The following is a 68,711-nucleotide window of genomic DNA, read 5'->3' as shown; positions in this document are numbered from 1 at the left end:
CAATACAGAAGCAGGGTTGGTCAGAAGGATCTGTTCTCTGCAGTGGCCCCCCAGCCTGGCTCAGGACCTTCCTCCCAGCAGACCCTGCCTTCTTCCCTGCCTTCAGGGGCCAAGACCCACAGCTGGTTCTGCCTGGCTTCAGCACCGACCACGGGCCAGCAGCGCCCTTCTTTCGAGAGGCTTGGGTTCTGGACTCTCAAAGGACAAGTGACATGCCGTGCTCAAGCCACACGTTTCAGGGCTTTAGATCCCCAGCCCGCCTGAGACATCAAGTTTCTCTGGAGAGCAAAGGACCACCCCGTTCCCCGGAAGATTCCCAGGGAGAATCATGGACACTCAGAGCCAACCTGACGGGGGTCTCTGAGCAGCCAAAAGTAGCGGGACAAGAGAAAGGTCAATAAAGTGAGTGTGTAGGATTGGAATATGTCCTGTGAATCTTCGCACCCACACCCATAACATAAACTCCCACTACTGACAGTGGGCGAGGCTGGCACCCCAGCCCGTGATGCCAAAATAAACAGACGGGGTGGGGGGGCGGGCGCCAGGTGGCTCAGTCCTTAAGTGCCTGCCTTCGGCTCAGATCACAATCCCAGGGTCCTGGGATCCAGCCCCAAGACAGGCTCCCAGCTGGGCGGGGAGCCTCCTTCTCCCTCTCCCCCTGCTTGTGTTCCCTCTCTCGCTCTCTATCAAATAAATAAATAAAATCTTTAAATAAATAAATAACAAAATAAAGGGGGGAAGCCAGCTACCTGCCCTGGTTTTCCTCCACAATTTGCACCTGGGCTCATCCAAGCCTCCCCAGAGAACTCCCTCCAAGACAGTTTTCCAGCTACCGGAGAAAGAAGGGGCACTTAGAGGAGTGACATCTTGTGATCCCAATCCCAGTCCAACGAGGAAGTCGAGACCAAGGCGGAGGTGCTCACCCACCACGGAACCGCACGATTCCCTCTGCGCAAAGTTCCAGGGGAAGCAGGGCATTTCACCCGGGAGGGGTTGCAGGGCGGTGTCTGGGGACGCCTGTCCTGGTCACCCTGGGGGTGCTCCGGGGTATCGAGGGGGTGGGGCCAGGGACACTGCTCCACCCCTGCCCAGCACCCGGGACACCCCCACAAAGAATGACCCAGCTCCAAATGCCCACGGTGCTGCCCTCAGGAATCCCCAATCTGATCTGTCCTACAGCTCCTTCCAATTGTTCCAAATGTCTGGCTCCTTATCCAAACCAACCAACTCTGGCCAAAGTCAGATGGAGCGTGGCGTCTAGTTCACACGCAGCCCCATGGGCCCTTACTGCTATGGACACCAGAGTCTGCACCGCAACGTGGCCAAAGTCCCAAGAGCCACGGGTACGAGAGCCAATGGTGGGCCACACAGGACACTGCTTTGTCTCAACAGTTTCGTCCCCGGTTTGTCTATCTATTCCTGCCTCCACCTGGACCAGTCCCCACCACACCAGCAGGAGCCCAGCACAGTGCCCCCCACCCCGGTCCCAGTCCTGCCCTCAAACCCCAGTCCGCCCTCCCCTCAGTGGCCACCAGAGGACACCCATGTGCACACAAGTCAGGTCCGGGGGGCCTCTGCCCACAGCCCTCCAGGACTCCCACCTCCCTGGGGTAAAACCAAGTCCTCCCCTGGATCCCCCAGGCTGTGCACGACCTGCCCTGTCCCCCTCCCCAACTCCCACTGCCCACTCTGCCTTGCTATTCCTCTAACCCACCAAGCAGGTCCTGCCCCAGGACCTTGGTATTGCCACTTCTCTCCACCCTGACATCCACGCAGCTGCCTAGCTCGTTCGCTTGCTGTGCTCGTGGTCGTGTTACCTCCTCAGAAACATCTACCCAATCCTCTCCCCTCGAAATCTCTCCTTTAACCTGATTTCCTTATATTTTATACTGTGAGTTCCCCGAGGGCAGAATTCTGTCCACTGCGGTGTCCTCAAGACTTGGCCACACAGCCGATGCTCAAGGAACATCCGAATGGACAAATGCATGCCTGGGGCGGGGGGGGGGGGGGACAGAGAAGAGTCTGAATGCCTGCTGAGTGCCAGGCCCCATTCTAGACGTGGCAGCAACCAAGACAGTGCGCAGCTATTTTGTGGAACTGATGATGAGTGCCGGAGAGAAACAACAGAGCCCAGCCAGGAGGGGACGGGGGCAGGCCTCAGGACACAGTCTGGACAAGGGAAGGGGAGATCTGAGCTTCTCTGGGGAGGTGGCATCTGAGCAGAGCTGGAGGTGGAAGGGTGTCTAGGGAGAAATGATCCCAGTAGAGGGGAAGAGCTGATGCAAAGGCCCTGGGGTGGGAGCATGGTCAAGATCAGCAAGAAGTCAGGGTGGCTGGAGTAGAATGAAGGGAGGGAGGTAGATAAGTGCATGGAGGGTTCATGGGGAGGACTTGGGTTTCTACCCAACGGGAGGTGGGAGACCCCAAGGGCTGTGGGCAGGAGGACAGAACCAGGCTCTGGTGCTCACGGGGGCCCTCTAGTGGTTGCTTCAAAGAGAACAGACACTGGGGGCCAGGGAGGAGGCCACCGCACTCACTGGTCTGGGGGGCACTGACAAGGGGCTACAGCAAATCTGAGGGAGAGGTGGCAGGGTTGAGATGGCACTTAGGGACAGACCCCAGCTGGCTGGGTGGGGAGGTCTGGCAGGGGCGGGGGTGTCCGGGCACGAGGGCAGCACTCACCCAGCTCAGCATCCGTCATGGGCAGGTGATTGTCCACCCACTCCTCCGACTTGCCCAGCACCGTGTCCACCCCGCTCAGCACCATCTGGCCCACACGGGAGCCCATGACCGACTGGACGCCGCTGGTCACCGCGGACTTGGTAGCATCCACACCAGTCTGCACGGCACCCCGGGTCACATCAACTGCCCCCGACACTCGCGTGGCCACTGTGTCCTTGGCGCTGGACACGGCTTCTCGGGCCCCCGACACCTTGGACGAGACGAGCTCCTTGGTGTCGGCTAGAACCTACAACAAAGGCAGCGTCAGCATCTCTGTCCCCACCCCTGCACCCCAGCCTCCGAGGACCCCAAAGGAAGGAGTTCCCGTTCCTGGGTGACTCCCAAGGGTCAACGCGTGACCCAGCAGCGAAGACCTTGAGCTCTGGAGCTTGGGGTGAATCCTGGTTTGTTAGGTCCTAGCTGTGTGGCCTCGGGCAACTCACTCCACCTCTCTGTGCTTCCATTTCTTTACCCAGTGTTACAGGGGACTGTGCATTGGACCCTGATCCCCAGGACCACAGAATGTGATTATCTGGAGAGAAGGTCTTCAGAGAAGAGACTAGGACACAGAGGGGAGGCCAGGCGAGGCCAGAGTCTGGGAGTGACGCAGGGGCCTCCAGAGGAAACAGCTACCCTTCTGGGACTTCTGGCCTCCGGGACTGGGAGACAGGAAGTTCCTGGGTCAGCGGCTCTGCGGATGGGCACGATGGGTTAGACCAGTGCTCAAGGGCTCCATCCGTGGGGCAGAAGAGACTAAGATAGCCCCGGAAGTGACCGCCCCATCCTGCACTGAGAACGATAATCCTGGCGGGAGTGACCATCTGTGGGCCAACTTCCTTAGGACAGTGGCTCTCATCTAGGGTGATTCTGTCCCCAGGGGATGCTGGGCAGTGTCTGGGGACATATCTGGTTGTCACACGGGGGTGAAGGGGTGGGCGGGGAGCCCCTGCCGTCGAGGGGACGGGGCCAGGGACGCTGCTCCGCCCCAAGTCAGCGGTGCCCAGAGGGGAGACCAGGACAGAGGCCCCCTGAGCAAAAGCAAAGCGACACGGAGGATGCATGCAGGTGTCTAAAATTTGGCTCTATGAACTCCCAGCAGAACACAGTAACCACCTTCAACTCCACATGGCAAATGGGGCTCTGTGCCCCAAAAGGTCACCACGCTTGTGGATTTATTCCTGAAGCTATGTTAAAACGGTAAAAACCAACACTCCGTAGGAGACCGGTGCTGCTCTGAGCCTTCAGAGGACGGACCCGCTTCTGCCCTATAGAGCCCTAAGAGGAAGGTGCGTACCCATTCCTCGGACAAGAAACTGAGGCTGGGAGGCTAAGCAGCCTATCTCAGCAAGGGATGTCCAGGCCCAAAGGCAGAACCTGGATGTTAACCTGGTACTTTGACTCCACCGCCCCTAACCTGGGTTAGCAGCAGGGTAGTCATGGGTTGGTAACTTTCTCTGGAGGTGGGCCACGTGGTAGAGAGTTTAGTTGGGCAGGCTGGCCATCTCCGTGTCAACGACTTAACTCTGCCCCTTGTAGAGTAAAAGCCGCCCTGGATGTCGGAAATGCGTGGGTGTGTCCACATGCGACAAAAACTGTACTTAGCACAGCAGGTGCAGGGCCGGACCTGCGGCCCGAGAACAGCCCTGGGATCACGGAAGAGGCTGCCGCACACAGTGGGTGCTCGCGGACCCGCACATGAGGCTCCAGTCTAAGCCTCTGAGCAGACCGCCAGGCGGACAGCTCTCCGCAAAGCCCAAAACCACACCACCACCCCCATTCCCACCCTTCTCGGGGGGCAGCTGGCCCCCCTCGGAACACCTAGACCTCCCGTGTCCACAGGAATTCATTTCCTTGGGGTGGGAAAAGGTGTCCGCTGGGGCTGTCCCCCAGCTGACCACACCACGCATCTGGCAGAACCGGGGAGCACTGCCTCCTCCTGGGGCGACCCCGGGGCAGAGGTGACATCACAGGAGTCCAAAGAGCATGGCGCCTCAGAGCTGGGAGCAGCTCTGCTGGATGACCTTGGAGAGCGTCACCCCAGCTCACCCCTTCTATAAACGGAAGGAATGTTGGCCTCGCGGGGCAGCAATAACAGGACAGGAGAAATTCTCGCAAGGCCTGGCCCCAAGGAGCTGGCTCTGCAGGGAAGCTTCTCCAGCCTTCTGTGAACTGGGCAGTTTCTACCTTCCAAGCCCACCCAGCTTCTTCATGGCCTTTGCTGGGGAGACACTTGTCCCAGCTGCACCAAGTCCTGCATGAGCAGGTGGGGTCGGCCTCTGGGGGACGTGGTATAGGGCAGTCTCCGGCTGACAGGGGGCGCCCGCTATCCGGGGTGGGGGGGCCCTGGGGGCAGAGCCCAGGAGAACCAGAGCAGCCGCACCACTGAATTCTGGTGGGATACAGCCGGACACGAAGAGCGCAGCCGTGTGTCCCACGAGGCAAACATGGAGATTAAGCATCTACTGTGCCCCACGCTAGATGGGGAGCACCAGACAGAGCAACCAAGCAGCCTGGCCCTCCCTCACTCAGGAGGACAAACACACAGTTAAAAAGCCCTTAGGATGGCGGGAAGCCCTACAGGCCCATACAACTGGGACACCCACCCCGTTCAGAGCAGCTCGACTGACATACCCCACAGGGTGGGAGCAATCCTCTGACAGATGCGAGGATAAAAACAAGGTCCAGGGCGCCTGGGTGGCTCAGTGGGTTAAAGCCTCTGCCTTCGGCCCAGGTCGTGATCCCAGGGTCCTGGGATCGAGCCCCGCATCGGGCTCTCTGCTCAGCAGGGAGCCTGCTTCCCGCCCCCCCTCTCTGCCTGCCTCTCTACCTACTTGTGATCTCTGTCAAATAAAATAAATAAAATCTTAAAAAAAAAAAAGGGTCCATCCACACTCCGGAATATTGTTTAGTCTCAGAAAGGAAGGGACCCTGCCACATGTCACCACGTGGAGGGGCCCTAAGGACACCGGGCTCAGCAAGAAGAGCCAGACCCAGAAGGACCCGTCCCGCAGGACCCCACTCCCACGAGGTCCCCAGAGGAGTCCCGTCCACACAGACAGGGAGGAGAGGGTGGGAGCCAGGACTGGGGCAGAGGGTGGGGGGTCTGTGCTTCATGGGGACAGAGTCTCCGAGTGGGGAGATGGAAAGTTCTGGAGACGGAGGTTGGGGGTGGCTGCAGGATGGTGTGAGCGTGCTTCATGCCACAGAGCTGTGCAATTAGAGATGACTGAAGATAAATGTTCTGTTCTAAGAGAATTAATGTAACAGGTACACAAATGTCCAGCGATACTCGAACAGCCCCGAAGTAGGGACAACGTAAACACCCATCGGCAGATGAGCAGATACACACAACGTGTCCCCCACGCACAGGACTGTCACTCGGCTGCGGAGAGGCACTCCCCCTGGAGACGGACCCCGAGCCCACAATGCTCAGGGAGGGGTGTGAGTCCACGCGTGTGACACGCCCGGAACAGGCCCCTCCATGGACGGGAAGGAGATGGCGGTTGCCAGGAGCATTTGGCAGGAAGGAGATTAACCGCTAAGGGATATGGGGTTTCTTTTGGGGTGACGAAATGTTCTAAAATGGGTGGTGATGGTTACACAACATGAATATACTAGAACCATTGAGTTGTAGACTTCCAATGAGCTCATTGTATGATATGTGACTCACGGCTCAGGGAAGCTGTCCATGGCATGCTAGAGAGATGCTGGCCACGGGCCACGTGCCGCTACTTAAAAATGCCAACTGAGTTCCTCAGTGACACCAGCCACACTCTGAGTGCTCCGTAGCCACATATACCTGGTGGTTTCCATACTGGATGGTGCAGAGAAAGAACATGGACATCGGAGACAGTTCTCAACAGAGCTGAGCTAGAAGGACCTTCTTTAAGAGGGAAGGGAAGCCCGCTGAAGAGGTAGGATTTGAACAAAGACCTGAAAGTCTGGTTCATGAAGGAGGAAGTGCACATGCAAAGGGCCTGGGGTAGGACTGGGACAGAAGTCATTTACTGTATTTGCTTCCCCAGGCCGCCTCTGAATCAAAGTTCCACAAGGCAGGCACTGTTTCTAGACATGTGTCCTGTCCACCCAGGTATGAATGTTCCCGAACGGAGTGCAGAGGCTGGTGGGGCTGGATGGGGGACAGACACATGGGGGTTTTGAACAGATCTGGCTGGGGTTTCGATCACTCCTCTAGCGGCCCAGTGGGGAGTAGATTCAAGGTGGGGGTAGGGACAGACCGAAGAAGGGTCAGGGAGGAGCAGTCACATGCGTCTAATCTATGAGAGGAGGGGTCAGGACCACAGATCCCAGAGCCCAGGAAGCCTCCCATGCCCCACGGAGCCCCCATCCCCCATGGCTCCTGATGGCAGAGCTCAGTTACCTTCTCCGTGTGCTGCTGCAGGATGGGCAGGTTCTCCTCCAGCTTGTCCAGACCCCTGTGGGCGTATTCACTGGCCGATGCGACTACACGGGACAAGACAGGAATCGGCAATCACTGCATGTGCGCGCCCGTCAGGGCCTGGAAGGCCGGCGCGTGCTGCTTTGGGGAAACAGGGCCAGGGGTGGGGCAGACACCCCCCCCACCCCCTCCGAACAGCCAAGAGGTGGGTCCCAGGCTCCCCGGGGCTTCACTCACTCTGTGGCTCCAGCCTGGAGAGGATGGGCTGGGCCCCACTGACGGCGGCCGCGGTGAGGGTCTTCACGCCCCTCTCGGCCGCGTCGCACACAGTCTTGACGTGGGGGTGGCTCTCCTTGGTGGAGGTGTAGGCGGCGGACACCATGTTGCAGGTGGAGCTGATGAGGGGCATGGTGGTCACGCGGTCCACCACGCTGGGCTGCGGGGACAAGCAGCTCAGCGGGCTGGGCCTAGGGCTCCGGGCGGGGTGGGGGTGGGGCGCCAATGTCGATTTCACTCCCAGCCGGGCCGTGGCTCAGCTCAGGCTTGCCCTGCATCCAAGTGGTTGCACAAGCCACTGCTGTGAGGTTGCCCCATGGGCGCTTCCTCTACCCTAGCCTTGCCTCTCCTCTGTCTGAACGTGTACTTGACCCCCCCACCTACCGCGTGCCGCGTGGAGACAAGAGCCCGGCTCTCACCGAGCTTCGGGTCTGCCCCTGGGTCGGCAAGCTACAGTCCACGGGGCCCACCCCTGATCTTCTTATCCTTGTCCGGTTTTTCCTAACAGCTGAATCGAGTTCACAGATCATTAATGCCACCATTTGATAACGCACGGTTCCAAGGTTTTTAGTATTTTCATTAGGTTGTACAATGGCTGTGGCTAACTCTAGAACTTTGCCATCACTCCAAGAAAATGGTCACTCCTCGTTCTCCCCTCCCCCAGCCCCCTTCCCGTCTGTGGAAGAACCTGTTCTGGGCGTGACACACATGGACTCTCACCCCGTGTGGCCTTCTGTGTCTGGTTCCCTCCCTGAGCATCGTGGGCTCAGGGTCCATGCCCAGGCCAGCGCCTATCAGTGTTTAATTTTTTAAATTGTGGTAAAATACATATAAAACTTACTATCTTAACCATTTCAAGTGCAGAGCTCAGTGGCATGAAGCACTCACGCTGTCCTGCAGCAACTCCCACTTTCCATCTCCCCAAACGGAGACTCTGTCCCCATGAAGCATGAATTCTCCAACCCCTACACCAGCCTTGGCTCCCACTATCTCCCGTCTGTGTGGACGGGACTCCTCTGGGGACCCCCTGGGAGTGGGCTCCTGCAGGATGTGTCCTTCTAAGTCTGGCTGCTCTCACTGAGCTCGGAGTCCCTGGGGTCCCTCCACATTGTGGAAGAGGTCAGTGCTTTATTCCTTTATGGGGCTAATATTCCACTGCTGGCTGGTTCTGCAAACAAAGCTTTTTTTTTTTTTTTTTAAGATTTTTTTATTTATTTGACAGAGAGAAATCACAAGTAGGCAGAGAGAGAGGAGGAAGCAGGCTCCCCGCTGAGCAGAAAGCCCTATGTGGGGCTTGAACCCAGGACCCGGGATCATGACCTGAGCCGAAGGCAGCGGCCTAACCCACTGAGCCACCCAGGCGCCCCTGCAAACAAAGCTTTAATGCCACAGCCACTCCCATTCATTTACGCTTTAAGAGCGGAATAGAGTCAAGACAGCTGTTCTGAGGCTCAGTTTCACCACCCATCACATGGGGAATCATGCCTGTCCAGCAGGAGTCGCAGAAATCACTCATGGGAAGGCGCTGGCAGAAACCCGAACTCATAGGGGATGCGTGGACAGCTTGTGTGTGACCTCACTCAATCGGCAGCCCCTGGAGATAGGGAGTGTTCACCCATTTTAGGGAAGGGTTAACTGAGGCACAAAAAGAGTAAGTCACCTACAGTCGCAAACTTTAGATGGACTCAGGCCAGCTGTCTGCAGGGTTTACCCCCGAGGCCTCACAGGGGTTAGTCCCAAGTCTCCCCTCCAATCCAGCAACCCCACTTTCAGGCTTCTAACCCGGGACAGGAAACACATGTCCACACAAAAGGCGCACACGAATGTTCCCGCAGCCTCATTCTGAGTGGCCAAGAGGTGGAGACAGCCCAGATGCCCATCGCTGGATGAGGGGATTAGAGAACAGGTGGCACAAAGTATGTTTTTAAAAATCCATAGCCTCAGGGCACCTGCGTGGCTCAGTCGCTAAGCGTCTGGCTTCAACTCAGGTCATGATCCCGGGGTCCTGGGATCGAGCCCCACATCGGGCTCTCCACTCGGCAGGGAGCCTGCTTCTCTGCCTGCCTCTCTGCCTGCCAAATAAATAAACAAAATATTTAAAAAAAAAAAAAAGGAAAGAGAAAGAAAGAAAAACGTCACAGCCTCCAAATGGTCAACAGGTGGGTGAAAGTGATCAGTAAGGAAAGGCCAAAACCACAAGGAGACACGACCTGACGCCCGCTAGATGGCTACTATCAAAATGAAGCAAATTAACAAATGACGGTGAGGACGGGGAGAAACTGGAGCTCTAGTGCCTTGTGGGAGGGAACAAGAACCGGCACGGCCACTGTGGAAACCAGAAAGCATCACAAACAGAAATGACCCTACAAGCCTTCAAGTCCACTTCTGTGTATACAGACAAAAGGGCTGAAAAACAGGGCGCCTGGGGAGCTCAGGTCATGATCCCAGGGTCATGGGATCGAGCCCCGCATTGGGCTCTCTGCTCAGCGGGGAGCCTGCTTCCCACCCCCGTGCTGCTCTGCCTACTTGTGATCTGTCAAATACGTAAATCTTAAAAAAAAAAAAAAAAAAAAGGGGTTTTTTTTTATGTGTTATTTTACCACAATTTTAAGAAAGGAATGAAGCACTGACACCCGCTACAAGGCAGATAAACCCCCAAAACACGCTCATTGAGAGAAGCCAGGTACCAAGGGGTCTCAGCTGGCCGGATTCCATTCGAAATGTCCAGAACAGGTAAACCCATGGAACCAGACAGCCGATGAGCATTGGTGGGGAGGAGGAGGAATGAGGAGTACTGATGGGGCGGGGTCTCTTTGGAGGGAGGAATGTCCTAACAGTGTTTGGTGCTGATGGCTGCAGAACTTGGTAGTTGACTAAAAACCACGGGGCAGCACCCTTCCCAAAGTCATGTCACTTATCATATGCAAATGACATGTTCGTAGTGTTATTTATGAATTATATATAGTTGTTTGGAAGCTGTGAAGGGGGGAGGAAATGGGGGCTGATTTCCTAGAACGACCCTCCAAGCACCTGCAGACGGGACAGCAGTGGGGGTGGGAGGCGGTGGTTTCCGAGCGGACCCCAGATCTCCCCCGGACCCTTCGGGATTCCCGGTTCTGTCCCTGCCCCCATCTGTCCGGGGTCTGCATGACGGCTCGCCCTCAGCCACAGAAAGAGATCTGTTGCCCACCCCCCCACCACATGCTGCCAGCAGCTCCCCACCATTCTAGTGTGGGAAGCCTCACCCCACGGGTCCCTGCCCTCCTCACCTGCTGGACTGGTTCTTCTCCTGTCGCCTGGGTGCTGGCGGTGGCTTCTGTCCCGTTAGTAGACATGGTTCTGTGAAGCAGGCCCTGGAGTGGACAGGTGGGCTGTGAGGGGACCATCCCTCCCTCCAGGAGGAAGTGCAAGTTCACAGCTGACATCTGACCCCTCCCCTATTTCACAGAGCCTGCCCCCCCAAACATTCTTGAGCACCTGTGGGCCCCCATGTGGGGCCAGGTGGGGCAGGGAGTCTGGGGCCCTAACCAGCCCTCAGGTGCTGCTGATGAAGGGGATTTCAGAGCCACACCTCCAGGGTCAACTCCAAGGGCTTCACATGGTCAGTACTTCGGGGAGACACCTGTGGCCCAACACCTCCACAGACAGCCATTTGCCAGTGGCTACCTGCTCTCAAGAGCCATCGTCCCTGTGACCCGGAAACCTTGAGAGGAGGATCCCACACTTGTATTGTCATGTGGGCAGAGGCGTGGGCCCCTGTGTCGGCCACAACCAGAGCACGGAAAGCACCTGGTTCCCCAGGAGAAGGGGCCTAGAGAAAACAAGGATCCAGCCCAGTGCAGTGGCCACGGCGTAGAGACCTACAGGTCACTGGCTGGACCGGGATACTCTGAGACGAATACCGTGCACAGGGTGGAAACGTGTGCTTTGTTTGCCCAGGATCTTTAGACATAGGAAACTGTTAACAGTGGCCACCTTTCAGGGCAGAAAGGACAGATCAGGTGGACAGGACAAAGCCTCTGACTTTTGAGCCAGGCAGATAAAATTACCGGGTTTAAAAAAAAGGTTAAGCATTAAAAACAAAACACCCCACAAACTGCTTAAGAAAACCCTACGGCAGACCTATCAAATGAGACTCAGGCGGGAGGGCAGGACAAGGGAGGCTCCCAGGAGAGGCGCATGCTCTCGTTTGCAAGGTACAAAAGGAAACACCACAGGTGTGTCCCACTTTCCTGGCCAGGTGGGAGGACACAGGTAAACCTTCATCAGACTACAGACCGCAAGAGTCCCAGCTCTGCCTGTGGTGTACCCTGTTGAGCAAGGAGCCTCCCCTTCCCTGGCCTCAGTCCTCTCACCTACACAAAGGAGCTAAAGGTAGAACCTGCCTTCAGGGCTGGTTCCTCTGGTAATTCAGGGATGAGGCTATTGTGAACCCCTGACCTTGACTCTGAACATTTCCTTCTAGAGGAAGGGGGCCCATCCTCCTGGCTGCCATGTTGCCCTATCTCACAAAGCCCAGCAAACTGAGGGGTTTTTTTTTATAATTTTTTTTTTAAGGTTTTATTTGTTTGACAGAGAGTGAGAGAAAGCCCAAGCTGGGGGAGTAGCAGGGGGAGGGAGAAGCAGGCTCCCCACTGAGCAAGGAGCCCGATATGGGGCTCGATCCCAGGACCCTGAGATCATGACCTGAGCCAAAGGCAGAGGCTTTAACCCACTGAGCCACCCAGGTGCCCCCAAACTGAGGTTTTGAGAGCACCAGTGCTGAAGTCCAAACCGGTTCTAATCCCAGCTTTGCAACTCACTAGCCAGTCGGAGCTCGGGAAAGCAGCACCCACTCTCAGAGCCTTGCTGGCCCCATCTGTAAAAATGGGGATATGTATTCCTAGCTCAGAGTCCCTACAGACTGGCAGAGCGACACGTTGCGCTTAGCTCAGTACCTAGCACATAATAGGTGTTCAATAAACAGAACCATTTCACACACAGGTGAAGCCACCCAGGAATGAGCTTCTGCTTGGTACTGAGTTGCCGAAGCAGGGAAGTGGGGCAAGTCGGCAGAGCGGCCACTGGTTATCTTCAGGAGTCCGGTTATTCCCCTCACCCCTCCCTGGGCATCTTGGAGGCCCATTCTCCCATCCCCTTGGCCCATCAATCCCTCCTAGACCGGGTTTAGCCAAGGGCGGCCACTACAGATGTCAGCATCCCATTAAAGTCCTTGGGGTCTGCGAGCTGCCTGAACTTGGCTCCAGCTGCCACAGCGAGAGCTAGCTGGAACCGGCTGTACTCACGCAGACGCCCAGCGGCAGCCAGGATTCAACTTCCAAAGTTCCCAGAAACCGAGGTCCCAGGTCCGGCAGTTCCAGCAATGCCGACAAAGGTCCCAAGGACTCAGATAAGGGGCAGCAGGCCTTCCCAGCCGCCTGGAGCAATCTCCCTGGCCACACCCACCTAAAGGAAGAGGGCGGAGTCTGCCCGCGACCTCCCCAGAGTCAGCTGAGCCCACCACAAACTCGGCGGGGGGGGGGGGGGGGGCTAAGCCCCCCGGGCGGCAAATCCATTTGCCGAGGAGGGGGTCCTTGCTAGGCAAAGAGCCCCCTGATTGGGGGGGAGGGGCGCCCGGAGGATCCAGGAGGGCCGATTTCCTGTGCAAGATAGGCTGCGGCTCGCCCCCAAACTGCGTTAGCAAAGCAAGCTGACTTTTCAGGGAGGCTGTGTTTTAGGAGGAGGGTTTACCCCCCTTTTCATACTGCCACTTTTGGGGGGGCTCTTTCACGCGCCCCCCCCCCCGCCTCCAACGAATGTCTCAGGAACTGAAAGGAGAAAGTTTGGAAGTTTGACTCTGCTCCAGAAATAAGTCTTTTTTGTTTTGTTTTGTTTTCTTTTCTTTTGGAGGGGGCGTTAGGGGAAGAGACGGGAAAGCTCAACCCAGGCTGGAGACCCCTCCCCAGACCGCAGAGCCCCCAGGAAGGGTCTCCCCTCCGTCTTCCTCCTCTGGGACGCCCCGGGGCCCAGCGGACCTCGCCCCCCACCGCAATCAGGCCCCCTCCTCTTACCGCGGTCAGCGAGACGAACACGGTTCGATGGGCAGTTCTGAAACCGTCTGGGTCCTGCCCGGGGGAGGCTTTTATACTCAGGGGGGTGGGCGCTCGGGAAGGACGGGCCGGAGGACCAATCGTATCGGGAGGCTGCCCGCCTCCGGGCCACGCCCCCGCTCGGTCTGGGACGTTGGAGACAGAAGTGAAGTCCGGGAAGGGCCAGACTTTTGCGGGTGGCGTTTGCGGGCCGTGCGGTACCCCGCGCCGGGGGACCCCTATAAGACACCTGATCCAGCCAAGGGCGCCCCCTCCCGACCTAGGGGTCCTATGAACTCGGCCCAGGGAGGTGCTATCCTAGTTCTGGGGTCCCCCAGCCCCCCTTTTCTCCAGAGGCGGTGAGAGATGGTTGCCCCGCTGCGCGTGAGGAGCCACCACCCAACCCTGGGCGGGAAGGTGATGGAGCAGAGCTCGACCCAGCAGTACGAGCAGCCTTCGCCGCAGCAGTTAACAGATACAGAGTGCCTTAATCCCGCCCTGACCTGCGTGGCACCGTTTAATCCTCCCAAAACTGTTCCTTTGTCATCCCCATTTTACATATGGGGAAACTGAGGCCCAGAGCCGGTCAGCCTAGGGCAGTGCTGGGATCAACTCCCGGATCTCTGACTCCTGGATCAACCCCTTCCTGAAGCAGTAACCGCTTGGATTCCACCCCTCCCCCCATCCTTAATCCTCTGGGTCTATAAAACGAAGTCTCAAACTCAGACGCCCCGGCGGCCAAAAGGAAGTAAATGCCTCCTCCAAAGTGTTGGCCGCATGGCAGAGTGTTGCCCTGTGGAAGACCCACCCAGAGATTCCCACATCTGCCAGGATTCTAGACTAAAGAAAGTGCCCTGCTTTTTAGAAAACCACTGGACCAAATAAAACCCAATCGGGGCCATATTCAGCTCAGGAGCCACCAGTGTGCCACTTCTGCTAAATTAGGTGGGGTGGGGTGGGACGGGGCCTCTGAAACTTCCAGAAAGAACACGGAAGAAAAGCTGGTGTCTGTGACTGAGCGCATTTTTTGGACAGTGGTTACAGTCGCACCATACAGTCGAGCTTTCTGCCATGATGCGGAGGCTCCAGAACCCCCCCACCCGCATTGCTCAGTAGGGTGCCCACGGTGGCTTTTGCTCATCAAGAAACTGAATATTCACCTCCTGAATATTCACATCCAAGCAGCCACACGCAGCCACTCAGATTCTCAGGTGAGTCTGAGGCACCAAAAGGACCGAAGCAATCAGCTACAACAGTTCAAAGTTTCCTATTTGCTGCTGGCCTTTTTTCCTACTCATGCATTCATTTTCCTCCTCATTCATTCAGCAATTTTTATTGCTGTGCTAGGTGCTGGGAACACAGCCGCGGGTCAAAGAGATACCAGCCTTGTGGCGCTCACTGCCGACGGCAGAGTCAGACCATAAAGGAGAGAAATGAATGAAACGCATCATGGGTCAGCTCACTGAGAAAAGCAAAAGACTGGCATGCAGAATGTGGGGTGTGATTTTTGGGAGGGGGGGGTGTGACTTTTAATGGGGCGGTCAAGGGAGGCTTCCCAGATTGGCATCTGAATGCAAAAGTGAGGGAGGAGAGGAGGGCGTCACTTAGAGATCTGGGGAAACAGCACGTTCAAAGGCCCAGAGGCAGGCTATACTTGGGAAGTTGGAGATGCAGCCAGGAAGTTAATGTGGCTGGAGTGGAGTGAGTTCTTGGATGTATAGAGCTCAGAGAGGTTAAATGAGTTGTCCAAGGTCAAACAGCTCCAAAGTCACTGGGAGAAATGTCTGGTAGTCTTGAGCTTCTGAATGGCCTTCAGTGCTGCAACGTGGCCAAAATATTCCTGGTTAGGGAGATGTAACGCAATTCCGATCAGCAAAATAAAGTCCTGGTGATTTTGCCCAACATCTTTTCAACAAAAGGAGAACAGCCATGCTCACCATCTTTCCTAATGTGGCACTCAACCCCCAGCTCCAGTTCCCTGTGAGGGCAATCAAGGACATTTGCCACTGCGCATGTGCACATGGTGGGAGAAGGGAAGGAAAGGGCACCGCCCCACGGGACCTTAGCACTTCCTTTTCCGCACCACTGCCACCTCCTCCTGGAAGTCTTCCAACTTACCTCCTCAGTCTCCCCCAAGGCTAACTCTGCCAGACTAAACAGAGGTTCCCATTTCAATTTGACTTTCGGGTCAATAAGGAATACATTTGGTGGGTATAAGTATATCCCATGAGATATCTGGGATATACTTACATTCAAAAATTATTCCTTGTTGACCTGAAATGCAAATTGAGCTGAGGATCCTTTTTATTTTTGTTTTTGCTAACTGTGACAACTCTACCTTCAAACTCCAATCCCTTTTTCTGCCTTTGCTGTGTCCCCCGGAAAACTGTCACCTCCCAGCCTTGCTGGGCTCCTTGAGGCCAACGCCTGTCCACGATTCCCAGCGTGGGAGGTAAGAAACATATTGTTTTCTGATTTATTTCATTACATTATTCAGAGGCCTCATTTTTATTTTCCCCATTTTTTGGATGAGGAAGCTGAGGTTTACGGATGTGATTAACGTTCCCCAGGTAACAGCCAGAAAGGGACCGCCTGAGTTTGTTGGAGATCTCAGTGTACCCTCCAACTCCTCACCCTGCCTCTCCTCCGTCTCTCCTCCTTCCCCTCCATCCCTCCTGCTCCCCACCTCCCCTTTCTCTTCCTCCTCTTCCTCGCCTTCTTCCTCCTCCTCCATTCCACACTTTCCAGCGGAAGGGCTCTGAAAACTCTCCCGTTCTTTCCCACTGAGCCTAAGGGAAGGAGAGACAGACCAGCATTATGCCACAAGGTGGCGCTGCTGGTCCCAGATTGGTCTCCTGACCCAGGTGTCCACCCCCCCACCCCCCATCTACCCTCTGACCCTTCCCTCCTTGCAACCATCCATCCATTTATCAAGTATCTCCTAATATTGTGAGCCAGGCCAGGCCTGGCTGTGAGGACTTGACTGGATATGCAGTCATTCAACAAACAATGATTAAGTGCCTGCTGTCTACCGGGTCCATGCTGGGCAGCCCTGAGGATTCAGCCCCCACTTCCACCTTCAAGGCACTCATAATCCAATGGGGAGACATGTATGGGCCCAGCAGGACTGTGTTAAAACTTTTATATCCCTGGGGTGCCTGGGTGGCTCAGTCAGTTAAGCTGTTGCCTTCAGCTTGGGTCATGAACCTGGAGTCCTGGGATGGAGCCGCACATGGGGCTCCCTGCTCAGTGGGGAGTCTGCTTTTCTCTCTTCCTCCGCCACTCCCCCCCCAACTGGCGTTCTCTCACTCACCTGCTCTAAAATAAATCAGTAAAATCTTAAAAAAAAAAATTCACAGCCCTAAGGCCCTTTTGCCTGAGGCCAAATCCTGTCCATGATTCCCTCCCTCCGTGGGTCACTCCCCCCATGAAAAAATTCTGCAAATGATCTTTTATGACTGCACTGGTATTCTAGTCCTTATTTTCTTCTGATTTTAAGCTAAATTAAAAACAAACCCCTTCCATGGGCCCTTAAAAGTGTCATGGACCCCGGGTCTCCTGTGTCTGATGAATGAGTTGGCTCTGGAGGTCAAGTGCATGAAACAGAAGGGATCAGGACTGTGATCAGGGCTGCAGGTGCACGGGGGGTCCAGAGGAGAACTGGGCCCGGGTTGTGGGTGGTGATGGGAAGCTTCTAGGAGGAAGCTGTGCTGAGCATCAGTCCAGTGAAGGTACTACGGAGGTATTCTGGGGCAGGGGGAACAGAGAGTGCACGTGCACAGTGAGGCTGGAGGGTAGAATGTGGCGAGAGCGGGGTGTCAGGGGAGAGACAAGAGCGGACAGTTTGGCAAGGGTCAGGCTGACAAGAGCCCTGAAGACATTAGGAAGCCACAGGAGGTTCTGAAGCAGGGTTAGCAAGGGCAGGTTGGAGCACTGGAAAGATGTTTTGGGCTGCCCTATGGATAAAGGAAATCAGGAAGAAGAAAATGAGCCCACCTGCCTCAGGTAAGTCTTAAAGAAAAGGTGGAAGTCATAGAAAGATGGATGGGGGGGGAATGGGGGAACATTCCAGGCATCATGATGAATCATTCATTCAGGAAGTATTTATTAAACACCTCTGGTGTGGTCCACTGAATACAGCAGTGAAACAGAGAAAAAGGCTCTCTGGAGGAGATGTGCTCCAAGCAACAGGATAGCCTGTGCAAAGGCCCCGGGGCAGCACTGTGACTGATGTCTTGGAAGAACAGCGAAGGCCCTAGTGGCCAGAGCAGAGTGATCCAGGGGGAGACAGGGAGGGGACAAGGCAGGTGGGCTAGGGGAGGACTTGGGCTTGTACCCCAAGGGAGGTAGGTGGTCTGAAGAGCTGTGGAGGGGGGGCACCTGACTCAGGTGGGGGCAACAACCTGTACCAAGGGTCCTGAAAGATTAGGAAGCTTTTGGGGAGCCATGGCTCCTTCTGGGAGAGGGGGCTGGGAACCAGGAGTAGGGGTTGCTGGGAGCCCCGCTGGGGAAGGGGCTTCGAATGTCAGGCAGAGGCTTTGGGCCTTTATTGTGGGAACAGTGGGGAGCAAGTGTTGGATTCTGAGCAGGGAGGCCCTGTTTAGGTCTCTGGGGAAGTGGGGGTGGAGACTTCAAGATGCAGAGAAAGGCAGGGGTGAGGGCAGGGCAGGCAGGAGCTGATGGCCCATGACCAGGCCTGCAGGAGTGTGTGTGTGTCGGGTGGGGGGTGGAAGGGAGAGACCACAGCAGGGAGTGGACAGGCCACTCATCAGAAGGTGAAGCTGACTTGGGCCTCTGGTAAGGGACCCAGGAAAGGGGAGGACACCTGGGCCATCCCCAGGGCTAGGACCAGTAGAGGACACAAGTGTGGGAGGACGTCAATGGGCTTAATTTTTACTCTCTGAGAGCCCACGGCCTGGGGTTGCAAATTTACCGAATAAAAATACAGGATATCCAGTTTAGTGTGAATTCCGGATACATAACGAATAGTTTTTAGCGTAAGTATGTCCCTTACAATAGTTGGGACATACTTACGCTAAGAAATATTTATTTACTTGTCTGTTTACCTGAGGCAGTTCCAGACAGTGGCTGGACAATCTGACCAACGGTGGCCCGATGGCCAAAAGGCAAGGTTTTGTCTCCTTGGGCCAGCTCACGCGGCGGGAAACCGGGGTTCTTTTAACATGCAGGCCCTGGCCTGTCCCCGCCCTCCCTCCCCGCCCTCGTGGCGCCAGCTGCCCGCTGTCCCCTGCACAGGAGGTATGGGCTTGGGGGAGGGGAGCTGCTCTGAGACCCACTTGTCTGTCCCTGGGCCAGCCCCTCCCAGGCCAGGCAGGTCCCACTGGGCACCCCTCGCCCCAGAACATCCGGCAGCTGGGAGGGCTCCACGTGGCCTCGGTCGCCCCCCCACCCCCACCCCCAGCTCTGGTGGCCCGTCCATCTCCGAGCCAGACATCTGAGGCCCTTTCTGTGAAGTCGTGCGGGCAGAGCAGGCTGACTTCCTCGTCAGAATGTACCGGAAGGACAGAGGCCTGGGGGTGGTTGACCGGGAACTAGATCCCTCAGCGCTACAGCCGCTCCCTGACCGCTCCCACACTGAGTGGTCTTGTCCCGGGTGGCCGGGCCCAGCAGCTTGGGTAATGGCCCTCCAAGCGCCAGCTGCCAGGATGTGCCAGTCACGTTGGCGGGGAAAGAACACGCTGTTCTTGGCTCTCCTAGCTGCCCCTTTGTTCCCAGGCAGAGGTGGGGGGCTGTTGCCCTGGCAACCAGCCCCTTCCCCCTCAAACAATCCCTTGAGGTGAGAGGATTGAAGGCACCCTGGGTCGGGGGTCTGGCCCTGGAGGGTGTCCCCTGTCCCCCAGGGGGGCAAAGGAGCGCCATCCCCCCAGCCGGCCCTGGCTGCTCAGAGCTCAAGTGTCCTGGCCCCTGGGGGAGGCCAGGTCACCCCCTTGGGATTGGAATGCCGGAGGTGGCAGCAGCAGGGGGGAGGACATTCCCAGCGGGGGCGGGCACCATGGTGGCAGATGCTGGGCCCCGCCTGTCCTATGTCCCCTGAGCTGGAGGCTGCAGCTGGTGCGGTGGCTTTGGTTCCTGGCGCAGAGGTGTTATTTTGGGGGGTGGGAGGACGCAGGAACGTGAGCAGCGCCCTGCCCCCCAGGGCAGGAAGTGGGGTGGTCCCAGCTGTGTTCTCCCGTTGGCCCACCTGTCCCAGTGGGCACCACAGGCCACCGCACAGGAAGTGTTCCCAACGCCCGTCCTGTGTGGCCTCCTGAATCTGGGGCCCAGAGGGGAGGCAGCCAGTGGGGAGGGTGCAGGGGCCTGCTATGGTGAGACAGAATCTTCCAGAAGCCCTCAGTTGTAGCAACAGCAGTGCCGTGGAGTAAAGCGCTTACTTTGGGTGATACATTTATAGACGTAGGCTGTGTAATCCAGCATCTTGGGGAAGGAGGGACTAATGAAGAATTTGAGTTTTACGGGTGGGGATACTAAGGCTCAGAGACACAAGTGACTTGCCCAAGGTCACACAGCATAGAAATAACAGAGCTGGGAATCTCATTAGCAGTTACCATCAGCTACCCAAACTCAACATAGACCTCAGCCTTCTCGTGTGGACAGGGGCTTGCACGGAGCGGGCAGGACCGGGGATGCTGCCCAGCCCCCGACGCCCACGGTGCCCCGGACACCCCCACAGAGATTGACCCTAGCCCCGCGTGTAGAGTTGTGCCAAGGTGAATAAAAGTAATTAACATTTCATAACAATACCAGCTATTATCATTAATCACATTATTTTAGGTAGAATAATTATTCAGCGATTTTACAGACGAGAAAACTGAGGTCCACAGAGCCTATATTTTGGACCCCCGGCCCTTCTCGGGTACCTGAATCTTGGCTGATTCCATAACACTCTGTAAGCTTTGCAGGAAGGGGACCCAGAGCAGAGAGGGGACATACTCAGGACTCAAACCCACAAACCCAAGGACAGGCTCAGGCCACCCTGGGTCCCCATCTCAGCTCGGGCACATGCTGGGGGCCCAGACTGGCCATTCACCTGCCTCAGCTCTGCGTCTCCAGAGATGGGTCCCTCCCCCTTTAGCTGAAGCAGTAAAAATAATTCTCCGGGGTGCTCAGAGAGACACTACTGAAGGTGGTTAGGGGATCCCGTCCTGGCTTTGCGAGCCTGGGCACCCCCTGTGCTTCTGTGTGGCATCTAGTGGGTAAAAGCAGGAGATGCTGTTCAACGTCCTCCCTCGCGCAGGATTGTCCCCCATAAACGGAATTATGTGACCCCAAATGTCAAGCCTCTCTTGCCTTGTCCGTGAAACGGGACATTCGCGCCTTGGCTCATGGTTGATGGAGAGGATGAAATGAAGCAACCCACAGCTTAGCTCAGCGCCTGGGGCACAGAGAGCACCATATAAGGCTTGGGCATCACTATAATTAAAATGTTTTCATGGTGGTAAAATACACATATATAAGCTTACCTTAATTTGTCTTAGCCGTTTTTAAGTGCACAGATCAGTGGCATTAAGTGCTTTCACAAGGTTGTGCAACTATCCCCACCAACCAATTCCAGAACATTCTCCTCTTGCGAAACTGAGACTTCGTCCCCATGAAACACTGACTTCCCACCCCTGTCCCCATCCCTGGCGCCCACCATCTACTCTCTGTTTCTGTGGATGGGACACCTCTAGGGACCTCCTAGAAGTAGAAGTAGATGAGAATTGTCCTTTGGAGACTGGCCTCCTTCACTAGCTTAACATCCTGGAGGTTCATTTGTGTTGTAGTGCGTATCCGGATTTCCTTCCTTTCGAAGGCTGAGTAATATTCCGTCACGTGGATGGACTCATTTGTTAGCCCATCCACGCGTGGGCACTGGAGCTGCGGGACCAGTGTGGTGATGGCGGAAAGAGTCTAGAGGGTATTAAAGGTGAATCCAATGGGATTTGTCAAGGAATCAGTCAGGGAATGTGGCTTTACAAGATACACCCGTGGAGGGATGCTTGGGGAACTCAGTCGGTCAAGTGTCTACCCTTGGCTCAGGTCATGATCCCAGGATCCTGGGATTGAGTCCCTAATCAGGCTCCTAGCTCAGCAGGGAGCCTGCTTCTTCCTCTGCCTGTGACTCCCTCTGCTTGTGCTCTCTCTCTCTCTCTCTCAAATAAATAAATAAAATATTAAAAAAAAAAATACACCCACAAGGGGCACCTGTCTGGCTTGGGTCCATAGAGTATGTGACTCTTGATCTATGTGAGTTTGGGCCCCATGTTGGGCGTGGAGCTTACTTAAAGAATGAAACAAGATAAAAAAACCAAAAATCAGAAAACAAAAACAAAAACAAAATCCACAAATGTTTTGACACTCCTTTAGAAGGCGGCGCGTGGGCTGCACGTGACTTGTTTCTTACCAAATACGGCAGAAGTGATGGTGTCCAACACCTCTGAGACTGGGTCATAAAAGTCACGGTGCCCTCCCTGCTCGATCGTGGACCACCTGCTGCCCAGGAAGCCAGCGGGCCCGTTGCAAGGACACCCAGGAAACTCCCGTGGTGCCTGTGTGGGTGGGGCTTCTTGGGAGGGGCTTCTCCAGCCCTAATCAAGCCTGTAATCGCTCTCTCTCTCTGTCTCTCTTTCCCTCCATCTCGGGCTGCTGGAGTAAGGGTGCAGGGGTGAGAGAACACAGCGCCTGGGAGGTGGCTACAGCCATCATCCGGGTAAGCATTGATGGTGGCCTGGGTTCAGGTGGTGGCAGGGGAGATGGAGAGAAGTGGACAGGTTGAGCAGGTACTTAGGAAGTCAAACAAACAGGACTTGGGAGAATAGAAGGTGTAGGTGGGGTCTTCATGAGGGGAGATGAAGACGGAGCAGGTGGGGCAGGGGTGGGGAGAAGACGAGATGACAGGTTCAGCTATGGCCACACTGAGTCCCCGTCCCTGAAATGTCCAAAGGCCTCCACACATGTAGCCACTTGTATGATAAGAGTAGACTAGAGGCTCTCGACTGAGGGTGATTCTGCCCACCCAAGGGATTCTTGGTGCTGTCTGGAGACATCTCTCTGTTGTCACAGCTTGGGGGATGCTCCTGGCATCTAGTGGGTAAAAGCAGGAGATGCTGTTCAACGTCCTCCCCCGCACAGGACTGTCCCCTATAAACGGAATTATGTGACCCCCAAATGTCAATATGCAGAGCTGGAGAAATCCTAGGGTAGACCAAGAGCTGGAAGAAGAAATTGTCAATTTCAGCAGCTGTTGCTTATTCAATAAAGTTTTATTCCTTATCTTTGCAACAGTCGAGCGCAGATCAAGTTTCCTGGGCAGCTCCCCTTCAAACACTCCTCTCCAAGCAGCTGGCAAAAAGGGAAACAGAGAACGAGATTCCCGTGACCCGTTTTTAATGGATCTGGCCTGAAGTGACTCACGTCACTTGGCCAGATCAGTCACATGGCCGTCGGCCGTGATCGTCTTCCGCGCCATTGGTCAGCTCAATCACGTGGCCACACCCAACTGCAAGGGATGCTGGGAAATGTAGTCCAGCCATTGGCCCAGGAGGAAGAAGGAAAATGGGGTATGAATGGAGCCAGTCCTTGCCGTGGTGTTATTGTCCTCGTTGTTTCTGTTATTACTTAGATCTATCATCTGCAGAGATGACCCTTGAAAGTCATACGCTTCAGGACCTGGTAGAGGAGGGTGAGAGGTGCTTACCTGGTATGGCAGGAAGCCTTCCTGAAAGAGGAGGCATGGATGATAGGACTTTGAAGAAAGCAGACACCAAAAATCTGAGAAGTGGGAGAAGAACAGGAATGGGTGGCATCAGGGACGCATTCCTTCATTCCTGACCAGGGGGAGCCTTGTAGGCCAGGGTGAGTGTCATCGAGACCCGATGGACCCAGGCGGCCTGATGCGTGCTCAGTGCCTTCCGGTTGCTTAAGGAATCAGATTGCCAGGCAAAATACAGGACACCCGGTGAAATTACAGTACCAAATAAACAGCAAGTGATTTTTTTTAAGCCTCAGCATATCCCAGATATGGCATGGGACATAACTATGCTAAAATGGTATTGTTCTTCTGAAATGCAAATGTCACAAGGCATCCTGGATTTTTTTTTTTAAAGATTTTATTTATTTATTTATTTGAGAGCGAGACAGTGAGAGAGAGCATGAGGGAGGAGAAGGTCAGAGGGAGAAGCTGACTCCCCATGGAGCTGGGAGCCCGATGTGGGACTCGATCCCGGAACCCCGGGATCATAACCCGAGCCGAAGGCAGTCGTCCGACCAACTGAGCCACCCAGGCGTCCCGGCATCCTGGATTTTTATTTGCGGGCAGGGCAGACTGTAGGGGACCAGGTCAGGTGCAGGTGACTGATGGTCAGGGCTGACACATGGGCAGATGTGTAAGTCCTGTGTTGGGAGAACTCTGGCTTCTACCCTGAGTGAGGTGGGGTAGAGCTGGGAGGCTGTGAGTGTAAGAGGGCGCCACCCTGACCCAACCCTGGTACTTGGCAACACCTGCCCAGCGTCTTTCCCCTTCAACAGTGCTGACGTTTGGGGCCAGATCATTCTCTTTTTAAAAGTTTTTATTTAAATTTCACTTTGTTAACATACAGCATAATATTAGTTTCAAATGTACAATACAGCGATTCAGCATCTCCATACCTCACCCAGTGCTCATCACAGCAAGTGGGTGACTTAATCCCCATCACCCATTTAACCCACCCCCCCCACCTCCCCTCTGGGGACCATCAGTGTGTTCTCTATCATTAAGAGTCCGTGGGGGCCAGATAATTCTTTTTGTTTTTTAAGATTTTATTTATTTGAGAAAAAGAAAGTGAGTAAGAGAGCACGAGTAGGGGGAGAGGCAGAGGGAGAGGGAGAAGCAGCCTCCCCCACTGAGCAGGGAGCCCCACTCAGGGCTCGATCCCAGGACCCTGGGATCATGACCTGAGCCAAAGGCAGATGCTCACCGACTGAGCTACCCAGGCATCCCAAGGGGACAGATCATTCTTAATTGTGGGGGGACTGTCCTGTCCGCTCTGGAATGTTGAGCAGCATTCCTGACCCCATCCACTCAGTGGCAGAACACTCACAGTCATGACTATCACAAATGTCCCCAGGTGTTGCCTAGTGTCCCCTGAGGGGCAGGATCCCTCTGGGTGAGACCCAGTAGGTTAGGGGATTCCCAGGACCCCCAGGAGACTCTGTATTCCCTAACCATCTGGCCAGCTGAGGATATCCTGGGATCCTGCACACATTTAAATACACACATGAGGGGCCCCTGGGTGGCTCAGTGGGTTAAGTCTCTGCCTTCGGCTCAGTCATGATCTCAGGGTCCTGGGATCGAGCCCCGCATCGGGCTCTCTGCTCAGTGGGGAGCCTGCTTCCTCCTCTCTCTCTCTCTCTTCCTGCCTCTATGCCTACTTGTGATCTCACTCTGTCAAATAAATACTTTTAAAAAATAATAAAAAAAATAAATACACACACGAAGTGGGGAGCAGAGAGGAGGGAACTCACAGATGCCAGGGGGTCACCCTGGTTTCTGCCGCCTGATACATTGGGGATTTATTCAGGTGTCTAGTGTGAGCTAGGGATCGAACTCAACTTTCCCCCCAGATAATGAACGCACGTTTTCTCCCCCTTGGCGCTACGGACCTTTGGGGTTGGGTCATTCTGTGGGGTGAGGCCAGCCTGGCCATCGCGGGCCAGTGAGTGGCACCTCTGACCCCCACTCACCCACTACCCGGAGCAGCCTCTGTCCCCCCTCCCTGGTGAGAACCAGGACCACCAGCCTTTGCTAGTGCAGCTGGAAGGCAGAACTGCCCCAGTTGGAGACCCCAAGTTCTAGGCACTGTACGACCCAGCACGGAAGTGGGTCTGGAGCGCTAACGGAGGTGGGGCTACTGGAAGACCTTGTCAGTTTCCTCCTTCTCCTGGCATTTGGTGAACTGTCTGGGGCCGGGAGACACTGATGCCTAAGTGGCCACAGGGTGGGGAGGCTCAGGCACGTGCTGACCACAACCCGACCCATCCAAAGACCGTCTGTGCCAGACAAAGAAAGGGCTGCCCCATAGAGTCCGATAAAGCTTTTAATATTTAGAAGTTTGGGCACTTAATCCTGGCACTCCAGCATCGGGCAGCTGTCTGGGTCCACAGGGGCACTGGTGATGATGATGGGAACCTTGGCCTTCACACTGGTCAGGGACCAGGGCAGGTGGACCGCGCTGACCAGCTCATAGCGGGTACTCATGATCTCGCCGTCCTGCAGGCTGCTGCTCACGGACAGCACCTGCGGGAGGTTGAAGGTGCTGACGATCTTGGTGGTGTCGAAAGGTGTGATCTGCGTGTTGGCCTCCTGCCGGAGCAGCTCACTGCTTTCCACCCGCAACCGCCGCTCCGCGTTGGGGGTGAAGCCCTCGTATTGCACATGGGTGTAGAGGGCGAAGATGACCGTCTTGATGCACTTGCCGGTCTGGTTGTTGATCTCCGTGGTGAAGATGATCCTCTGCCCTGGGACGAAGGTGTTCTTTTCCATCTGGATTTGTAGGCAGATGGTACCCTGGCCGCAGCAGTTGTAGGAGACCTTCTTCTCAGCCTCTACCAGCAGAGGATTCTATAAGGGGCGGGGGGGGGGTGGATAGACAACCGTGAGGGATCGCAGCCCTCCGCTCGCCTGCCTAACACTCCTCCATCAGAGCTCCCGCCAACCTTGAGCTTTTGGGACTCTCCTAAGTAAGAGGCAGTAAGATAGGATCTGGAGCCCTGGGGAGTTAGCAGGCAAGACCCTGGCATGATCTCCCAGCGTGCTTTATTCCATATCCTCTGCCTTTCTGATGAGCAACTTCCTCATCTGTAAACTAAGCCTAAGAAATCCACAAGACCCTGGCTTTACCCCAACATCCCCTGCTCACTTGCTGTGTGACCTCGAGTAAGCAGCTTGACTTTTCTGGGCCTTGGTTTTCTAGAAGACAGGAAATGTCTCACAGTCTAAACCCAAGCCTTGGGGCTTACCCAGGCAGTTCAGACTTTAGGAGAAAATATCGCGGGCTCTGAATCATGAAAGGAAAACCATAGAGTTGAAAGTATGTCGTGTGTTTCAATAAACGCCTCAAAATGCTGCCGTCCTGTCGACCCATCGGCTGCTGGCTTGCAAATAAAGTCAAATGTGCATCATATTTAATGAGTGCCTTCGGTGACCTTTTATTTTTGATTTGTGGGTGATATTTTAAAGGATTTGATGTGATGTGGTGGTGGACTGGAGGAACGGGACTTAGAATGATCACTTTCCACTTTTGCTGGCTTCCGGTGTCTTCTTGCAGAGGAAATCGACACTTTTTACAAGCGTGTGTGTGTGTGTGTGTGTGTGCACGCGCACGCATCTGTGTTCCCTTTCAGCATACCAAAAGAGAGAGAGAGAGAGAGAATAGTGTGAAAAATACTTCCCAAACTCCCCTCCTACTTCCCATTAGTGACCTCAAGTTGGTCACTTGAAACTGGCCCTAATGGGAGAACTTTCACCAGAGAAATTGGGAAACAGTACATCACGGCTGCCCCACACCACAGCGGGTTGTTAACCATTTCCTAGCCCAGCGCTGCTATGTTCCTATGACCCGCTTCATTGGCATTTACACATTCTCCTGATTTGTTTCAGATCTCTCCTCGTTTAAGAAATAAAATATCAGGGGCGCCTGGGTGTCTCAGCGGGATAAGCCTCTGCCTTCAGCTTGGGTCATGATCTCAGGGTCTTGGGATCGAGCCCCTCATCGGGCTCTCTGCTTGGCGGGGAGCCTGCTTCCCCCCATCTCTCTGCCTGCCTCTCTGCCTACTTGTGATCTCTGTCAAATAAATAAATAAAATCTTAAAAAAAAAGAAATAAAATATCGGGGTTGTAAAACCACGTGAATGTACTCAACCCTCACGGTTAAGACGGTAAGTTTTATGTTATGCGTATTTTGCCACAATTTAAAATAAAAACATGAGAGATCTGGTTGAAGTCCCCATAGTCCCCTCCCTCATGCCATCCCCCATACTTCCTGGCTCTCTCTATCCTGAACGGGGGGGTTTATCATATCTGGATTTTTTTTTAAAGATTTTATTTATTTGACAGAGATCACAAGTAGGCAGAGAGGCAGGCAGAGAGAGAGAGGGAAGCAGGCTCCCTGCTGAGCAGAGAGCCCGATGTGGGGCTCGATCCCAGGACCCTGGGATCATGACCTGAGCCGAAGGCGAGGCTTTAACCCACTGAGCCACCCAGGCGCCCCTGGATTTTTTTTTTTTTAAGATTTATGTATTTATTTGAGAGAGAGGGAGAGCACAAGTGGGAGGGTCAGAGGGAGAGAGAGAGAATCTCAAGCAGACCATGCCGAGCGCAGAACCCCATGTGGGGCTCGATCTCATGACCCTGAGATCATGACTTGAGCCAAAACCGAGAGTCAGATGCTCAACCAACCACACCACCCAGGCGCCCCACATCTGTGGGTATTTAAAAACACTCCTAAGCATTATTAAGAAACTAACTCGGAAAACTCCATGAAGCAAATACGTAACTGTGTTATTACAAAGTCAACTCTTGTAACCTCCGCCCAAGAAGTAGGGATTTGCCAATTTTCCTCCCAAAGTCCCTCACCTGTGCCCTGCCCCCACCCCTGCCTACAAACGGCAACAGCCTGAATTCTATAGCAATCGCTTTGCTGTGCCGACACAGTTGCGCTCTTACTACCTACACAGAAGGACCTATTGCAAGATGTATTGTTTAAGAAGAAAGTGTGAGAAGAACAATATTAACAAGCTCAAATGTATCTTCTAGGAAGAAAGGAAACATTACAGATTCCATTGAAATCCATGGGGTTCTAGGTCCTCTGCCCCTTGCCTCCTTCCTCCCCTTCTTTGCCAGACCCGTTTTTGTCATTCTCATGTGAACTTTTATATTACTTAGGAATCCATGAGCTTGTGGTAGAAGTATATAGTACTGTTTTACATATTTTTAAAAAAATTTTTAATATTTTATTTATTTGACAGAGAGAAACAGCAAGAGAGGGAACACAAGCAGGGGGAGTGGTAGAGGGAGAAGCAGGATTCCCGCTGAGCAGGGAGCCCGAGGCGGGGCTCGATCCCAGGACCCTGAGGTCATGACCTGAGCTGAAGGCAGACGCTTAACAACTGAGTCACCGAGGTGCCCTATATTTTTTTTCTTAATTAAAAAAGTTTTTTTAAGTATGCTCCATGCCCAGCATGGGGCTCGAACTCACGACCCTGAGATCAAGAGTCCCATGCTCTACCAATGGAGCCAGCCAGGCGCCCCTGTTTTACATATATTAATACTTAAAATATATCAAGCTGTCCATGTTTTCTAGCAGTTCCCTTTTCTAGCTCAGCATTTTGTCATTGAAATGCATTCATGCTAGTGCCTGACCTTCTGGTTCTTTGGTTTTCCCATGGCCACTGAGTGTGTTGGAAAATAACCGATTCACTCATCTGCCCCCCACCCGCCCTGGACAAGAGGGACACTTACGTGCTATGTGCTACATGTATGTTTCTATGTGCTTGATATCATAAAGTGCTAGAAGGAGCATCCTGAAGGCATTTTTTCCTGCTCTTACACATGAGAGTTGCTCTGAGCCATGAGCTGGTGAACTTTTTCTCTAAAGGATGACTGATGACAAGTATTTTAGGCTTTGCAAGCCACATACAGTACAAGTCAGATACTCTCTATCAAATAGGTAAATAAAATCTTAGAAAAAATAAGGGCACCTGGATGGCTCAGTGGGTTAAGCCTCTGCCTTCAGCTCAGGTCATGATCTCAGGGTCCTGGGATTGAGCCCCACATCGGGCTCTCTGCTCAGTGGGGAGCCTGCTGCTCCCTCTCACTCTGCCTGCCTCTCTGCCTACTTGTGATCTCTGTCAAATAAATAAATTAAATCTTTAAAAAAAAAGAAAAAATATTCATTGCAACCCTCTGGATTTGTTTTCCTGTTATTTTTAGCCTACTTTCTTTATTCTATTGTTTTGTTTTATACAAAACCAACATTTTACGAACATTAGCTGGCTGTAACCCACCAAATTAATCTTGTTCTGATAAATTCTCTATTCTGCTTTTTCACAACTATTATATGCTGTCCAACACACTGATGTTATAGAAACAAAGCTGTTGCAACCCACCACATTTATATTTTGTTCTATTCTTTCGTTTTTAAGAAGTTGATTGTAAGCCGCCAACCAGATTTTCTTCGCTTCCTGTTCTATGTATTTTATTCTGTTCTGTTTTCTTCTTCTATTAAAAACACACACACACACACACACACACACAATGTTTGCAACCCACAAGAGTGACTTTGTTTCTAATATTTTCTAGGTTGGTCTTGGGATTCTTTCATTTTATGCAAATATATTTGCACCCTGCTAAATTGATTTTGCAACCCATGAATGGGTCGTGACCTGAGGTTTGAAAAACACTGCTCTAGATCAGATGCCTTTCTTCTTGGGAGACCTGGGCCTGACCCATGACCCTAGGTGACCTCACCTCTCCCCTTGCCTCTGGCCCCCTTGCCTCCGTCTTCCCCTCCCTGCCTCTCCTCCAGGAGGCTAACTTCAGGCAGTTTTATTCTAAATCCCTCCAGTCTTATTCGAAAATTCCTTGCATGCGTTAGGACCCTGGGGGCATGGAGGAACTTGCTGCCCTAACTCAAGGCCAAGCCTGTAGTTCTGCCTGTACTTGAGAGAGGGGCCCAGCCATTCCCACAGTGGCCCAGTGGGGACTCCCATGCTAGGTCAGGCAGGGTAGCCAAAGCGCCCCGATTCCCAATAATGTTGGGGGGGTTAACACACCCAACACTGGATTTCCTGGATCTGGGGAGTGTCTGGGAGCCCCGAATTCCTTTGGCACATGTGAAACTTTATGGGGGGGCCTCATCCAAACAGTACTTATTGGCATCAACTTGGTGCCAAGTTCAAGGAAAACCCATAGCAGTTAGGACCAGCCCCTGGTGGTGGTGGGTGGTGCTGGAGCTCCCTGCTCCTGGTGGGTGGGACGGGGGAGGGAGAGGGACACACAATCAGCTCGCTGAAAATGAACCAGGTCATTTCTGATAAGGGACAGTGATGAAGTTGTGGCCAGAGGCAAACCAAGGGTATGAACTAAGGAGAGGTGCGGTGGGGGCTCGCTTGGAGCCAATGGTTAGGAAATGTCTCTGGGACAAGCTCCTTTCCCAAACGGTACTGACTTTGGGGAAGAGGCAACACAGTCTTGTCCTTCAAGATTCTAAAGATACAAAGAGTGGAGAGGAGGTAGGGAAATGAGCTGCCCTGTGCAGGGCTGGAGGGAACCCAAAAGCAGTCCACGCATAGTGGAAAACAGGCTGGGGGGGGGGCCTCAAATGCTCAAGGGAGTGGCCATCTGGCCCAGCAATTCCTCTCCAGGTATCCAGCCAAGAGAAACAAGAAGATACATCCACGAAACATGGCCAAGAAGCGCAAGCAATCCAAGTATCCATCATGCACAAATGCGCACACAAAATGTGGTCCACCTGCAAGATGGAATGTTACGAGATGGCTGTTAAAAGGGATGAGACACGGACAATACGCTGGTGAGTGGAATCAGTCAGACGTAAAAAGCCTCCCTATAATACGATTCCATTTCCCTGAAATGGCCGGAACAGGCAAATCCGGGGAGAGAGGAAGGGGATTAGCGGTGGCCAGGGCTGGGGGAGGGGTGTGAGGAGTTTGGAGGGGTGACAGCCAAGGGATGCAAGCTTCCCTCTGGGGTGATGACAGTGTTCTCAAGTAGAGTTGTGATGGCCGCACAACTCTGCGAACACGAGAGAAGTCATTCGACTGTACACTTTCAATGAGGAGATTATAAGATATGTGAATTCTAGGGGCCTCCGGGGTGGCTCAGTGGGTTAAAGCCACTGCCTTCGGTTCGGGTCATGATCCCTGGGTCCTGGGATCGAGCCCCGCATCGGGCTCCCTGCTCAGTGGGAAGCCTGCTTCTCCCTCTCCCACTTCCTCTGCTTGTGCTCCCTCTCTCGCTGTGTCTCTGTCAAATAAATAAATAAAATCTTTTAAAAAATATGTGAATTATAGCTCAATAAAGCTGTTAAAAACAAGTGGAAGGGGAAAATGTTTGCTTCTCCTGGCTCCGGGCTCCCCTCCCAGGGGGGCAAGTGTCTGTTGCTAGTTTCTCTGATCTCTTTCCGGAGACGTTTGTTACACCTGCAAGGAAGTGCATTTCTCACTTGCAGGCTAGACACTTTGTTCTGAGCTTTGCTGTGCTCACTCAAGCCCGCGACTTAGAGGTCCTGATGCCAAGAGCTGCCTTGTTCTGCTTCTGTCTGTTTCTCTCTCTCTCTCTCTCTAACTTACCGATAGAATATTCCTTTGCTACTTTCACTCCCTTGGCAATGAGCATTTAGGCTGATTCCAATTTCTTGGCACGAGAACATTGCCGTGAGAGGTCATGTCACAAGTGAAAGAATACCAGTAGGAGAAATTTCTAGAAGGAAAATGGCTGGGGCAAAGTGCACGTTCATTTTAATTGGAATAGATACAGCTAAATTGCCCTCTGTTGGGGTTGTGAGAATTGACTCAGCCAGGTGAGTGTCTACATGGCTTCTGAACAAAGATCTGAAAGTTGAGGGGGAAGGTTCCGGGTGGCAGGCACAGCCTGTGCAAAGGCCCTGGGGCAGGACCAGGCCAGCATATTGGAAGGACAGCAAGGAGACCTGTTGGGCGGGAGCTGAGAAAGCGAAGGGGAGGGGGCAGGTCAGGCAGGGCCTGTGGGCAGGCAGGGGGGACTTTGGTCTTTACCCTGAATGAAATGGAAGACCAGGAGGGCTGTGGGGGAAGAGGAAGGTCATCGCCTGACTGCCTCTGGCTGCTCCGAGGACAGACAAACTACCATGCAGGGGTACCTGGGTGGCTTGGCCCATTGAGCATCCAACTCTTGGTTTCAGCTCAGGTCATGATCAGGCGTTTGTGGAATTGAGCCCCACACTGGGCTCTGGTCTCAGGGTGGAGTCTGCTTCAGACTCCCTCTCCCTCTCTGCTCTTCCCTGGGCTCGCACGTACGCACTCTCTCTCTCCAATAATTTTTTAAAATCTTAAAAAAAGAAAAAAAGACCGGCTCTACCTGGTTGAGCTCACTGCGCCAGAGTGGTAATCCCTGCCCTGGCCCCAGCTCCTGCCTTCCCCCTGCTCCCCGTTGTTTATCCTCCCCAAAGCAGCCAGAGGGAATCCAGTGATGACCCCCTTGTCCACCAGTTCTCTCACCTGCATCAGGATGAAAGTCTAAGCCTTCCTGAGGCCTTTTGTTCCCTCCCTGCTCTTACCTTCTTCCCCCTCACCCCTTCCTTCACTCTGTTCCAGCTATGTGGCCCCCACAATGTTCCTCCAACATGCCAGGCACAGTCCTGCCACTGGGCCTTTGCATGGGCTGTTTGCTCTGCCTGGAACCCTCTACCCCAGATATCCCCATGGTTTCCCCCTTTCTCCTCTTTCAGTTCTCTGCTAAAATGTCACCTCCTCCAGTCGGTTAAAGACAGTATTGAGTAGTTGAAAAACACTATTTTCATATCCTCAAAACTTATCTGTGATAACTCCCTTTGCTGCTATGATCTTGATTTTAGATCTTCCTGTTTACAGGGCATCTCCTGGGGGTGCAGACACCGTGCTGAGCACTTTGCAGTCTTCATGGGTACCCATCAAGGGAAGAATTATTCTCCCCATTGTACAGATCAGGACAGTCAAGGCTCTAGGAGGTGTTATGAATTCCCCAAGGCCCTCTAGCTAATGAAGTATCTGTTGACCAGATCTCAGGCTGAGTCTCACCCAACCCCAATATTTCACCCCAGCTTCTGCCTTGTGCCCTGCCCCCCTGCCCTGTAGATTAGCTCTGAAGGGAAGGCCAGAGAGGGGCCATAGTCTGCTCAGGGTAACACAGGGAGCAGGCGGTCAAGGGGGCCTTGAGCTCAGGTCTGGCCCTCCCAGGGCTGTTCCACCCCTCCAAACGTCTACCCTTCCTGGGACCCTCCAGGACCATCCCAGATTGTTGGCCGGGCTTGAGATGATCCCCATGATATTTGTAATACTGGTGTTGGAGGCTTGACAAGGTTCATGGGGCCCATCCCCCAACCTGTGCCAGGCACTGTGGGACGTTCTGCAAGCCAGGCACTGTCTGCCCATTTTACAGATGTGGAGATGGAGGCACAGAGAGGCAACGTCATTTGCAGAGGGGTCCGGTCATTCTCTTTGGGGTATCGAACAGCACCTGAGCCCCCACTCCCTCGATGGCCAGTAGCCCCCCTCTCCAGACCTGTCAACTGTAGATGTCCCCAGACCCATACCATCCTGTCCTCCCAGCGGAGGCAAGATTATCCTGGGTGACAGCCACCCGCACCACCCACCCCTGCCGCCCGCTGCCTTAGTTCCTACCCTGGTTTCTGATTCACCTTTTGTGAACTCACTGGGCCCCACAGAGAGCCATCAGCAACTTTCCTTCTTCCCGATAGGGGCCATCTCTGTTCCCCGCCTTCCCACCTGCCTTGGGTGAGCTTGGAGGACGGCCGCACCACTGCCCCTCCCCCATCGCTACCTGCAATGGGTTTTCTTTGTGGAAGTCCGAAGTCCCTTGAACCAACAAGTACATCCTCTTCTTTGCCAGAATGTGCTCCCGGCCCACGCAGGAGGCTTGCATGAAGTAGAAGACACGGCCGATTTTGCTGGTGAAGGTAGAAGGAAGCCTGGGAGGTAAGCTGAAATGGAATTCAAAGGTGTGGCTGCCTGCACTTAACCAATTATCTGAAAGCAAAACACACCGATGCCATCAGAAGGTTCTAGAATCTTTTTCCTCCCCCCCCCCCCCCCCCCTTTCTTTATTTGTTGTTTTGGCAGGGGGTTTGCTCTGGGTCTGGCCTACCTGTCCCCAAGCTAGGCTGAGTTCTGTGCTTTTAGGGATCTGCACGGTCCACGAATATTAGGTCTAGGCCTCAGCTGGGCTGGAGGTGGGGGGACACCTGGGTGGGTGAGGTGGCTGGGGTGGTCACCCCAAATTATGCAAACTACCATAGGGATGTGCTTGTCCTTACTCTGGGTCTGAGAAACTGGAGGTCCAGCCCTTAGTCTCACATTGGTTTAGCAAACCCATCTTAGGCCCCTACTGTAGGTTTTAGGCTTTATTTACCAGTTCAGCTCCCTGCCCTCCCTGAGCTTGGCCCTCAGTGCCCTGCATACAGTAGGCACTTAACATTGATTGAGAGGCAACAGAGGACCAGGGAGAAACTCACCCGGCCCCCATTTCTACAGCCTCCCCTATTTTATTTACTGTGTCTTTCATTCATCCCAAAGCCTCTCATTCTCGTGTCTTGGCCGCTGGGTGGCAATCCCGATGACTCCGGGGACCCGGTTTGTTCCGTCCATGGCCCCACCCCGAGCCTCTGGCCCAGTGCCATGTGCAGAAGGCGATCAGTAAAGCGAAATAAATGAGTGAATCCATCGGAGGCTCGGGGTTATGCTTTTGAGGGGAAATGCCCGGCCATGGGAAGGGATGGTGATGCTGGGGGTGTCTGGGTGGGTTGAGAAAACGAACACTTACAAAGCACTTACTGTATGCCCCACACTAGTCTAAGCCCTTTATATACCATTAAATCACTAACTCCTCAAAGTAATCTCATGGGGCAGCCCCTTTTTCCAGTTCCCATGTTCCAGAAGGGCTAGCGGGACACAGAGAGGCTGTTGCTGAGCAGTAAGGGCCAGCGGGTTGCAATTCCTCCCCTAGATTATCTGCACGCTCAGCTCTGAGCTCCATAGTTATCTTTGAAGAGGCCTCTCCATGACCTCCCAATCTAAAAATTTTAAAAGTCTAAAATTAAACTTTGTTCAGCCAAGTGTGGGCCGAGAGCTGTGGAATACATGGGAACACTCCCGTGTACACACTCAGGGATGGACGTGTGGCTCCCGGGCAGCTCAGCCTTCCTGAGGTCTGTCCAGACTGGGGATCTGAAACCGCTGGAGCTGGGAACTGGTTCTTCTCTCCCTAGAATGTCTTCCCTGCCTCCTCACTTGTTCCCTGGGACCATAGGACTGATGATTTTGTCTCCTTGCATATTTCACTGTCAGAGGGAGATTTATTTGTCAAATAACAAGACAGATTTGTTTTTGTTTTTGTTTTTGGCCTCTCCAAGTGGTCATTGGACTAAGGCTAACATTTTGTCCCCGCAGGGAAATGACTTTGTGAGTTCAGTTTGAATATCTGGGTTCTGATCAGCTCCTTCTGTCTTGTTATTTTCGTGTTAATGTGTATCTGATGGTCATTGTTATACACAGCTTCCCTCCTTGGGAGGGACCCGGCCTCTGCCCATTTCTGGTATCCCTGGGGCTTTGCTGATCCCCTAGCACACATGTTTACCTTCCAGACCCAGGTTCCTATTATGGCTAGAGGTGGCTGCTGGCTTCATCCTTACCCTCTACTGGGAATGTCTTCATCTTGTGCACATAGTCGGCCTTGTTGTTGCAAATAACATCTCTGCTATAATCACGTGACGCCCCGATTTCTTCATTCCACTCCACATAGCCCCTTCCCACGAGCTCGACCTTCACAATAGGGTCCACCAGGGTGCTGTTCAGAATTAGAACCACCTGCCCTTTGATGCTGGAGCCGGCCAGGTAGATGGCATCCTTGGGCAACACTAATTCGATCGATTTCACCACAGACATGGGGGGTTGGGGTGGTGGGGACACATCCTCCCTCCTCCCCCATGCCACTGAGATTCCCGGTTCCTTTGCCGCAGTGAGGTCACCTGTCTGTGACATCATCCAGCCAGGGTTCTGGGAAGGGGCTCCCTAGGGGCTGGGAGGGGAGATGAGGCTGTTGTGCAGGGGTGGGACAGCTTGGGAATTCCAAAGTCCTCACTGATGTATGAGATGACAACCTGATCCCTTTTTCCTAAGAAATAACGGATACATAAGCCAAAACAACCGCAAGACCCTAGCATTCCTACCCCATAGGGAGCACCTGTCGTCATGCTCGGAGATTAGAGACCTGGGCGGGGGTTGGGGGGGGATGCTCCTTAGGAGCTCTGCTTAGAGATGGGCCCCAAGTCTTTTCTGCTCTAGCAGATGGCCCCCGAATGTGGTATGTGCACTTCTCAGGGTCCATAGACTGGTTAAGCTCATACACAATCACTGTCATTTTAATGGGTCATTCTCTATACCAGCCAGTTCCTGTTAGGAAAAAGAAAACATTATAGATATGGCCAGGACATGAAATCTGGTGTGTCCTGGCTGAATGCTTAGTTCCATGTAAACATGAACACCATCTCCTTACACATTTGACATTTCTCTTTACACCTGGTCTCCCCCATCGAATGGGAAGACCCTGCAGGGTGGGACTTAGTCTCTGTAGGCTTTGTGCCCACCAATGTCTGCTTGACTCCGGGCTTGTCCTCAATGAGAAAGATCTCACCTGCCTCACAGACTCAGGGAGGCCAGCCTGACACCTGCCCGTCCGTGAGATGTGTTCTATATGCAGCTGATGACTGTGGGTCCAGAAAGACACTCAGTAGCATACAGACGGAGTTCTGAAGTTGGAGGAAGTTAACAACAAATTCCAGACTTTGGGGGCGCCTGGGTGGCTCAGTGGGTTAAGCCTCTGCCTTCGGCTCAGGTCATGATCCCAGGGTCCTGGGATCGAGCCCCACATCGAGCTCTCTGCTCAGCAGGGAGCCTGCTTCCCCCTCTCTCTCTGCCTGCCTCCTTGCCTACCTGTGATCTCTGTCTGTCAAATAAATAAAATCTTTTAAAAAATGAAAAATAAAAAAAAATAAATAAAACTTAAAAAAAAATTCCAGACTTTGTATTTGGACTCTATTTGTTCCCTATGACATCTAAAACAAATCTCCACAATTTTAGTGACTTAAAAACCACAAATTCATTCTCCTACGGTTCTGGAGGTCAGAAGTCCTAAACAAGTCTTAAGAGGCTAAAATCAAGGTGTCCTAGGGTTCTAGGAGAGAATCTGTCACTCACCTTTTCTGGCCTCTATAGGTTTCCCACGTTCCTTGTCTGTTGCTCTCATCATTCCAACATCTACTTCTCTTGTCACTTCTTTTTTTTTTTTTAAGATTTTATTTATTTATTTGACAGACAGAGATCACAAGTAGACAGAGAAGCAGGCAGAGAGAGAGAGGGAAGCAGGCTCCCCGCTGAGCAGAGAGCCCGATGCGGGACTCGATCCCAGGACCCTGAGATCATGACCCGAGCCGAAGGCAGCGGCTCAACCCACTGAGCCACCCAGGCGCCCCTCTTGTCACTTCTTTGATGTGGTCCTTCTGCCTCTCTTGCTTCACTTGTTAGGACCCTTGTGATGATTTTGGACACCCCTGCATCATCGAGGATGATCTCCCCCACTGGAAGATGTTGAATCTGATCTCATTGGCAAAGTCCCTTTTGCCCTGGAGGCTACCATATTCACAGGCTCAGGGATTAGGATATGGCTAGCTCTGGCCAGGGCACGGGGGGGGGGGGGGGGTGGGGGGCATTGTTCCATCTACCATCTGGGTAAAGAAGGAGCAGTGCCTACAAGGGACTCTGCTCGGGTCCGAAAAAACCTGTACACGCAGAAGGTGGAGGTCATTACTCTTGGGCTCACAGCCTTCCCCATGCTGCTCACTGCTCTCAACAGATAACCAAAGGCCCCCCGAGGCCTTAGATGACACCTCTGTGGGCTCGTCCCCTCTCTGCCCAGCTACCCTGGCCTCCTGGCTGCTCCCCCTACATTTCTAAGTCTTTTCAGGCCTCTGAGCTTGCCTGTCCCTCCTCGACCCATCTGTCCTTGTTTTCTATCTCAGATCTCAGCTCAAATGTCATTCGTTCAGAGGCCCACTTCTCTACCTCCGCCAGAATGTCCTCTCTGCCCACCCCCACATGCCTCTCCAGCTACTGTCCTGTCTTCATTCCACCTACTATTATATGAAACGATTTGCCTTACTCCTTTTTTTGCCTTTCTTTCCAGACAAGAATTTACCCCTCTAGAAACCACCAACAGGGTTGGCCTTGCCCATTGTTGGGCCTCGCCCCTAGATCCAAACACTGTGTCCGGGCGCTTTGTAGGTGCCCAGCATGGGTCACTTTGTGCCCGCGAAGACTGGCCAGAGCAGAGCAGGCAGGGCGGAGGGGGCAGGGCAGTCCTGACCGCCTGGACAGCCAGAGAAGGCGGGAAAACGAGGCGGGAAAATCCAGCAAACAAGCCCTGCGGGTGGGTAGGGTGGGGAGCTCTAGCAGGCCCTGATGCCGGGAAATGGGAGCTTGGGGCGATCAGGCTGGCCATCGGGGTACAGGCAGTCTTGAGAGGAGCCCCCACATTCTACTAAAGCGTTTAAACACTGATTCCGGCCTTCCTTGCCCTACTGGTCAGTGCGTGCCCGTGCCCCGGGAGAGGGGCTGTGGGAAAGGGACTTAAAAGGTCAGGGGATCCCTACCCGGGGTCTCTGCCCCGGGGTTCCCTAGGGCTCCTGAGGGACACGCAGAGTGGGGGGCGCCCAGCTCCCGCCCCTGGGCCGGGTTGCACACTGGGCGCGCCCAGCAGAGCGCGCAGGGCTGGGCGGGGCCGTGGCCCGCTGGGCGGAGTGGGGGTAGACGGAGGAGGGGGCGCCCCCCACCCCCTTTCTCGCTTCCCGCCACTGCGGCGGCCAATCACCAAGCAGGAGCCCGCCCCTGGCGCGGCCTCCCGCGGCCCCGCAACTCCCAAACGCCGAGTTTTCGCGGGAAAAAAAATCAGAGCAGCTGGCAGCGCGGCGGGCAGTGGTGGCCGTCCAGGCGTTCCGGGTCGCAGGCAGGTCCGCGCGGGGTCCGGGGCCACGCACGCGTCTCTATCGCCATCCCCAGCCGGGCCAGGCGCGCAGGCAGGAGAGTGGATCGGGGCGGCCGAGAGGTGAGCCTCCGGACTGATCGGGCTGCCATTGCAGGCCGGGGGAAGGGCCCGTCGCACCCGGAGCGGAGACTTTGCAAAACTTTCGGGAGCGGCCCGGGGACGCGGGGCCAATACCGGCGCACGCGTGCCCCGCAGCGTGGCTGCTCTCCACGCCGTCTCGGGCTCTGCCCCCGCCCTGCCGGCCCTCGGGAGTCGTCCCCCGCCGCCCGGGCGCCGGCAGGAGCGAGAGGAACATACCCAGAGCCCCGCGGGGGTCGCGCCGGCCGGGTGGGGGGAGGGCCTGGCGAGCCGCAGGGGAGGATGTCAGGCTCCGCGCCTGCGCGCGGGGCGCCCCGCGATTCAATTGTCGCGCCCGAGCCCGATTTCGCGCGCCCTTAGTTCCCCGGGCGCGCCTGGGCCAATGGGGAGCGGGCTGGGCGGGGCAGCCGGGCGCGGCGGAGCCAATGAGCGAGTCGGCTCAAGTGAAGGGGGGCGGGACTTGGCGCGCGGGGCCCCTCGGCCGGTCCCGGCGGTGGGGGTGGGCGTGGGCTAGTTGGCGTGGCCCGAGCGGACGGGCGGGAGAATAAGAGGGGCTCTGGGCCCGTGGGTCGGGGTCCGGAAAACGCGAGCCGGTGCGCGAGGCTGCCGCCGGGCCGAGGTGAGTAGCGCGGCGCGCGCGGGGGCGGACGGGACGGGGCGGCCGGTTGCCATGGCCACCGCGGGGCCGGCCGTGTCGCGCGCACGCGCGCGGGGGGGTGGCGGGGGCCGCGGGCGCCCAGGGCTGGGGGCTCCCGGGTCCCGGGGGGCGGTGGCCCTTCCCTTTCGGTTACACTTAGTTGAGTTACTGGGACTTCTGAAGTTCCAACCCGCGCCGGACTTTTGGGTTTTCCTCTTGCGTTAGTATTAACCCAAGGCATGAATGAATGAATGAACGAACGAACGAACCTGGTTCCTCGCCATTTGGCTGTGCCCTCCTTCCTCTGGACATTGTGTGTGTCGCTCCCTGCTCCCCCCGTCCCGTCCCCTCCGCCTCTCCTCCATGAAAGACGGAGCGGGTTGGACTGAGTGGTCCGAGATGCCCTTCGCTGTCCCCTCATTTCCCTTCCCGCCTCGCTCCAACGGCGTGATGGTCATTAACGCGGTAATTCCTTCATTTCCTCTGCGGGGCCCTGGTCAGCTGTGGCTGGCTAGTCCGCGGACCCGCGCGCCGGGAGGGTGTCCTGGGAGTTTCCTAGCGTCCACAGACTGGACAAAAGCCAAGGTGACCCGAGCATTGCTCGGTGTGCTGGTGGCAGCAGCCCCACTGACCCGGGGGTCCCGCTCTCTCGCCCTCAGCACCAGCAGGCGCCATGTGGATCCAGGTTCGCACCATGGACGGGAAGGTGACGCACACTGTCGACTCGCTGTCCAGGCTGACCAAGGTGGAGGAGCTGAGGCGGAAGATCCAGGAGGTCTTCCACGTGGAGCCCAGCCTCCAGAGGCTTTTCTACAGGGGCAAGCAGGTAAACCCGCCCAGCCGGCTGCCGCCCGCCCTGCACCTTTGTTCTTGCCTGGTCCAGGCACCATCCATATACTCTCCCCGCCCCTCGTCCGGTCCCGCTTCACGTCTCCACAGAAACCTCAAATGCCTGAGCCAGGAACAAAGGCTCCGCTCGCAGATCGACATACCGGGCAGGAAGCTGGCACTCTAGTCCTGAGCCGTTGGGCTTTTAAGTCCACCTCCCCTGTTTTTTTGACGCTGCCCTCAATGTAATTTCTAGAAAAGGAAGTTGGAGGTGGTCGATGGAGGAAGGGTGAATTTCGAGGAAGAGCCTAGACTGCTTCCTCAGACAGTAGGACAGGAGGAATTGGGTTTTCCTTTGAAACACACACCAATGGCCCACAGCCTGTGCCCAGTTAGAGTCTGACCCCCGCAGGGTCTGTTTTCGAAAAATTTGGATCCGCTTGTTCGGAGGCTGGAGATGGCCTTGCTGGTCAGGAATTTCCGCCGCTCTGGCCTGCTCCGCGGAGTGAGCAGGAGCTCGGGGCTTTCCTTGGGGTCTGCGGGCCCCGCTTTTCTGTGTCCTTTCTTCTCGCTCTCTCCCCGGCCTCTGGAAGCGTTTAAAATGGCCACCCTGGCTTTCTCAGCTGCCCACGTTTGGGACGCTTTCTCCAGGGGCAGTGGGGGTTTCTGTTTTTGTCGGAGTCTTTGGGGGCACGGCCCATGCTACTGTGAGTGGGATTTCCCACGGGGAAGCTGAGATGGTATGGCACAAAGTGTCGGTCCCGTCTGCAGGGGCCGTCGTGGAGCGGGGTGCACGGTAGGGACAGCGGGGGCACAGGGACCGTGTCCTGGATTAAAAGTCTGCAGTTGGGCTGCGCGTGCCTGACTTTGTTGTTGTCGCATTTTGAACTGGGTACTGCCGCCATCTGCTGTCTCCGTTGAGGAATAAACACTCTGCGACCAGCCGGATTTTTGGGGGTGGGGAGTCTCCAGGGTGCTTAACTCGAAATGAGACCTGATGATTAATTTCTTGGGCTCCTGGTGCCCTTGGAGACCTTTCCCCTCCTTCCTGGGAGAGACGAGATGACTTGAATGTCTCTAAAAGCTGAGTTAACCCGCCCTGCCCGGGGAGGGGACGCGGATCCCGCCGATGGCCTGTGCAATCAGCAAAGTCAGGGCCCCGAGTGAGCTCTACCAAGGGGGCTGTCTCTCTCTCTCCCGCCTCCTCCCATGGCTCATTTTTTGTGGCATCCAGACCGACTTCGATTAGCGCACTCGATCTCTTTGTTCAGCGAAGGTCCTTTCAGAGTTTCTGAGCGCCTTCCGTGTGTGCCTGCTCCACCATTCACGGTGTGATTCAGACGTGATCGGATTGAGTCCTCCCCAGTGGGAGGATCTGTGAGCACCTGGCATGTGCCAGGCGCTGTTGTTACATTTCCACCTGGCCGAAAAGTTGGAGCCACCACGAACCCCAAGCACCTACCCCTAGAGCTTGCCCTGGCATCCAGCCACATTCCAGTCAGCCCCGCGCTCTCCGTCCTCCTGTCTGTTTACCAGTCCATGGTAGTTTTGGGAGTGTGTTTCAACGTAAGCTGCGTGAGCACTTTACGCCTGCCGTTAACTAGAGTCTGGGACGGGTTTGCGGGTCTTGCTTTTATAGCGGGATATGCACGCGTCAGGCAGACCATTTGGCGTCTGGACAATTGTCTACTCCCACGTACCCAAACCCCCATCTCCCTTCATTCCTAGCTCGAGATCTGACCCGTACGAAAGCCCTTAGGACCCCTGTGAAAGTTATAAGGCCTGACGAGCACAGGAACACCTGTGTGTGGGAGCCCGGAGGCGGGTACCTGCAACTGGCCGGCGGTCAGCGCTGGAGACCGAGCTCTTGACGCCGCCTGCTCACAGCCCGGCTTTCACGCTTGGCACAGCCTTCCTGTTTCCCCTGTGACCTCCGTGACGGCCGCCCGTTCCCCTGCCTGGCGCTCCTCTTCCCCACTCGGCAGCTTGGGGAGGGAACGTGCAGTCGCCTCTGTCTTCCGGCCGAGGAAGCCAGGCCCAGAGTGTGATGCAACTTCCCTGGGGACGCCAGTGGGGCCCCGGCCTGGCTATCGGGTGGGGGTGGGGGGCTGGGACGCGGACGGACTGGACATAGGGCAGCACCTCACAGTGAGTCCTGTCCGCAAACAGACCAGGCTCACCACGATAGAAAGCAGCGGAGCTTCCAGTGGGGGGGGCCAGAGAGCTGCTTTTACAGAATGTTCTAGAGAGTCTTCGCAGTCCTTCGCGCTCCCCCCCCACAACTGTTTTTTTCCGCCTTTTAAAGAAACACGTTGTAGCAGTCCACGGTCTGCCGTGAGGTTGACTGAGCCGATAAAGCAGAACATAGTTGAGCCTTTCTTCAGGATATGGGAGGGTTTCGTGGCCGGCTTGTTTGGGCTGAATAGGTTGGCGGTTATGTCGCTTGATTGGCGGAAATACAAGAAGCCGAGTGGGGGCAGGGACCCGGGCGGTAGGCCCAGCCTGGGCAAGGGCGAGAGGCATCTGGCGCCTTTTTCTTGGCTGCCCAGAAAAATAACAATAGCTCTCATTTGTGGGGACTCCGGCACGTTCAGGTGTAGGGCTCTGGCCGTTACAGAATTGTCCCTGTGTCCCCAGCCCAGGTGGCTGCTATCCGAGCTCCTCGCGGCTCTCCCAGTGTGGCCAGTGCGGGACTGGGCCCGGCCAGCTCGCGGTAAAGGCACGGGAAATCAGCGCCCACTGGGTTTCTCCCCTTCGGCCCTGCTGACGTGGGAGGCGGGCTCATTGTCTGGAATTGCCCCCAGTTGAGAAGTACTAATTTAGGTAATTGACACGAGGGAAGCGGTGAAATCGGCCACACTGGCCTCAAAGGCCGTCTTAAGGTCCCTCGGAAAGATCATTCTGAACTGGTGCCCTGGAAACGGCCTCGACTGGGTCTCCCGCGTCCTTGCACCCCACTTCAGAATGGCTTTTCCCGAGTGCTGGCCCTAAATTCCCAAAGGGCTGAGTGGGGCAGCAGAACCCTGTCCTTCAGGCGGTGCGGGGGAGGGTCCTCTTCCCCTGGGAGAGCGCCGAGCCCCGCATGCCCTCCAAGCCAGGCGGCAGCAAACCCTTTACATAAATATTTGTCTCCAGGAGAGCTGCTCTCCCTGCAGCGGGGAAACAGCCACAGACAGGATGCGAATGAAGGGGCGTGTCCCAGTCTAATAAAACTTTATTTACAAAAACAAGTGTGGACTAGACTGTCCGGCTGCCCGTAGCTCGCCACTTCTGCCCTATTGTGCTTCCATCCAGCGTCCTTACTTGGAGATCCAGGTTTTGCTGTTAGGAGCGGCACTGCTGTGGAATGGACTAAACCTGTTCTAGTACATTCTAGTACATTCTGGAACAGGTCCCCTAGGGCACTGTGTTGCAGAGTTCTTCAGGGCAGGGTGTGCAAAGCGTCTGGTCTCAGCACTTCCCCCGCCCACCCGGAGACCAGCTGAAGACCCGAAGAGCCTTTGTTGATGTGGACGAGGCACGCTTGGCTTTGAGGTGCCATTCTTTCTGCTTGCTGCCCCCAAGCTGGGAAATCGTGTCCCCTCTGCCTCATCTGGGCTGCTGCTGCATGGAATTGTCTTCTCCCCGTTTCTGTCAGTCTGTCTTGTGTGCACGCTGGGTTGCAGGCTGAGCAGGACCAGCGAGGGGCCAGGGCTGTACCCCCCAGGAAGAGGGGCAGAGCAATTTCCTGCTTCCTCCCTCTCAGACTCCCAGGTCAGCCTGGTGGGTTCTCGTCAGTGCTCCCTTTCCTCCTCCAGCTGTGGGTCCTTCTTGGTATGAGGCTCACTGTCCTCCCCACCTCTCGCTGAAGCAGCTGGTTAGAGGCGACCCAAGAACTACCACTTGCCAAGCCCAGGGACATGAGTCCCTGTCCTCTTGGGCCTCTGGGCAGCACCCGGCACCCTAAAAAGCATCCCTTGAAAGTGTTACGAGGGGACAGAGACTGGGGACAGAAACGGTAGGCATGGCAAGCTCTAATCCCGGTTTCCAACAGGAACCAACATGCTTAGCTGTCAAATCACATACGTGTTAAGTTCTTATGCGGTCCGTGTGGTCGAAAATTCCAGATATCCAGAAATGTCCAGAAAGCATACTTGCATTAAGACAGAGAGGAAGACATAAACACTGTGGGCAGTTTTGTCTTTAGACCTGAATCTGCTGTACAGAGTTACGTGCCCCAAACCACCGCACGTGTCCTATCATAGGAGATTTGGGGATTTTTCGGTGCAAAGTGTGCCTCTATGGGTTGTTAACTTCAGGTTTAATCATAAGGTCAGGACCTCGAAAGTGAGGAGCAGATCATCTGTTGTGGAGTTTTGTAGCTTTTATGAATATCGTTAGCCTCGGTGGAAATTTTTGGACTTTTTTTTTTTTTAAGACTTTATTTTTAAGTAATCTCTACGCCCAGCATGGGGCTCAAACGTGACAACCCCGAGATCAAGAGTCATGTGCTCCTCCATCTGAGCTGGCCAGGCGCTCGAGAACTTTAGAATCTTGATGATGAATGTGAGCGTAATACACGTTGGCATGAGGCAGGCCTGGGCCTAGCCTGTCTCCCCCGTGGTTCCCAAATGTTTGTGTACAGCTTTGGGCAGGCAGGGTCGGGGGAGAGGAACACACAGCACACACCCTCTCCTACAGCAAACAGTTGTGCAGCCTTCCTGCTGACCTCAGGGGCCCTTCTGGAAAGTTCTAGAAATGGCTGCAGGAAGCAGCCAGACCGGCTTGTGACCAGGAGGCAGAGTCCTGTGCCCGCCTCCCCGCCTGAATGCCCCCTTCCGTGCCCCGTTTGTGCTTCTCTCCGCATTCTTGCGTCGGTAGGCACGTCGGCCTCCTCCACAGGGCCTGTGCCCCAGCAAATCCATGAGCCGACGGAACCTGGCTTCCTGACCTGCCATGGGCAGGAGGGGCCCGGTTGTGCTCCTGGTTCCAGCCCTCCCGCCGCCTCTTAGCTGTCCAGGTACCTTGGTTTATGCTTCATTTCCTGTCCCCTGAGTTGTCCTTGTTTCCCTTGACACATATGGGAGTCTCATCTGCTTTGCTGCTTTCCCTGTCACAAGGCGGCAGTGAGGACTCCTTTGTGTGACAAGGCCACAGTTTTCCCGGCACATAAGGCTGTGGACGCCCTGTGAGGTCGCTGTACGTGTCTCGGGCACACATGCGAGGGTCTGTCTAGCTTAGGGGTTCTCCCTGGGGGTGATGGTGCTCCCCGTGGAGACGCTGGGAGGTGTCTGGGGACGTCTGTGGCTGTCACAACTGCGGGGTCCTCCTGGCATGGAGTGGGCAGGGCTCAGGGATGCTGCTCAGCCCCCCGCAGTGCCCAGGATGGCCCCCCGCAGAGTGATTCCACCTGATGTCAGCAGCGGCGAGGGGGTGTCTGCTTCTCGAGGTACTGGGCCCCAGGGTACATGTGTCTTGTTCTAAGGCCATTTGGCCCGCCTTCTGCTGGTTTCCTTGCCCCAGTGGGGACACTTGTGTTTCTTTGTCTTTTTAAACTAGTGTGTTTATTGGGGATTTATATGTTTATAAGCTTATTTGTATTTACGTATTTGTGCGTCTCAGGTCCTCAGTAACATCGAGAGGAAGGCTCAGTGATTTCTCCCATATCCCACCTCCCACACTGCCATTCTCCCCCGTTCCGGTGTCTGCACCAAGTGCCATGCGTGTTACAGGCGATGAACCCATGTTGACCCATAGAGGACAGTAGGGTTCGTTCCTCATCCCGTCGGCTTGGACAGCTGTGTAGTGACGTGGGCCCGCTGCTGTGGCTGCTGCTGTGGCTGGGGGAGGCCTCCCAGCCCTGGAAGTCCTCCGCGCCCCACCTTGTCGGTCATGCCTCCTCCCCCAGCCCCTGGTCCCCACTGATCCTTCTGCTGTCCTCACAGTTTTGCCTTTTCCAGAATGTCACCGAGCTGGCGTCCCCCACTATGTGTCTTTCTAGGACTCCCTTTTTTCCTTTAAAAAAAAAAAACAACCCCGACGCGTTGTTGAGACGTAATTCACATGCCATATGATTCACCCGCTTCAAGGGTGCGATCCGATGGTTTTCTGTCACAGAGCCGTGCAGCCATCACCGCGGGCACTGCTAGGACATTCTCTTCACCTACATAATGTTTAGTGTCCCTTCTCAGCCCCTGACAACCAGTCACCGGCTTTGTCCATGGAGGAGTCTGGTCCGGGCATGGACTCACACTGCGTGTGGCCTTCTGTGTCTGGTTCCCTCCCTGAGTGTCATGGGCTCGGGGTCTATCCCCGGGGCCATGCTTGTGGGCGCCTCACTACTGTCCACGGCCGAGGGACCCTCCCGTGTGTGGGGGGACCGTGGGTGTATGTGTGTTGTTCCCCGCCGCCCCCCCCCCGTTGGTGGACGCTGGGTTGCTCCCCCCTTAGGCTGCTGTGAGTCCTGCTGCCGTGAACACGTGTGTGCAGGTTGACTTGTCTCTTCCCAGCTGTATCCCCTCTACCCATCATCACAGCTGTCCTGTGTTGGCCCTGTGGGGGTGGGGGCTGGCATCAAGGCTCCCCCCTCACGCTGCGTGAAGCCATGGGGTGTGCCCAGGAGCTCCGTGGCTGTAGGCAAGTGTCCATGTGTCCAGAGGTCTTCTCCCAGGGAGGGGGCGACCATTCACCAGATGATTGGTTTGCACTGAATGAAACAGCAGCTGCTGCAGTGAGGGGCTTTGGGCCCTGGAGCTCGCCTTCCCTGTGACCCAGGGGCCACTTGCCTGTTGACAGCCACCAGGCCTTCAGACCAGCGACTTCTGCTAACCCTCGGGAAGAAAGGAAAGTTGATTATCTGTGCGTTTGTTTCCCTTTCACTTTTTCTTTAGGACACTGCTTCTGAGCCGGGTAGTGCAGCCCTCAGGGGACACTGGGCCGTGTCTGAGGATATCTCTGGTGCTCACGACCGGGAGTGCTCCTGGCATCTAGTGTGTGGGGTCAGGGGATACTGTCCCCCCTACCAGTGCCCAGGATGGCCCCCCGGGGAGCAGCCTCACTCCATATATGCCTACGGCGCTGTGGGCAGAGACCTGCCTTAGGGATGTTGGGAGAGAACAAGATGCACTGGAGGGGCCTTGCTAGGTGTTGGTGGGGTGCCGCGGTGCCGGGGGGACAGCTTCAAATAAAAGAGAACTCCTCGGGCCTCATGTGCCACTGGGATGTGGCTCAGATGACAAAACTCCTTTGCACACTGTCACCAGGCGGTCATGAGGATGGCCAGCCTGAGTGGTGTCAGCACAATCCCGCCAGGGACTCCTGTGGGTGGGATTGGGGGAGAGAAGCTCGTGGCGAGGGGCGGGGCCAGCAGGGAGCTGGGGGATGTTGGGACTGTGTCTCCTTCCCGTAGGGCAGCGTCTCTCGCATTGTCTCTCCCCCGTCCCTCCCCCTCGGCACCACGGGAAGGTCGAGGGTAAGCTAGATTGGCTAGTTGGGTCCCTGTGGGCGTGTCCCAGGCACCGTGCGAGGCGGGGCAGCATCCCCGGCCCCATCCCAGTCCTGATAACCCAGATGACCCCAGGTGTTGTCAAGCCCCTGGCGGGGAGGCAGGATCACCCTGGGCGGGAACCCCTGAGTCAGGGGACTCCACTGACACCCCCCCCCCAGGAATTTGTGTTCAGTAACCGCATGACCCGCTGAGGTCCTGGGGTGCTAATGCTGCACACATTGAAATATACACACTGTGTGGGGGGAGGGGGTGACTCGCCCATGTTGGGGTCACTCGGGTTTACACCGCCTGACCTCTTGGGGATGGATTTCGGTGTCTGGTGTGAGCAGGGACCTGGCTTAATTTTTTCCCCTGAGTAATTATCGAGGAGTCTCTGGGCCTTGCCGCTGCAGCGTTTTGAGCCAGGTGACGCGGCGCTCCCTGGGGGGCACGCTTGCCCTCGGTTTGCTCCAGTGCCAAAGGCCGTGTATTGTTACTGGACCCAATATTAAGAAACCCTACCCTGGCATGTGATGGGTGCACCCAGCGCGGCTGGTTATGCTGGGTGCTCTCAGAACGTTCTCTGTGTGACGCGGGGAATCCTCTTTGGAGAGGCTCTGAGGGTCCTGATGGAAAGGGGTGACTGTGTGTTACCCGCCCCCTGCCCTGGCAGTGTTGTCCTGTGGTCTGATCTAGATCCCACCCTCCACGAGGGTAGATCTGGTACCTTGCTCGTGGTGTCTCTGCTGCCAGGCACCCAGAAGGGGAGCACTCAGTGGCTGGCGGGCCAGTGACCCTTGTCTTGGGTCTGTGCAGATGGAGGACGGCCACACACTCTTTGACTACGACGTTCGCCTGAATGACACCATCCAGCTCCTGGTCCGCCAGAGCCTTGTGCTCCCGGCCAGCAGCATCAAGGAGAGGGACTCGGAACTGTCGGACACGGACTCAGGCTGCTGCCTGGGCCAGAGCGAGTCCGACAAGTCCTCAAACAGCGGCGAGGCGGCTTCGGAGGCAGACGGGAAGGCGGGCCTGGCGGATGAAGACACGTGGGACGAGACGGAGCTGGGCCTGTACAAGGTGAGTCTCCGCAGCAGGTTTGGGGTTGAGCGTGCTCCCCACATGGCCGCGCTCTTCACCCCCAAGGCCCCGGGTAGCATGCCCCATGCCCCTCCGTCACACTGGCTTTCTGGTAGCCCGACTGCAGGGTTCCCTTGGTCGGGCACCCCCGGTCCTGCTGTGAAAATCGCCGGCAGGAGCGCTCCCGAGGCTTCCCCGTGGAAACACTCGGAGTGATCCAGTGTCCCTCAGTGATCCTTGACGGCACGCGTCGTGTCTGGGTTTTGTGGGGCTCTCTCTGCCCTTCCCAATGGAAGGAGAACCAGAGAATCCTCAGTGCCGTGGCTGAGACATCCTATTATAGTCATTTGGGTTTGAGTCCCGATCCTGAAGCATCCGGCCCCCCGGGAACCCAAGGAGTCTCTCGTCTGCGTTGCTGGTCCAACATGTCGGGTGTCTCTGGGCTGGATGAGAGTGTTTTCTGGTTCCTGGCAGGCCAACGAGTATGTCGACGCTCGGGACACGAACATGGGGGCGTGGTTCGAGGCCCAGGTGGTCAGGGTGACGAGGAAGGCCCCATCTTCGGACGAGCCCTGCAGCTCCAGCTCGACGCCGGAAGACGATGTCATTTATCATGTGAAATATGACGAGTGAGTGTCGCTGTGCTTGGGCAGGCTGGGGTGTTGGCTGTGTCCATGGGCCCTGGAGTTCGGCACTGGCTAGGGCATGACAGTCAGGATATAACCACCCAGGAGGCCACCCCTAGAGGGCTGACATCATGGGGACCCCCCCTCCTTGGGACAGCTAGTCGCAAATGCGCTCCCCCCACCCCGTTTCCTGAATTCTTCTGTTCCTGCCGTGCGTCATTGCTGCGTGAGGCCTCTCTGGGTCTAGTTTGTCGTCTGTCCCTTACTGGGACGTGTAAGTACTTAGCACTTAGCGTGTGCCGGGCACAGGGGTCCTTGTCTCTGCACGTGGAAGAGGTCTGGGACTGGCTTGGGTGACTACCACAGGTGACTCCAGGCTGGGCGGCTACATCTCCCAGCTCTGGAGGCTGGGACTCCACATCACTGTGCTGGCGGGTTGCTTCCTGGTGAGGCCCGTCTTCCCGGCCTGCAGACTGGCCGCCTTCTCGCTGTCCTCACACGGGCTTTCCCTTGTGGGGCCGCGAGAGCCTGCCCTGGTGTCTCCTCCTCCTCTTGTAAAGACTCCCAGCAGGTCTTTTCCGGGGACACCGTTCAACCCACAACACCTGTAATTTGAACGTGTCTTCTAGGCCTGGGTATTTTCCTTACTGGGAGCTGAGCTCGTCGGGGAGGGGACTTGACGGGCCACTGTGACCAAAGTAACCTGCACTCGTGTGGGCGCCTCTCCCGTCAAGGGAATGAAGTCGGGTGTGACGCCGGGATCTCATGACGGTGCGGTTTTCCTCCCAGCTACCCGGAGAATGGAGTGGTCCAGATGAGTTCCCGGGACGTCCGGGCCCGCGCCTGGCACATTCTCAAGTGGCACGAGCTAGAGGTGGGCCAGGAGGTCATGCTCAACTATAACCCAGACAACCCCAAGGAGCGTGGCTTCTGGTACGATGCAGAGATCGTGCGGAAGCGTGAGACCCGGACGGCGCGGGAGCTGTACGCCAATGTCCGGCTCGGGTGAGTGACACGTGGCCCCGAGGCTGTCCAGCCGGGGCCCCGGAGGTGAGGCCCTCCGTCCCTCACGTCCCTCCACCTGGGCGACTGTCTCTGAACCCCAGGCCCCGATGGTGGAGGTTTCAAGAGGCCCTTTTTCTCTTTTTTTGTGTTGTTCTGAATTTGGTGAATAGGTAATAATCCCAGAGTGTCAAAATCCAGAAAGTACCGAAGGAACATTCTCCCTTCTTCTTTCTCCCTTGGTCACCCACTTCTCCTTTCTGGAGACCTCTCTCTTCTTGTCACCTGTGCGTAAGCTAGCATAAACAGGCACAGAAGCAAAGCGCATGTAGGGTACGGTCCGCATCCGGGATCAGCAAACTACTGTCCGCAGCCGGATCCAGCCCTCTGCCCGTTTTGGCAAATAAAGTTTTATTGGCACACAGCTATGCCCATCTCTTCACTGATTATCCAGGGCTGCTTTGGTGTTAAAAGGGCAGAGTCCATTAGCTGAGGAGAGGCTGTGTGGCCCACCAATCCAAAAATACTATCTGGCCCCTTTTAGGTATTTGCCAAGCCCTATTCTACATGCGTGTGTGCACGTGTAGATATACATGACAGAAAACTTACCACCTTAACCACTTCTAAGTGTGCAGCTCAGTGGCATGAAGCACACTCATACCATTGTGCAGTAATCCCCACTCTCCATCTCCAGAACTTTCTATCTCCCCACGCGGAGACTCTGTCCCCATGAAGCACGGACTCCCCACCCCTGCCCCAGCCCTGGCTCCCACCATCTGTCTCTGTCTACGTGCACAGGACTCCTGGGGACCTGCTGGGAGTGGGGTCTTGCAGGTTTTGCCCTCCTGTGTCTGGCTTCTCTCGCTGAGCCTGGTGTCCTCAGAGTCCATCCACCACAAGGTGTCAGGATGTCCTTTTTTGTGGTTAAGTAACATTCCATCATGTGTATAGTGCATATATACACACAAATATTTGGGTAACAACGTCTTGAGCAAGGCACATCAAGTGCAAAGGTCCTGGGGCAGGCCATGCCTGGTGCATTTCGAGCAAGGAAGCCAGTGGGGTGGAGTGGAGGGGGAGAAGAATCAAGACTGTGCGAGCCTCCAAGCAGCATGGTCCAGAGAGGTTTGGAACTGGCGTTCTTTCTCTTTTGCTGGTAGCCATTGGAGCATTGGAGCGTTGAGCATTGGTAGCATTGGAGCAAAGCCACATGCTACAATTAAGAATTCCAGCTCTGGCAACCTAGACAGGAATGCACTGCAGGGGGCAGTGTAGGAGCAGGGACACCAGGGTGGAGACCTACGCAGGTGTTTAGGGGCAAGGTCCTGGGGCTTAGGCCAGGCTGCGGCCACGTTATGGTTAATGAAGAACGAGCATGTTCTTTCATTGCTTTTCTCTTATTTCCTTGTTTTCAATTTCATTGATTTCTGCTCTCATCTTCTAAATTTTCTCCTTTCTTTCGGTTGATTTTGTTCTTTCTCTAGTTTTGTTTTTTTTTTTTTTAATTTAATTTTTTTTTTTTAAAGATTTTTTTTAATTTATTTGACAGAGAGAGACCAGCGAGAGAGGGAACACAAGCAGGGGGAGTGGGAGAGGGAGAAGCAGGCTTCCTGCCAAGCAGGGAGCCCGATGTGGGGCTCGATCCCAGGACTCTGGGATCATGACCTAAGCCGAAGGCAGATGCTCAACCACTGAGCCACCTGGGCATCCCCTTTTTCTAGTTTCTTGAGGTAATAAGAAACTTAGACTGTCGATCTGAGGCATCTCCCCTCCCTAATGCCTGCCCTTAGCACTATACATTCAGTCCTCAGCACTGCCTTCACGGCTCTCCATGTAAAAGTTTGCTATGTTGTATTTTTCTTTTTCTTCACCATTTTTTTTTTTTTTTTCCCTTCGAGACTTCCTCTCTGGCTCCTGGCTTCTTTAGAAGTATTGTGTTTAATTCCCAAGTGTTTTAGAGACTTCTGCGTTGTCTTTCTGTTACTCATTCCTAATTTCTTTTTTTTTTTCTTAAAGGTTTTTTTATTTATTTGACGCAGAGAGAGCACAAGCAGGGGGAGCAGCAGGCAGGCAGAGGGAGAGGGAGAAGCAGGCTCCCCGCTTAGCAGGGACCCTTCCTCCCGTGATGCGGGGCTTGATTCCAGGACCCTGGGATCATGACCTGAGCCAAAGGCAGTCGCTCAACCCATTGAGCCACCCTGACACCCCCTGATTTCTAATTTGACTTTATTACGGTTTCTTCTGTGGCCCCTGGTAGGGTCTAAGTTGCTGAATATTCTGCGGTCGCTTGAGGAAAAACCAGGATATTCTGCTGATGGGCAGAGTGTCCTACTTCCATCTGTTAGAGCCTGTTGGTGCTCCCTTCTGATTCTTTCTGATTGTCTGTCTGGTTCCCCGTCAGGTGCTGAGGGGTGCCGGCGTGCCCACCCTCACTGTGGGGGTGTCTGCCTCTGCTCGGCCTCACATCAGTGTCTGGGGCACACACGCTCAGGACAGCTCTGTCTTCCTGGCTGAGGGACCTCTCTGTCATGTTGTGATTTCCCTCTTGTCTAGTGGTGTCCTGGCTCCCAGGTGCATGTGTGTCTGTCCACACCTGCTTTGCTTTTTCAAGTTAATGTTTGCAGGCTGTATTCTTTTCTTTCTTTTTACTTTCAATCCGTGTCGTTGGATTTGAAGTGAGTTGCTTAGAAGCAGCACATAACTGGCGTGTTTTTTAATCCATCCTGGCACCTTGCCTCTGATCGGCACATTCACACCATTCCCGCGAGGCGAACATTGGTGTGTTACGACTTAACGTCTGCCAGTTTGTCATTTGTTTTCGTTTGTTTCCTCCGTTTCTCTTTTTCCATCGTTCCCATGGGTTACCTAAACACATTTTAGGATTCTGTCCAGATTTGCTTACTGTCTTTTGAGTATCGCTGTGGATAGGTTTTTTTAGCGGTTCCTCTGGATTTTACCGTAAGCGTGCGACCTACTGGTTGTCCCTTTTGCCAGAAACCCATCCTTACTTATGTCCATTTGTACTCACTGAGCAGCAGATGGGGTCGGATCTTTATCTCAGTCCTCACTTGTGTCTTGCAGAACTCCTAAGGAGGATAATCTGTCAGATGCGCCCACATTTCTGCTTTTTCTGTTTCTCTTCTGTTGCTCCTAAGATTTCCTTCCTGTATCATTTCCTACCTGAGGAGCTCCCTCCCTCATCCTGTAAGGGCGTGTCTGCCAGCAGTGGATTCTGTGGATTTTCCTTCATGCGAGAGTGCTACCAGCCTTGTCGTACTGAGGTGATTCTCAAGCATTGATTCATTCTATCCATACATGCTTTACAATTCATTTCTTCTTTATTTCTTTTAAGTTTTTATTTATTTGAGAGAGCATGCGCAAGCAGCAGGGGAGGGAGAAACAGGCTCCCCACTGAGCAGGGAGCATGATGCGGGACTGGATCCCAGGACCCTGAGATCATGACCTGAGATGAAGGCAGATGCTTAACCAACTGAGCCACCCAGTTGCTCCACGAGTCATTTCTTTAAAGTGACTCTACCTAAATAGTTATGACGATGTTGTCACAATGTAAAGATATCATGATTTCTTTTTTTCTTTTTTAACTTATGTGTTCATTTTAAGTCTTTTTTTAAAAAGATTTTATTTGTTTATTTGACAGAGATCGCAAGTAGGCAGAGAGACAGGAACGGAAGCAGGCTCCCTGCTGATCAGAGAGCCCGATGTGGGGACTTGATCCCAGGACCCTGGGATCATGACCCGAGCTGAAGGTAGAGGCTTTAACCCACTGAGCCACCACGAGCCCTCATTTTAAGTCTTTATGCCTTAATCATAATTTCTTTTTTTTTTTTAAGATTTATTTATTTATTTGACACAGAGAGAGAGATCACAAGTAGGAAGAGAGGCAGGCAGAGAGAGAGGGAGGGAAGCAAGCTCCCTGCTGAGCAGAGAGTCCAAAGCAGGGCTCGATCCTATGACCCTGAGATCACGACCTGAGCTAAAGGCAGAGACTTAACCCCCTAAGCCACCCAGGTGCCCCAAGTCATAATTTCTTAATGACTTCTTCAGTCACTGATTTGTTTTCCAATTTCCTCACCTTTTTTGGTAACCATTTGGCTAGTTGGGGTGTACGGAGCCTGCACAGACTTCAGTTAGGTCAATCTGTATCACTTAAGCCGCTTTTATCTTCAGGTCTCCTGTCCTTTCCTCTTTCCCCCTTTCCTTACCAGGTTATTTATTGAGGAAGCCTGGTTGTGTGTCCCACAGACTCTCCGTGGCCTGGGTTTTGCCTTCCACGCCCAGTGGTACCATGTCCTATGTGCCTCTGTCTCCGGGGTTTCTTGCGAGCTGGCAGACCGTCTGTGCCTGTGCAGCCTGGGTCCATGGCCTCAGCCACTCATGCTGTCGATCACTTGAAATATGGCTGGCACGGACCAAGCTGACCCGGAAGTGTAACGCACACTGGGGGTCAGGGACTTGGTGCTGGGCAAGAATGCGAAGTAGCTCGTGCCTGGTTCCGTCCTAGTCGTCACTCATGGAAATAGTACCTTAGGACCCGTGGAAATAGTACATCAGGTCACATAAAGCCCAGCATTGATTCTGTCCTATTTTACTTGTTCAGCATGGTGGTTGGAAAACACAGAATGACACAGGTGGCATGTGTCTGGGACTCCACTGGCTTGCCATTGGACACTGTTGGAGATGTGGGGTTGGTCCCTGGATGTCACTTGACCCTGGAGGAGTTTTGCATTTTGATACAGGGAGACTGAGCAGACCTCACCTTTCAGTTTCGTGTGTGGGGCCTTGTTTAGTCACGGCTGCCTATTGAAAGGTTAGAAATTCTCTCAAAGGCACGTGATGAAACCGGGTTTAATGCGTTGCCTTTGCCTTGTCTCTGATTTAGTAGGACTTGAACCAGCAAGGGGAGAAGCTCAGTGAAGGCGAGAGGCCTTGATAAAACTAGATAGAACCAGAGGCTTTTCTCTGCTCTGAGCAGCGTGGCAGGTGGCAGAGTCCCTGCTGAGGCACCTTGGCTTGGCCAGCTGGAATGTTCTAATGGCTTCTGCCTCACAGGGGTGGTTCGCTGAATGACTGTCGGATCATCTTCGTGGACGAGGTGTTCAAGATCGAGCTTCCGGGCGAGGGGAGCCCCGTTGTCGAAAACCCAATGAGAAGTGAGTTCCAATGCTGTCTTTCCGCGACTCCCACGTTGGGTGTGGGGTGGGGGCTCCCCGTCCTGGCCCCGCCGGAGCTGAGCCCCGCCTCCCTCGTCCAGGGAAGAGCGGGCCCTCGTGCAAGCATTGCAAGGACGACGAGAACAAGACTTGCCGGGTGTGCGCCTGTCACCTGTGCGGGGGCAAGCAGGACCCCGACAAGCAGCTCATGTGCGACGAGTGTGACATGGCTTTCCACATTTACTGTCTGCGCCCGCCCCTCAGCAGCATCCCCAAGGAGGACGAGTGGTGAGCAGACGGGCTCCTCCTCGCTGCCCGTCGAGTTTTCCTGGGGGTGTCCGGTATCCCCAGATGAGATTTACCCTCATTGTTGGGCAGCGCCATGAGATGCCTGGGGGAGAGGGACAAGCGTCTGGGCATCCAGCAGAACGTTCTCGCTCTGCGCTACCTCTCGGCACACGTGGCTACTGAGCACGTCTGATTGGGGATCGGGGGGTGGCTGGGTTCCTGCTTAATATTCTTGAATTTAGACTGAAATGCTCTCCCTATCCTGGACCTCGAAGGATGGCTGGGCGTGGGGGGTGGGGGCAGGCAGGGATAGGAGGTGACGTCCCTGCTGTCACAGGTACTGCCCTGAGTGTCGGAATGACGCCAGTGAGGTGGTGCTCGCGGGTGAGAAGCTGAAAGAGAGCAAGAAGAAGGCGAAGATGGCATCAGCCACTTCCTCTTCGCAGCGGGACTGGGGCAAGGTGAGGCCGCCCCACGCCCCGCGCCCCTCGTTCCCACCGCCCTCCCTGCCCCACACGCGCTCACTCTGCTCTTCCTTTGGTCCCGGACGGACAGGGCATGGCGTGCGTGGGGCGTACCAAGGAGTGCACCATCGTCCCGTCCAACCACTACGGACCCATCCCGGGGATCCCTGTGGGCACCATGTGGAGGTTCAGAGTCCAGGTACCCCCCGACTTCCTGGGCTCTGGGGCCGGGCCCACGGGTACTGGCCTCCCAGAAGCCCCTGTGCCTGGGCAAGGACCACCCTGGGGCAGGTGGCCGGGCTGGACTTCAGGCCAGCTCCTTCCACAGTGTGGCTCAGACTTGGGGTTTCTGGGGGAGGGGCTCTCGGAACAGGTGTGATTGGCTTCGGCAGAAAAGTCAGGCCGCTGGCTTTGGAAGTGGGAGCCAGAAGGGTGGGGTTGAGCTGCTCTGTGACAGCCAATCCCAAAGGTGCCATTTACCACCTGGTGGTTTTCGCAGGTCAGCGAGTCGGGGGTCCATCGACCTCATGTGGCGGGCATCCATGGCCGGAGCAACGATGGGGCTTATTCCTTGGTTCTGGCTGGGGGATATGAGGATGATGTGGTGAGTGTGGGGGGAGCTGCTCCAGATTTTTAAAAAATTACATATAAAATTAAAATTTTATACGCATAAAATTTATTCTTTTAAATATTTCTGAGTGCACAGCTCAGCGGCATGAAGCACACTCCCACTGTCGTACAGCCACCCCTACCCTCTGTCTCCAAAACTTTCCATCTCCCCACACAGAGACTCCATCCCCACGAGGCACGGACTCCCCACCCTCTGCCCCAGCCCTGGCTCCCACCGTCTCCTCTCTGCCTCTGGGGACGGGACTCTTCTGGGAGTGGGGTCCTACAGGATGTGTCCTGGGTCTGGCTCCTCTCACTGAGCCCAGTGTCCTCAGGGTCCCTCCGCATCGTGGCAGGTGTCAGGATCCCTTCTTTTCTAAGGCTGGATCGTGTTCCATTGTGTAGATGGACTGTACCATGTGTATCCTTCATCTTCCAGTGGACAGTGGGTTATTTCCACGCTTAGCTTTTGTGAATAATGTGACTGTGAACATGGGTGTGCAAACATCTCTTCAGGGTCCTGTTTTCACTTCTTTTGGGTATAGACCTAGAATTGGGACTGCTGGATCGGACGGTAACTTGTTTTTAATGTTCTGAGGAGCCTCGGTACTGTGGTCTGTCGCAGCTGCACTAGCTTGGTCTCCTTCTGCTAGCACATGGACGCCCAGGTTCTCCTCATTCTGTGTCTTTGAGGGTTGTCCTCCCGTTAGGTGTGTGCAGGGTAGTTTATGGCCGAGTCTCTCCTCTCCTGTGTCTGGAGGGCTCAGCCTGGCCTCCTTGTCTGTTTCAGGACCACGGGAACTCTTTCACGTACACGGGCAGTGGTGGTCGAGATCTTTCTGGCAACAAGCGCACTGCAGAACAGTCTTGTGACCAGAAGCTCACCAACACCAACAGGTTTGCAGAAACAGGTTCCCTTTCTTCGCTAGCAGGCTTTTGCCCCATCCTCCGGCAGCTACACGGGGAGAGGGTTGGGTCTTTTTTGGGGTGTATGGTCAGGAAGTTCAGATTCCTGTTACGAGTGTGATGGAATGTAGAGATGACAACATCCATTTCTTCCCTTCTGTTTGCTAAAGGCTTGTGAGTCCGTCAGATGTGTTAAAGAAGACTTTTTCCCTAAAAGGCCAGAAAATATATTCGGCTTTTTGGGCCACCTGGCCTCTGTTGTAACCACTCAACTCTGTTATCACAGCACAAAAGCAGCCTCAAAGCCCACATAAATGAACGCGCATGTCCGTGTTCCAATAAAACTTTATTTGCAAAACGAAGCAGCGGGCCAGAGATTGCTGACCCCAGACCACAGGATAGGGAAGGACTTTGTAAGCACAAAAAACATCCTGACGCCAAAAGAAAAGCTGGAGATTTGATAACTTAAATATTATAAATTGCATCAATAGAACCCATATGTAAAATGAACAGGCAGAAGACTATTTGTGGGGTGAGTGTGCTGCAAACATGATCTATGATGGCTTTTCTATATAATGAGCTTTGCAAATCAATAACAAAAACTAAGAAAAGCAAAGGACATACAGGTCATTCACAAGAAGAGTGCAGAGCACCAATGACCATGAAAACTTAAGTTCAACTCAGGTTATCAAAGATACAAACTGAAGCAGTGGCGAGGCTCTGGAGTGGTCCTAAAGGAGGTGCTGAACCTGAGCCCTGGTCTGCCAGTCCCGGGGCCAACGTGGCCCTCGGTGGGATGGCCCTGCCCGTGTTCGCACACCTCCATCTGGAGTGTGGAACTTACTCTTACATAGTTCTGGAGCCCAAACTCTGAACTTGAGGGGTGGGCAGGGCTGTGCTCCCTCTGAGACCTCTGGAGGGGGATCCTCCCTGCTGCTTCCAGCTTCTGGTGGCCGCCGGTGGTCGCCAGTGTCCCTTCAGCCCTTGCTTCCTTCACGTGGCCTTCTCCTCCTGTTCCTACACCTCCACTACCCCTTCCTTAGCAGGACACCAGTTGTCGCTTTTAGGGCCACACTGGTGCCCCCTGATCTCCTCTGAGCTTGACCGCATCTGCGGTCACCCACTTTTCAAGGAAGGTCACAGTCACAGGTTATAGGGGTGAGAATGAGAGGCTCTCCTCTGGGGGGGTTGGAGATGGGATCCAACCCACAGGGTTTCTTCCCCCAGGGCGCTGGCTCTGAACTGCAGTGCCCCCATCAACGACCGCAAGGGGGCCGAGGCCAAGGACTGGCGGTCGGGGAAACCGGTGCGGGTGGTGCGCAACGTGAAAGGTCGCAAGCACAGCAAGTACGCCCCCGCGGAGGGCAACCGGTACGACGGCATCTACAAGGTGAATGGCCGCCCTCCTGCCGGCCCCGCCCTCCTGCCGGCCCCGCCCTCCTGCCGGCCCCGCGCAGCCCCTGCCGGCCCCGCCCCCGCCCACCTTCTCTGGGCTTCCCCACAGGTCGTGCGGTACTGGCCAGAGAAGGGCAAGTCGGGCTTCCTGGTATGGCGCTATCTCCTGCGGAGGGATGACACTGAACCTGGCCCCTGGACAAAGGAAGGGAAGGACCGGATCAAGAAGCTGGGGCTGACCATGCAGGTGCGCCCAGGCCCAGCCCATCCAGAGCCTCCTGCCGCACCCCCCAGACCCCACGCTGTCCTGCTCACAGCCTGGTTTTCCTGGCCAGTCACTGGGGACCGTGGGAGCCTGCCTTCTTGGCCCAAAACTCTCGCGGGTTTCCTGTGATCTTAAATGAATTTCCAGGCACCGAGCTGGTCGCCCCTTGCGCCCACCCAGTAGACTTAGGTGGTGGGCAGCTGGTGGTAGTGTCTTTGCATTCGTAATTTGAGGGTAGAGAGCCAGGCCTCCTTGTTAAAGCTGTGTTCTGGGAGGAGTTTGTGTGACATCCGTGTGGCATCTGGGTTCTTCCTTTTTGCTAGGCTTCATGCCGCCTCTAGGCACACGGGCAAACCCAAAAAACCGGCAGGATGTGGAGAGGAACGCTCCCCCGGAGCCCTCGCTCACCTCCTCGCAGCAGCTAGAGCTCCCAGGGTTCAGCCGGTGTGCGGCGCGCCCTTTCTGCCCCATAATTATGGTGTTTCTGTTCATTACGGCGAGTCTCTTCACAGCTGGTAACTCAGTGTGGGACTATTTAAGGAATCTTAATTGCTACTGAGAATCAGATAGCGCCTCCCCCTGGGGTCACGAAGTTGTCTCTTGCACATGATGTTTGCACCATGGAGAATTTGAGAAGCTAAGGAACAGGGGAGAAAAATAGCCGCGGGACAGGAGCCGCCAGCCTCTGGTGGGGGTGTCAGTGACGTCACTCTTGTGTTGCCGGAGATGCTGGACAGTTTCTAGATGACATGCTGGAGAAATCCCCCGTGATCAGAGGTGCCTCAGAGTTGGGGTTCTCCTCAAGTAATGCCTGTTAGACCCTGAGGGGGCCCCAGACTCCTCAAAATTGGGTTGGGGAGCCAAGGCCTTGGGGCCATGTCTTTGTAAATGCCGTTCGCTGGAGGCCCAGCCACGACGGTCCATTCCCTTCTGAGCCCTGCTGGCTTCTGGGCTACCGCGGAGCTCTGAGGCTGGGAGGGCTGCTGCCTGGCCTCTCGTGGGAGAGCTTGCCTATGTCTAAACGAATGAGTGAGGATAACGATTAGACGCTCTTAGTCGCCAGATCTGATGGCGAGCATGTGCTGGGCCTGCCCTGTTCACCGCTTCGCCTCTGCCCCGTCAGGTGCAAGGGGCGTCTTAGCCCTTTTCTCCTTGGTATGTTGGGTGATTAGAGGCTCACTTCCCAGAGCTCCCTGGAGGCTGAGTCAGGAGGAGGAGTCCAAGTCTCAGAGGCGCCAGTGTGGGCGGGGTGGGGGAGGGCTGTCCACGGGGTAGGGGGCAGGAAAGGGGCCGGGTGAGACCGTCCCTGGTTCCTGGACACCCCCCACCCAGTGGTCCTCACGACCAACTCCCTCCTTTTACAGTACCCGGAAGGCTACCTGGAGGCCCGGGCCAGGAAGGAGAAGGAGAAGGAGAACAGCAAGAGAGAGGCCCAGGAGGAAGAGGAGGAGATGGAGGAGGAGGGTACCTTCACATCCCCCAGGAAGGGCAAGCGCAAGACCAAGTCCAGAGGTGGGTGTCTCTGCGGGCAGCCTCCCCGCGCGAGGGCCTGGCCGCCCACCTGCCCGTTCTCACCTCCTCTGTTCTGTCTCTGCAGGTGGCAGGGCTGGTGCTGGGTCCCCGGGAGGGACACCTAAGAAGAGTAAGGTAGAGCCCTACAGCCTCACTGCCCAGCAGAGCAGCCTCATCAAGGAGGACCAGAGCAACACTAAGCTGTGGAGTGAGATCCTGAAATCACTCAAAGACGGGACGGTGAGTGTCTGCCCCCCCCCACCCCTACCCGGCCTGGACATCCTCTCGCCTCATCATTGTTTATATGGTGAAATAGAAAGAATTCCCCATTGCCACCGTGTCTAAGCACACAGCTCAGCGCCGGGAAGCACACTCACCCTGTCCTGTGACCACCCCATATCCTCCATCTCCAGAACTTTCCATCTCCCCACACAGAGACTCTGTGCTCGTGAAGCATGGACTCCCCACCCCCTGTGCCACCCCTGGCTCCCACCCTCTCCTCTCCATCTGTGGGACGGGACTCTTCTGGGGCCCTCCTGGGAGTGGGGTCTTGTGGGATGGGTCCTTCTGGGTCTGGCCACTCTCGCTGAGCTCATTGTCCTTGGGGCCCACTCACATCGTGCAGGGGTTAGGGTCCCTTCCTCCTTAAGGCCGAGTAACCTTCTGGCATGTGGGCAGACCATGTTGGGTGTGTCCATTCACCTGTGGGTGGGCACTAGTGGCCAAAGGCTGGCAGGCACCCCTGCTGGGACCGCGGTGCTGAGCCCACAGCGGGTGGGGGGGCGGGTGAACATCGCAGCTTCCCCACCTCAGGCACAGTCCCATACATGGGACGGCTGGGTCAGGAGGCCTGTCTGTGTTCAGCATTCTGAGCTGCTGAACCAGGCCTGTCTCTTCTGGATCCTCCTGCCTTGAGCAGGATGCGTGACCTAGATGGGTGGCTGCCAGCTTGGTGTTCTCTGGCCAGAGCCCATACCTGGTGGGAATGGGCTCTCTGTGCCTCCCTCCGGACAGACGCGTCCCCTTGGAGTTGGCCTGTTACCTCTGACGTCCTCTCCGGGCTCTTGGTCCCGGTCACCTTGTCTCGGGGCCTTGGCCTTCGCTCCTCTGGGCTGTGTTCCTCTTCCTCATATGGGCAAGAGCTGCTTCTGGCCCCTGGTGGGGGTGAGGGGCACCAGGTCCGACACTGTCCCAGGGGGGTCCAGTCCGCTCTCACATGCTCTCCTCCAGTTCCAGAAGTTCCTGAGTAAAGTGGAGGAGGCGTTCCAGTGCATTTGCTGCCAGGAGCTCGTGTTCCGGCCCATCACGACCGTGTGTCAGCACAACGTGTGCAAGGTGCAGGGGCGGCTGTGGGCCGGGGCGGGGGGGTGGTGCTCAGACGACACTGTCCTCACCCTGCCCACCTCTCTGGGACCTTAAGCCACGTTGGTCCTCTGCCTGTCCCTCCAGCAGGTCATAGACTACCTGCCTTAGGAGTGTTCTCTGGTTGTCCTGTCTCCAGAATGTTCTCCCCCGGCATCCTAGATGGCTGGGGGTCCAGGATGGGAGAGGGTGGGTGGCAGTCCCAGCTTGAGGTCTGGGTGTGATAAATATTGACTGAGCATGCCATGGGCTGGGCTGGAGAGGTCTGAGGTATTTGGCTTCTAGAGGAATGGGCGGGAGGGCTTCCCAGAGGAGGTGGCATCTCAGGGGGGGACAGAATGGCATGCACAGAAGCCTGGATGGGCACGCAGATTGGAGCAGCGGGGGCCTGTAGGGGACGAGGTCTGGGAGGTGGGGCCGGGAGGGTTGTCAGTCAGGAGGGCTGGACTGGAAGAGAGGTGGGGGATGGGGGGTGGGAGGGCGAGGTCTCCTCTGCAGCCGTGCTGATGCTGGGGTGGGTCGCGCTCTGCGGGGGTGTCCTGAGGAGCGTCCCTGGCCCACCCACTCTGTGCCAGGAGCACCCCCAGTTGCTAAAATCGCAGGGGTTCCTGATACCCCACCCCACCCCCGCATCCCTGGAAGGCAGAGTTGTGCAGCTGGGTGTGCTGGTGAGCGGGGAAAATGGCTTTTTTGCGGTGTCTTCTAGTTAGACTCGGTCCGGAGGAACTTGTGGGCGGGGCATGCAGATAGTTGGGGTGGAAGGGACTGTCCTTGCCTCTCTGAGCTGCCAGCCCCCTTTCTCGCCTTGGGGTTTTCCTGGTCCAGGCTCCTGTGTCCGCTGTCTCACCAGGGCCGGGGCTCCAAGAGCATCCCCCAGTGCGGCAGGTCAGGCCTTTCCCTTTTCTGTCCTCGGGCCCTGCCTCCCCGCTGCGTGGCCCAGGACAGAAGCCCCACGCGACCTGAGCAGGGGTTTTGTGGCCTTGGAAAAGCCACCCAGGTCCTCTGAGCCTCCATGGCCTCAGTGTAGAGGAATGGGGCAACCCCTTCCCGGCCAGCCTCCGTGCCACAGTGGTCTGGTCTCCAGCCTTGCCACGGTGGGGCTGGTGGGTCAGGCCACAGAAACCGAGTGGGTTGTAGGGAGTCTGGTACTGAGCATCTCAGCAGAGCCCCCGCGGGTACCATGGAAGAAGGGGCTGTTGGCCTTTGTGCCTGTCCTTGGTCACCGCAAGAACCTCAGCTCCTGAGCGGTCACAGGAAGACAGCTTTGGCCTATGTGTCCCAGCACCTGATTTTGTTTTTACGTTACTAAAAAATTACTTGATTGTAGTAAAATACCCACAAAGTAAAAATAGCTATCTTAAATGTCTCTAAGTGCACAGCTCAGCAGCGTGAAGCACACTCACCCTGTCCTGTGACCACTTGTTTCTAGAACTTTCCATCTCCCCAAATGGAGACTCTGTCCCCACAAAGCACAGACTCCCCACCCCTTGCCCCAGCCCCGGCTCCCACCATCTCCTCTCTGAGGATGGGCCTCTTCTGGGGACTTCCTGGGAGTGGGGTCCTGCGGGATGAGTCCTGGGTCTGACTCCTGTCACTGAGCCCAGTGTCCACGTTGTGGCAGCTGTCAGGATCCGTTCTCCCCCGCCCCTTATTAAAGTAGGCTCCATGCTCAGTGTGGAGCCCAGCATGGGGCTTGAACTCACAAACCTGAGATCAAGACCTGAGCTGGGACCCGAGTCGAGACATTCAACTAACTGAGCCCCCCACGCGCCCCTTCCCTTTCTTTTGAAGGCCCAATAACATTGTGGTGCAGAGATGGACACTTGGGGTGTCAGCATTCCAGAGCCCGATTTGTGAACGTGGCCCTGAACCTTAGTTGTGTTGCATGGAAAGAACGGTTTTCAGTGTCGGGATCAAGGTTGTGGACTGTCGGGAAAGGAATTGAGCTCTGCAGACGAGGGCAGGAGCCACGACCTGTGCGCCATGGTTGGGTGTGCTGTGGCTTTGGCAGGTTTTCCGTACCGTTGACCTTCACCCTGTTTCCTGATGCTGCCCTCGCGGTGTGGGCACCTGCCTGCCTGGTGTCCGCCGAGTGGTGGCGCCTTCCCTGTTTGTGCGAGTGGGAAGCTGGCTGTCTAGGGCTTGTCTGCCCCGTAGCTCTAGTCCCACCTGGCTGGCTTCTCCAGCCGTCACACGGTTGAGGATGGCGTGTGAACCCAGAAGTCTGGCTCAGGGCCAGAGATCCTGCCCGCCTTTAATCCTGTCTTGTCACCGGCATGGGTTTATTGAGCACGTAGTGTGTGGCGGGGTCCTGTGCGCATTGCTGGCAGGGTCGGCAAGCCTGCTGTAAGTGGCGGGGTGTCTGGGCTCTTGCATATAAGGACGTTGTTAGGACAAGGCGATTCCAGAAGGTGGAATGTGCCGTTTGGAGACAAGTAGGGCAAAGGCTGCTTCTGACACTCCAGGGTCATCCGGGAAGGGCCCTCTGAGGAGGTGACTTGAGCCGAGGCATGAGTGATAGGAGAGCCAGAGGACAAACCTGTTAGGTGGCACAAGCTACGTGTGCCAAGGCCTGGAGGCCAGGATGCGCTTGGGGCCTGTGAGGAGCCCCAGGGAGGCCAGCCTGGAAGTAGAAAGTGAGACCCAGGGGCGCCTGGGTGGCTCAGTGGGTTAAAGCCTCTGCCTTCGGCTCGGGTCATGATCCCAGGGTCCTGGGATCGAGCCCTGCGTCGGGCTCTCTGCTCCGTGGGGAGCCTGCTTCCTCCTCTCTCTCTGCCTACCTCCCTGCCTACTTGTGATCTCTCTCTCTGTCAAATGAATAAATAAAAAATCTTAAAAAAAAAAAAAAAAAGTGAGACCCAGGGTCTGGGGGGGAGGGGCCTCTGGACTCCGAGATGGTGGCTATCGCTCACCCCGCACCTGGGGGACGTGGGGTCAGTGGTCATCGCTTGCCCAGTGCCCTGAGGGACGTGGGGTCGGGGGTTGTCGCTCGGCCAGCGCCCAGGGACATGGGTGGCTGGCTGGGACAGTGACTGCGTTCTCACCCCGTGCTCTCCTGCAGGACTGCCTGGACAGATCCTTCCGGGCCCAGGTGTTCAGCTGCCCGGCGTGCCGCTATGACCTTGGCCGGAGCTACGCCATGCAGGTGAACCAGCCGCTGCAGGCCGCCCTCAACCAGCTCTTCCCCGGCTATGGCAACGGCCGATGATCCTCGAGCACTTCTCGCCGGCAGTTTTTTAAAAAAACGTGTCACAGGGGTCTCCGCCCCCCATTTCGTTCTTAGTGGGCTTAACTTAAACAGGTAGATTCTTCTCCACTCCCTTAAAAAGCCTTGTCTTCCTGGTTGTCTCGTTTTGTTTTTTCTTTTTGAACCTATAAATTTTCAGGAATTTGTATTGCGGCTCAGAGAAAGTAAGTTGGACTTCTCAGTGTTTTTATTTGGGTTTTTAAAAAAAAAAAACAAAAACCAAGCCTGCGGTTTATCAGCAAAAAAACAAATGGAATTTTTTTCTGAAGATGGAATTAGAAAACTGCCTTGGCGCGACGGCTGCCTGTGTCCCCAGCGCCAGGCTCCCAGAAGTGCCCGCCACCGCCGAGCAAGAAGGCTCCCGGCCGCCTGGAACAATCTTTCCAAGGTGTGTGGCTTTGGCCCCCGCAGCTGAAAACGAGCACATCTCCCTGAACGCGTTTTGCCGCCCAAAAGCCAGCAACGGCGGTGCCCGGTAGTGGCCCTGCCGTCCCCCGCCGGGAAGAGGAGAGGTCCCCGGCCGGCGGGTTTGAACGCCTGTCCCGAAGCCATGCCTCCCAGTCTGCCTCCGTGTTGTGGCCCTGCGCGCAGAGCCCTCTGCCCGGGCTGCTGGCGCCGGACTGCTCTGCGCGGGGCGGGGCGCGCGGCCGAGGGCCAGCCCGCCTGCGGCACCAGGGAAGCACACATTCGAAGCCATGTTCAAGTGCCTTGGGGTCTTTCTTTTGTTGTAAACGTGGGGCTCTCTTTTAGCACTGAATTGTTGAAAATGCCAGCCGGATTCTACAAACTGGGGTTGGCCAGTACTTCCTGATTCTGGGTGAGTGTTTGGGGGATGATTTCATTTCTGTGGATCCTTTCAACTGACTGGTCGGCTCACCAACCGAGAATTTTAAGAGGGGGATTTTTTTTAAGTACTTTTTTGAATGAAATTTTTTTGTAGTTATTGTATATGTACCAAGAAAGCTATAACTTAGGGTTTGGTTGTGTTTTTTGTTTTTTGTTCTTTTTTTTTTTTTCCTTTTTTGGTTTTGTACTTTTGGGGGAATGATTTGTTGATTTTTATTTTTTCCTAACTTTACCAAAGTTTGCAGCTTTTACCTCAATAGAACAGGAATATTTTAAATCCCATAACTGCAGACAGACCGGAGTGATACCGTTTTAAAAGTTTTTCTTTCCTCCTTGTTATTAGGTTTGTTAATGTGTTAGGAAGAAACGACAAAATCCCGTGTAGGCTTTTTCTAAAAAGTTCAATGTTCTTTGTCCAGATTTTAGATTCTCAGAATAAATGCCTTTTACAGATGTACCGGGTTGTGTCTTCTGTTCGCAAGTCGTCCTGGGGCCTACCAGGCGGGTGTGGCTCTGTCCCCTGCCCGCAGGCAGCATCAGGCCCACTCAGGACAGGACAGATCGAAGACATGATGTCATGCCGCAGCCCTAAGTGTCACTCAGGAGGTGTCCAGCGTTGACCTTTACCGGCCAACGGCCAAACCCAGCCTTCCAGCTTGGAGCCAGGGGTCCTTTAATGCTCGCCAAGGGAGTGGCACTGTCCCCACTTTTAACATTTGAGGAAACAGCCCCCAGTCTCCATTGCAAAATCGGCTTGAATCAGCAACCAGGGGACGTGTTGGCGGGGGAGTCCCGACGATGTGAAATGCTGGCTTGGGCAGAGTTCAGAGGCCAAGGGGGAGGCCGGTTTAACGGTGGGCTCCAGGGAAGGGAGCGGCTACATTCGCGGACATGATTTTTCACATCGACCTGTTTGTTGCCCACACCTTTTACTGCCGGTGAAGTAACGATCGGGCAGGACTGAGTTCACAGCAAGGAGAACGTTCTGCCTCTCTGGGTCCTCTAACATGTGTCAAGTGTGCCCTTGAAAGCCTCCCGGGGGCAGGTGGGGCTGCTTCGTGGGGTGGATGAGAATGTTCTAGGTTTGCTGATGGCTGTGCGCATCTGCGGATGTACCAAAGTCCTTTGAGTTGTGCCCTTGAATGGGCCAGTTGTACCGTAGACGATTCCATCTCAAGGAAATGTCAAGTGCAAACGGGAAATAAAAACAGGAATGGTGCCCAGCTATGACAAGCTGGAGGAAATGCCACCAATGTCCCCAGGCAGGCCCTCACCTGGGGACCGAACACATGGAGGTGGGTTGCTTGTTGAGACTGGGCTTTTTGGATGTTTCTCTAATTTGGAGAGTTAAGGACAATGTTACTGTTAAAAATGAGCAAAACCCAGAAGGGCATTCTTGCCATTGCTATGCAGAAAAACATCCCAACGTTAGGGCATGTTTCTCTCCTGATAGGGTTTTTTGTTTTTTTTTTTAAATTGTCACGTAACAGCTTTATTGAAAGATACTTCACGGGGTCCTAAAGTTCACCCATTTAAAGCGTTCAGTTAACCGGTTTTTAGTATATTCAGAGTTGTGCGACCATCACCTCTAGTTCTAGAACATTTTCATCACCCTAAAAA

General features: G+C 55.1%; 3 protein-coding genes across 5 annotated transcripts in view; 1 reads left to right on the top strand and 2 right to left on the bottom strand.

The window, feature by feature from the left end:
- LOC111161826 (perilipin 3) overlaps window positions 1-13,478 on the bottom strand; it is a 22,228-nt gene extending 8,750 nt beyond the window's left edge. For 2 of the 3 annotated variants that reach the window (XM_022525816.1, XM_022525818.1), the window contains exons 1-5: window positions 13,447-13,478; window positions 10,666-10,749; window positions 7,358-7,556; window positions 7,103-7,185; window positions 2,683-2,968 (exon numbers count right to left, since the gene is read on the bottom strand). In XM_022525816.1, coding sequence (XP_022381524.1) covers window positions 2,683-2,968; window positions 7,103-7,185; window positions 7,358-7,556; window positions 10,666-10,731 — 634 coding nt within the window. In that variant the 5' untranslated portion in view covers window positions 10,732-10,749; window positions 13,447-13,478. Of the gene's footprint in view, window positions 1-2,682; window positions 2,969-7,102; window positions 7,186-7,357; window positions 7,557-10,665; window positions 10,750-12,681; window positions 12,739-13,446 lie in introns of those variants that run through there. The other variant, XM_022525817.1, reaches the window with a different exon arrangement.
- A 12,042-nt stretch (window positions 13,479-25,520) lies between these two features.
- LOC111161729 (arrestin domain containing 5) lies at window positions 25,521-36,271 on the bottom strand. Its single transcript, XM_022525609.1, has 3 exons — window positions 35,904-36,271; window positions 34,037-34,242; window positions 25,521-26,062 (listed from the first exon to the last, which is right to left on the bottom strand). The coding sequence occupies exons 1-3, from the start codon at window positions 36,253-36,255 to the stop codon at window positions 25,562-25,564; spliced, it is 1,059 nt and encodes a 352-aa protein (XP_022381317.1). The 5' UTR covers window positions 36,256-36,271; the 3' UTR covers window positions 25,521-25,561.
- A 2,844-nt stretch (window positions 36,272-39,115) lies between these two features.
- Window positions 39,116-67,540, top strand: LOC111161728 (ubiquitin like with PHD and ring finger domains 1). Its single transcript, XM_022525608.1, has 17 exons — window positions 39,116-39,370; window positions 40,685-40,851; window positions 49,135-49,398; window positions 49,873-50,027; window positions 50,814-51,029; window positions 56,097-56,197; window positions 56,299-56,485; window positions 56,823-56,946; window positions 57,041-57,148; window positions 57,449-57,553; window positions 58,349-58,455; window positions 59,692-59,854; window positions 59,969-60,106; window positions 61,489-61,636; window positions 61,722-61,876; window positions 62,867-62,971; window positions 66,060-67,540. Exons 2-17 carry the CDS (start codon window positions 40,699-40,701, stop codon window positions 66,204-66,206), a joined length of 2,376 nt encoding a protein of 791 aa, XP_022381316.1. The 5' UTR covers window positions 39,116-39,370; window positions 40,685-40,698; the 3' UTR covers window positions 66,207-67,540.
- Window positions 67,541-68,711: the final 1,171 nt, after the last annotated feature.

This window comes from Enhydra lutris, unplaced genomic scaffold (assembly GCF_002288905.1).
Source record: "Enhydra lutris kenyoni isolate GAN:26980312 unplaced genomic scaffold, ASM228890v2 scaffoldscaffold86, whole genome shotgun sequence".
Classification (NCBI taxonomy): Eukaryota; Metazoa; Chordata; class Mammalia; order Carnivora; family Mustelidae; genus Enhydra; species Enhydra lutris.
The sequence above is the reverse complement of the archived record's forward strand: the minus strand, read 5'-3'. Positions and strand labels throughout refer to the sequence as shown.

Coding starts and splice junctions, on each gene's coding strand:
- LOC111161728 (XM_022525608.1), top strand. CDS start 40,699: ATGTGGATCCAGGTTCGCACCATGGACGGGAAGGTGACGCACACTGTC. Junction 49,399..49,872: donor CGGAGCTGGGCCTGTACAAG/GTGAGTCTCCGC, acceptor GGTTCCTGGCAG/GCCAACGAGTATGTCGACGC. Junction 61,877..62,866: donor AATCACTCAAAGACGGGACG/GTGAGTGTCTGC, acceptor GCTCTCCTCCAG/TTCCAGAAGTTCCTGAGTAA.
- LOC111161729 (XM_022525609.1), bottom strand. CDS start 36,255: ATGATGTCACAGACAGGTGACCTCACTGCGGCAAAGGAACCGGGAATC. Junction 34,243..35,903: donor GAAGACATTCCCAGTAGAGG/GTAAGGATGAAG, acceptor TTTTGCTTTCAG/ATAATTGGTTAAGTGCAGGC. Junction 26,063..34,036: donor ACAAAGAAAACCCATTGCAG/GTAGCGATGGGG, acceptor CGCCCCTTATAG/AATCCTCTGCTGGTAGAGGC.